Source organism: Octodon degus, unplaced genomic scaffold (assembly GCF_000260255.1).
Source record: "Octodon degus isolate 3935 unplaced genomic scaffold, OctDeg1.0 scaffold00068, whole genome shotgun sequence".
Lineage (NCBI taxonomy): Eukaryota > Metazoa > Chordata > Mammalia > Rodentia > Octodontidae > Octodon > Octodon degus.
This window is the reverse complement of record NW_004524644.1, coordinates 1662144-1734232: the sequence shown is the minus strand read 5'-3', so window position 1 is coordinate 1734232 and position 72089 is coordinate 1662144. Positions and strand designations below refer to the sequence as shown.

The following is a 72089-nucleotide window of genomic DNA, read 5'->3' as shown; positions in this document are numbered from 1 at the left end:
ATAATAAACTAAGTCTTATGATTTCTCTACTACTTATTGTCTTCTACTAGAAAATGTTTCTTCTACATGAAACGTTTATCATGAGAATAAGAAAGGAAGGAAGAAAAGGAGTCAACATCTATTCCTGACAACAAATCCTATTTGGTTCCTTGTGCTACCACCTCCTGTCCATCCCTCTGGCATGAGCAATCAGAGAGAAATTGCAGCTAGGTAAGTGAGGTTGCTAGGAGTTTCTACAATAAAATAATAAAGAGAAGGAATTTCTAAAATGGCAATTTCCAGTAAGCTCCTCCACAAACAGCCACTTGTGAGTTTTTTCATGAATCCATGATGAGTCCAGGTCACCTTTACAATTCAATGAGCTAATCATACACTTTTTTAAAAGTCTACTTTGTCATTTAAATTGCCCTGAATTTTCAATTAAAAACATGAAAGGTAATTTTATGTTCTAAAACAAATGACTATATTTTATTCCTTCACTTTTATCCATTCTCCCCTACATGACATTGTTTTATGCTCTTCAGAGTTGAGATGCTTACCCATGTACATTCTCAGAAATCATAACATACAACAGCAATTTGTTTTCCTTTACTTCCCCAAATATTTGACTTAAAAACATTTAGAAATAATGTGTGTGGTGAACATAGACTTTTATTTTCTTTGTTGTCCTTGTCAAGAATACCTATTGTGACAGTTTTATTCAAAAAGGAGGCTCACTTCCCTTCTATGGGTTCCATCTGAAAGAAATTCCCAGGGTCGGGGAGAAACAATGCACAATGTGAGTACTTCCCCATGGAAGGGCTGCATAGAAACCCGCATACATTTTTTATAGAATTTGTTTATTTGACTTCCCCTGACTATCCTATCTAATATTACTCCTCTATTTAGTCTGTATTTCTTGCTCTTTGTATTCTTGATAGCATGATTCATTGTGTTGTTCTTGTTGTTACTTGTGCCTTATCTTACTTGTTATATTATGTCTCAACCCTACTAGCATGGAAGCCCTACAGTCTTATACTGTACAGACTCATCAGTGGTTTGAATAGTATCCAATATACAATAGATGCTCAATATAATAATCCCTCGTTATCTACAGGTAATCAGTTCCAGGACCTCTAGAAAATACCAGAATCTGAGAATGCTTAATTCTCTCATATAAAATGGCACATTATTTACATACAACCTATACACATCTTTCTGTGTACTTAAATTATCTCTGGATTGCTTATTATACCTAATGCAACTATGTAAATGGTTGCTATCTTGCACCACTTAGAGAATAATGACAAGAAAAAGTCTGTACACATTTAATACTAATGCAATTTTTTCAAATATTTTTTAACCTAGGGTGATTGAATCGAAGGATGCAGAACCCATGGAAATTGAGGACCAATTGTGTGTTTGTTGAGTGCAGCATGCACCACGGATATGCCTTCCTGATCGCATGATAGCTCTGCTACCTTTGTATATTTCCGTACATCCCTTTCTGCGCCTTTGGTACCAAAGGCCCCATCCATCCAGTTGACTTTGTAGCTGCTCTGAGGCCCCAGGACCTGTTTGCTACTTTATGCAGAGAACTGGGGTGCATAGTGCTTGCATTTTCTCTAGGCAGCCATAAGCCAACGGCTGACTGGTGTGTGACTATGAGACCCTGATCTCTCGCCTACAGTCCTCAGCTTTGTCTTGTTCTTAGGACATTAAAAGACTGAGTGACATCTTACACAAACTCAAGTCACTCCTTGAAAATTTCACAGTTACAGAAACTCTTTTGATTCTGTTCAAAACAGAAATGGATTGAGATTTACTACCTGAATTTATGGTATGATTAATTACTCAGAGAGCATTTCAGAAAGGACTCAGCTTCAAAAACAATTTCATGAACAATAATTATAAACCACTGGGGGAAAAATGACTGAGTCAGTTCCCATTAACCATCCAGAATAAAGCTTCTTTGAATTAAGACTATAACTTGAAAAGCAATGCTCTTTTAACAACTGTAACAAAGAAAAATTTTAAAATGCACTTGCTTTTAATGCTGACTGCTTCTCATAATGCCATACTAATGTCTTTATTTCCTACTCAAAATATAGGTAAGTTTACTTTGCCCCCTTAAAGATACTATTAGGAAAAATGTATGCATATTTGCATGACTAATTTTGATTAAATTGTGCTTCCTTTAAAAACCCTATTTGCTTCTTCAAATACCCTTTACTTATCTTGTACTGTCTGCCATAATCCATTCTGTAATTTTAGCCGGCACTTTCTTGCTAATACGTAGCTCCAAACTTCAATATCCAATTCATACTATTTTTTAATTATTTTTATCCATTTATTTATTTATGTTTCATGTATTTGGTACAGGATTTTAAAATTATTTTTATTATTATTTTTATTTAATGTTTTATGTCAAACTATTTTTTAAAATCTTAACTTGGATCTCTTTTTTTCCACCTTAGTGAGCCTACATGTCTTCTGAGATTAACTATCCCTAGGTACGGACCCAGAGACATGCTGCACTGTCAGAAACCAAGACTCAGGTACCTGCATTATCATCACGCTGTCCCTAGGGAGATAGATAGCTGTTACTCACTTGTGTTGAAGTGATGCTGCACTGGCCCCACCCTTGGACATGCCGAGCCGGCCACCAAGAGGTGACACACAGCTGTCATTCCAGCACAGGGGAGGCTGAAAACAGGAGGATCCCTATGAGTTAGAGCTGCATAGTAAGACCCTCTACCAAATACATTTTTTAATGACTAAAATGAGAATATAAGCCAGGCATTGTGAGATCACTTGTCATCCCAACACTCAGGAAGATCACCTCAAATTCAAGGCCAACCTCAGCTACATAGTGAGTTCAAGGCCAGCCTTCACTACACAGCAAGACTGTCCCTGAAAGAAACAAACAAATAAACAACCAAGGTGTTACAAAGGAGAATTTAAATAAGACAGACTTGCACTTTCATGGCATTGAAGATCTACAATGAAAAGAAGTGGTTTTGTAGGGAAATGTTTACAATAATACAAGCATACAGTAGTTTTCTCATTAATCCAAAAGTTAAATATTTTAGAACTCATTCTTACCTGTTATATGTTCATGTACATATACACATGCTGTATGTAAACAGACGATTGCTAAGAAAGTTATTTCTTCACACTTATGAGCAGTCTTGCCTACGAATTTAACCTTAATATTTTCATGATTTAGTAAGGATGTAAATAAGATTCATTGGTTTAACAGTTGTTGGAGCATGGCCAGGAAATTAACTATTTCAGCCACAAACCACAGAATGACTCTGAGATTTATTTTTATTCCGTACTCTCATGATTTGATACAAACTAAAAATATTCCAGTCATCTCAAAAATATACCTCCACTCTCCCAAACAGTGTGGAGGGCCATATTATTTCTGCAGTGGTAGTGGAAATATTAAGCTCCATCGCCATTGGATTTTTAAAAATCAGGGTCTCAATTCTTCACAAATATAGTAAGAGTTGCTTACTTTTTTCCCCCTGACATACATTTGAGATACAAACCTTCCCCACAGCCTGGTGACTCATCTCTGCAGTAATTTTTCTCTGAGAAGCCCACACCTCCCCATTGGATACTTATCTCAAGGGAGGCCTCAGGATGGCTGAGGTGGAAGAAACAGCCCAGCTACGCTGCACCAACCGCACCTGCCTGGGCTCGCGGCACAAGGCTGAGCTCACAGGTGGCTGAGTGGGCATTAGGGAGGCAGGGAGAGCTTTCAGCCGGCCCTGCTCTTCTATCCATCTCTGGCTCACAATTCCAAAACTAGAGACATATTTTCTTAGCACTAAAATAAGAATCTCCCTGAAAGAGGAAAAGCATTTGAAATTTGCTGTCATTCCTCACCAGTGAAATTGTGTTCAGCAGCCTTTTGCCCCCGGATCCCTCAGAGCCCAGGTGTCTTCGAGAAGTATTCCTGCTCCCTCCACGTGGGCCTACACTGCAGCAAAGTCACAGCCGCTTTCTCTTTTCTGGGATAAAATGCTCAACACCCACAATGTAAAGGTGGAGGATTTATTTGGGCGCACATTTCAGCCCGTGATCTGCTGTCTCCAAGGAAGAAACGGTATACCAGAAGGCCCTGAGTGGTGGCCAGCTGCTCATCCAAGGGATGCCAAGAAGTAAAAGGAGAGCCAGAGAGGGGAAACGCCTTTCCAGGCCACGCCCCCAGCGACGCCCCTCCAGCAGGGCCTTGCCTCGCAACAGCAAGGAACACATCCTGTGCTCGTGCACTGAGTATAGTGCTCCTGCGATCCAAACACCTCCCAAAAGCCCCACCCTTGAACATGTGAGGCTCTGGGGAGGACAGTCGAGGTCTAAACTGTTGTCATTTTCATAATCCACTTTACTACTGATAAACTTTTGGGAACCAAATCAAGAAGTTATGGTTTGTTACCTCGACATCCCGGTCTTGAAGCAACGAGCACAAAAGGGATACCCCTGAAAATGTACCTTGTGGTATCACAGTTTATCCATAACGTGATTATCATGAGTTCTGCAAGCCCCTATATCGAAACATAGCTAGGGTAACCATGAATGCTTCCCACCAGCACACGGAAGGCATGGAAGCTGGACGGACAGATGACAGACAGCCCTAAATAAGAGGGTAGAGCAGCTGGTGACAGATTCCTGTCCACAAACCCAGAAGTTGCTCTAATCACCACTCTAATCTTGGAAGCCTCAATCAGGAGCAGGACACAGAATAATTTTCACTGATACTGAGTCATAATGAACCATTAACGCTGGGATGGCAACTAGGCCCAGGGGTTTGCTACCCAGATAAATGATGGACTCACCTGAGCATTTCAGGACTCACCTGAGCATTTCAGGACCTATGAAGTAACTCCACAGCTTAAATTTTGGATTTTTAGATCCCATTCATTTAGCATAAATTTAGTGTAGCTATAACTGTACGTGATTAAATGGGAAAGCAGAAAGAGGGACTATAAGAGTGAAAGAACTATATGCCTCTTATCTCAAATGATACTCTAATACAAGAGAATGTGAGAAAAATCAAGTAGGATTAGGTATAGCATAGTGACAACCCGGACCGGAGTTCGGCTCAGTTGTACAATGAAATGGAAATACTGCATTCTGAAAAATGATTCTGGAGTTAGAGTCAACAGAACTTGAGGTCTTTTGGATTGTGTTTATCAGAAGCAGAAAGGGTCCAAGAGAAGCCACAGGTTTCTTGGCATGTACATGTGGGCAGAGAGTAATGTCATTAATTGAAATAGGAAACACAGGAAGAAGAAAGGGTCAGAGTGGGAGGAATGACATACTCAGCTCTGCACCACTGGTTCTGAAACGTCTGTGGACATCTCAGCAGATTTGGAGGGCACTGCTGCAAATCAGAAGAGGAAGCACCCAGCTGTGAGAATGGTGGCTAACTGTGCGGCCCTCTGTTCTCAGCAGCCAGGAAGACATTTTGCAGAAGGGCTGACTGTTGGCAATTAAGTACATGAGAGCAGAGGCAAACCTCTTCCATACAGTGGCTGGGCACCATCAACAGCTCTGCGCCACTGCTCTAAACAAATCACACCCCTGGAAAGTCAAGCGCCAACTCCACATCTACTATACTCCCCAAGTCAAAAATGTGGCTTCCATAATACGCAGAGTGGAAGAAAATAGCACTGGAGAATATGTGAGTGATTATTCCATGCTATAGAATTACAAAATTCAAGGATTTGTTTGCTCTTTGTGCCCTTCATGAGCTATTTTTTTATTGATATTCATAAGTTGGCTGGCCTCCCTCAGTCTACAATTCTATTCCAGGCTAGTTTGTGCTTATGAAGGAGAAATCGGAGAAAAGTGGTAACCTAATTCTGATTATAAAACTCTTCTCAGTATATCTTTTGTCTCATTCTCAACAGCAATGCTCTTGTGTAGACATATCTCCTAACATAATCACTTTTTCTTGAAATTAACTAAAAAATATAATTGAAAAATACCTCTACTATGTTAATACAGGGCAGCAATATCAATATTTCAATATTATAAACCATCCTAAGATGATTTGGTCAATCAACAATTGTCAAAGTAGAAGTACACAAGGTTGCCTCTACAAACTTACCTCTGTGGCCTGTCTCCTTCTACAGAATATAAATTCCAAGAGTGTCTGATTCATGTGTTTTGTCTGTTGCTATCAATCTAGTTCCAGGCACACAATAGACTGATTTGGTGAATGACTAAATTAGATCAGATGGATGGATGGATGGATGGATGAATGGATGGATGGATACATAGATACATGGATGCATGGATGGATGGATGGATGGATGGATGGATGGATATAGACAAATATCAAAGAGCAGAAGGGTCACAATTCAGAGATAACTGGATGTGAAAAATAAGAAAAAGAAAGCAACAAGGGTCAATCCAAAGCGTCTCAGTTTCTTGAGATGATGTTGATGCCACTGACCAAGAAAAGTACAACAGATGGTGGGGAGAGGTGGGGCATCAGTGAAGAGACTCAGTTTGGTTTTGTATTTACTGAATTCAGTTTGCCAGTCAAACTTACCAGAGGAAGTGTTCAATAGGCAGCTGGGAATAGGGGTATAAAGTTAAGACAAAAGGAACTGAGCACAGAGAGATCACCCAAGTTCGGGTGACAGGGAAATCTATCTAATTTTCCAAGAAAAGGCAGAATGAAAAAAAGCTGTTATGGAACCAATAGAAAAGAAATACTTTGTGTGGGACTAGAAGACAAAAAGAAACCAGGGAGGCTTGTCAGGGACAGTCAGAGAGGAAGGGGATCAAAGAAAAATTAGTACCAGGTAAGCCAAGGGAGTATATTTGCAATTGAGAAAATGCCAACTTCAGGTGCTACAGAAAACGTAATGGAAGGACCAATGAGGGACTCCCAAAGATAATTTCTAAAATAGTCCCATGGAGACGCTTATTGTTTAGCACTATATACAATTTAGAGAACCAGTGTGACCTCTATGACTTCTTTTCTTCTTTAAAATTTTCTGCCAGCCTGAATGTATAAGATTCTTAAATCTCAGGACAAAAATTGTATTTCTGTAGTTGAGAGCATCTACTCTATGAATAGATAAACCCATACTAAAGGGGATACTGGTCCAAGTCACTTTAATAACCCCACAATTACAACTACATGGGCTGATCCTTAGTGTATACTCAGCAGCTAATGAGCTCCTGCCTTGGGTAATTATGGAAACAACATGAAGTCATTGTTTGGGGTATGATTTGCAGACACTAATAGTTTGCTCTTTGTTAATTGAAGTAAGTGAGGCAACTCAAGGGAGTCAGCTGTGAAGTCTTGGGTAGAGGAGATTTTTAAAAACTGTGGTCTATCTTTACTCTGTCTCTCTGTTCTCTCACATCCACTCTCTTCTCACCAGGATATCTCTCCCTCCAAAACTGCTCTCTCTCCATCAGCATCAAACACCTTCTGCTTGAGGTCAGTGATCTATTCCACATTCTCATTTGCTACATCAAGCCCAGTTGTCCACCATCCACTTCCCTGTCCCTTGGAAAGCTCATTTCCTCTGGTTTCTCTGATACCAGTATTATGGTTTGGATATTTGTGACCCCACCTCCAGCCCCACCACCAAGTTCTTCTGCTGAAATCCTAACCCTGAGGTATTAGGAGGTAGGGCCTTTGGGAAGCAGTTAGGTCACGGGAGAAGAGCTCTCATGAATGGAGTCAATACTCTCGTACTAGATGACTGGAAGAGCTCTCCTCACCCTTGAGACACAGAAGGACACAGCTAGATGTTGTGTACTAATCTGTAAGCAGCACTTGTCGGCCTCTGCGGACCCCAAACCTGCTGATGCTTTGATCTTGGACTATGCAACCTCTCTAACCATGCGAAATAAATTTCTGTTATTGACAGATACTCAGTAGTTTGTTATGTAGGAGCCCAAATGAGTTAAAATAATAAAGTTCTTCTGATTCTTTATATTTTTCTTCATTTCTTTAAATAGCTAGATTGTTCTTCTCCTACCCCTCACAATATTTTCTAAAATTAATTCTACAGTATTTCTACTATACATTCTTATCTCTTCTACTTTTCTTTCTAAAGTTTTAAAATTGGTCTTATAGTTTACATATTCTTTGAATGTCATTGCATAGAAAACTAGCATATATAATTATATACAAGGTACTAGACACAACATACTAGTAAAAATGTGGTCCATTCAAGTGAATGATAAGTTTCAAAGATTACTTTATATGAAAGCTGAAGAGGATGTTACTATTTAGCATATATATTTGGACTAAACATGAGTTTAAATATATAATAGTGTACAAAATATTATATAAATATATATATATATATATATACACACACACATAATCAAGAGATAATATCTGAAGTTTATCTATGGGTAGGATTGAGTAAAGTTTAATGAAGACTGGGGACATTTCTAAACTAGTTCAATTAAGAAAAATTTAACTCAAGGAAAATTATATCAAAATAAATAGCTAACTTTAAGGCAATTTGCTAGGTGTTAATTTACATACATTTAAAAAGGTAGTTGTATTGAAGGCAATTAAAACTCTTTCCAGAGAATTCACTAGTGAGGTTAAAATTTCACTACTTATTTAACACATTTTCTTTAATAAGAATTTAATGAATCCACTATGACATGTTTGTTTTGTTACCTGTTTAAAGTATATCCTCCGATTATAAGCCTGAAGACTCTAAAGCTTTTGTATAAATCTTTCGGAATCTAATGTATAAGTTACAATTACCTATCTACAAAATTACCAAATTTTCAGTCATTTCTTTCACATACTAGGTTTAAACTTGGATCTGCTGTCAGCAAATCTTTAATCAAAGTAAAACATTGATTCATTTGAAGAAATAGAGAACAGATAAAGTCAGTCAAGCACAGTGTAAAAATAATAAATAAATGCTATAATTTTGTGCCCAAGATGCAATAAAAGCTGTTGAGGATGTTGAACTTCACTCAGCTGTACTTCTTTCCCAGGTTTCCCTTTTCTATCCAAAGTGTTATTTTCTTGGCCCCACAGGCTTTACACTTGAGGGAGTCTTTGTCTCTGTCTACATCTTTCCTACTACTGTCACTTGTCCAGTTGAAGGGTCAACATCTTCAATGTCTGTACTCTGGGATGCTTAGAGGTAGGGTAGGGGAGATAATGGCAGCTCCTTCCTTCCTGACTTCTTCAGTATGTCTTTTGTTATACTAAAATCAGATGGTATGGGTCTCTTGCCTTATTTCCTTAACTCTTGAGGTAAACTGATGTGTGAACAGATGTTCAACTTGTTGGAGAGAGGCTCACTGGAGGATCTTAGCCATATTTCCCCACCCCTCTGATTTAAATGTAGTGTATTGATTAGGGTTCTTTGGAGGAACAGATAAATAGACATAGATGAGATAGAGATGTAGACATAGACATGGATGTAGACATAAACGTAAACCTAGACCTAGACCTAGACCTAGACATAAACATAAACATAGACATGAACATAAAATTATGCAAGGGGTTTTACTAGATAGGCTTACAGGATCAGAGGCACAACAGTCCACAGTGGCCAATAGCACACTGGAGAGCCAAAGAATCCACTAGCTGTTTCATTAAAAAAGCTGGAAGCCATAGAACAAGAGGAATCAAATCATCAGTTCAAACTGTAGGCCTGGAAGCTCCCTGGAGAGTCACTAACATGAGTGCACATCGAAAGGCTGGACAAGCTGCGATCTGAGATCCCCAGGCAATGATAACAGTAAAAGATGCACAGCTTAGGCAGAATGGAGCTTTACATGCATCCCTGTCATCCCATGTAGGCTCCAAAACTATTGGATAGCACCATCCTTAATCAGTATGAGTCCTCCTGTACCCCACCCCCCACCCCTGGTTTGCTGGCTTGCGCACCTACTATCTCTAAAAGCAACTCTACAGACACACCAGAAGTGTGCTTCACTAACCTGCTAGGTGTGTCTTAATTCAGTCAAGCTGATAATCACCATTAATAGTCAGTGTTATGGTATGTAACTAGCGATCATCCAAAGTCTCATTTACATACAAGTGGGGTTTTGAGGAGGAGGTTGGATCATAGAGGTGTGCTACTCAGCCATGGAGCAGTGCTGGATGAGTTTATAGCTAAATTTGGTTTTGGGTGCAGCCTGGTGGGAGGAGGTGACCGCTGGATGCGTGGTCTGGAAGGGTCTCTTGCCCTCTTCCCCCTTGGTCCCAGCTTCTCCCAGGTCTCCTCTACCAGGCCCCTCTGTCTGTTACCCTGCCTTAGTCAGCCAACTGTGGACTGAAACCTCAATGAACTGTGAGCCATAATAAACCTCTACTTTGTAAGTTTTGGATGCTGTGTATTGTGTCTCAGTGACAAGAAAGGGAGACAGTCACATATGGTAATGATATCATTTTCAAAGCAGAACTGAGGAAACAAAAGGAGAAAGGTACCTCTGGTATTAATTCTCATTATTTCAATACTGTTAAGAAGGAGGAATTTCTAAGAAAACCCACACAGAACCCCTGTGAGGAAGGAGGAAAATTTCATGAAGACAAAAAAGATCTAAATTGTTTTTACTTAAAAACTATTTCTAAAACCTGGAAATTATATCTCATTTAGAAGCTGCTGGTAAAGGAAACTTGCTCATTTTTTAACTGAATGTATATAGCTTGACCATCCAGTGTTTGCTATTTTTCTGATATGTATGCAATAAAGAAGTTCAGCGTATCACTTGAAATATTTTTTAATTAAACACTATGTTTGATAAATAGACCTTTTATATAACACTTAAAGTTGATTTTGGCAAACTTGTCACAAAAAAGACTTTCAATCCCATTGAATGAAAATTAACCTTGTGAAATCTGATCAAACACATTTTGTCTACCTATTTTTTCATAAAGAAACTGAGCTTGTTATTACATATTAAATTGGGTGATAGTTATAAAGCAACTCAAGATTTCAGTGAGTTGGCCCACCAAAGGTATATTTGCTGCCCATAGATGTGTCCAGCCTGGGTCAGTAGAAGAATTCCATTGATCCTAGCATTTCAGGAGTCCAGCTGACAAGATTCTTCCACAATACATGCTTTTAAGTTCTCCACAAGCAGAAGGAAGGAAACACAGCATATTATGACAAATTTTGCTCATATTTTACCAGTCAAAGCAAGCACATTATTTCCCCTAACTTTAAAGGGGGTATAGAAGTATAGTATTAGACTTAGCTCATAGGAGAAGAATTACAGTATTTGTGGCCAAGTCTTCTGGCTACTTCCCTTGTCTTTGCTTTCTGTCTTCTTTTGACCTTTGCACCATACAATAATCCATGCTCTTCCCCTGTCTGGAACTCATATTATCAATCCAACAAATTTATATTATCAGCCCACCACCAACATATATTTCATTATTTTAGAATGATGATATTAGCTCAAGGTTTCATTTTTCTTAAAACTCTCATCTCTCTCGTATGCCTAAGTTAGGCGGAGTCAGAGGGATTTGAATAAAAGAGAAGTTGGCAGCTCAGCTGTGCCAGAGATGACTAGCTATTCACCAGAGACTGGTAAACTTCCCTCCACCCATCACCACACACACTTCAGACAATCACTTCAGAGTTACAAAAGGAGCTCTATTTCTCAAATCCCCACCCTTTCAATAGGTGTAGTCAAATGACTGGTTTCTGATCAATGAAGTGTAGATGGAGACTAACACTATGACTCTCAGACCCAACCCATAGCACCTCCTCTACTGCCCACCATGATCATCTTCTGGATGGATGCCCATGGCTGGAGGCTACCTTGAAAACCACATTTGGAGGTCGGCAGAGATCCTCTCAGCCTGCTCTCCAAAGTGGAGCCACGATCCAGACTTTCCACCAGTCACACCCTGCTGACAAGAAATACAAACTTTTTATTTTCAAAATAGTTTTATTTTTAAAGTTCTTAAAACTAATTTTTATTGTAATAAATAAACTTCTGGTAATGGCTTGGAAAATAAATTAATAAAACACTCCAAAAATATGCATGTTAAAAATAAATTCTAGAGTTGGTCTTGACAATCACAAATTGTCTACAAATATCTCTTCATTTTCTTATGCATATCCTCTGGATTACCTGATCTGTCTGATCAGCACAAAACTTCCTGGCAAGTGAAGGAAGAACTCCATTGTTCTAGAGGAATTTAGAAGAGGCTGCAGGGTAAGACTGCCAGTTTCAGCTTTTATAAAAGCCTTTACGTATCCCTACAGCTCAATTTAGAGATCAGATACAATCACAACTTCATGGACTACATAATGACTGAGGGCCATATTCTAAGTGTCTCATGATAGAAATAATCCATGATGCATGAAATTAGATGTAGTTAGTACTTAGATTATTATCATGCTCATTGCAACTTTATCATCTATAACACATCATGGTAAACATAATGCTATTGGTTTGCCAAATACGTTTTTTTTCCCATTGGGCACATAGATAGGCTGTATTTCCAACCACCCTTATGGTTAGGTTGGGTCATGTGACGGCATTCTGGGCGGTGAAAAGTGGGTACACAGTGTGTGAGCTGTCATCAGACTCTGGGGAGGACCTAAGGCCCAAGAGGAAAGCAGAACCAAAAGTCAAAAGAACCAGGTTCTGACTGAGTCTTAAACCAGTACCTTCCATACCCCAACTGCATGAGACCACATGGAAGAAAGAAATAAAGCACTTGAATGTCACACCCTTACCACCTGGCCATACCTTAATGAACACATTAGGGCTATTGAATTAGTCTCAGAGAACTACATGAATGGTTAAAACCAGAGGGGATGATGTGCTAAATACACATTTATAAAGCTGTTCATCTAGAAAGAAAGAGGGAAGCTTAGAGACGGAAGTGTCAAACCTCCCTTCCACTCTCACTCTGTCCAGCTCATTTTTTCCTAGTTACCCATCGTCTCCTGCCATGTAAAGGCTACATTCCTTGCCATGCTCTTGGCAGGAACCCTTGATTTGGCCACAGTGCATCCTCCCTGGGCCTGGCCTAGATTCAGGACTTAAGTGAATTTCATTCTTTTAAGTTTTGGCTGCATAAGTGAATTTCATTCTTTTAAGCTTTGGCTGCATTGTACAATTCCCTCTGGGAGAACTCTCCTGTGATCTCTACCTACTGGAATTCAGCCTGTTTTCTCTGCCACTGCTGTGAAGGCTTTTCCTCCAGGAGGGTTGGCTGGAAGGACAGAGCCCTGCTCCAGACTCCTAGCTTGGATGGGACACCTCTTTCTTTCCAACCCCATGAATGGTCATGTTTGTTTCATGACATTCTGCTCAGCACCATGTCCCTCCTGCTAACATAAGGATAGAGTGACCAGACAGAGGTCAGAGAGGAGACAGGACTGCCCATATCTGGCCTTATCCAGAAACATCAAGATTCACAAGGACCGGGAGTCACCAAAGTGGAGGGGGAGTGAGGAACAGAAACACTCATAACTGTATGAGTGCACATGGGAAGGACTAAACTTCTAAGCATTTATAAGTAATGTCACATATATTAAAATCATGACTTCAGGTAAAACTACTTTTCAGACCTTCACTGACACAAAGCACACATATAGGAAAGTGACCATTGTTATGCAACTTGATGAATTTATAAACTGATCACAATGAAGCCAGCACCCCATTGAGAAGTCACAGGACAAGTGACCCAGCCACCCTCCTCTCCAAGTCAGGGAATGTGGTTTAAAAAGAAGGAAAAGGAGGAGAAAGAGGAGGAGGAGGAGGAGAAGGAGCAAGAGGAGGAGGAAGAGAAGGAAAAGGAGGAGGAGAAAGCAGAAGGAGAAGGAAGACAAGCAGGAGGAGGGAAGTGGGAAGGGGAGGGATGCTAGGAAGACAGACTGTTCTAGCATCTATTTTAAAGAGAGTGAAGAAAGAATAGGGATCAGAGAGACATGCCACCCTGTCCTGTGACATACCCCACAAGGTTGTTCCCATCTGCAGAACCTTCCCACATGATGACAGAGCCACATGCAGGGTCATTCCGAATAGCAAAGTGAGTTTGGAGGTAAAGAGGGATCCTCCAAGTATGATACAGATTAGGGCAGGTCCACAGAGACCCTAGACTACTCACTTGGTGTTCACTGGGTCATCTTTGTAGCCACTCCTCAAGGTCCCTCACTGCCCCCACAGGAAGGCCACACAGGGCCTTTGTCACAGAGGCCCCCTGCCAGCACCACCAACTCCTCCAGCCCCAACCCCAGCCTACACCCTGCGCCCTCTCTGTGAACCTCCTCTTGGCTTCCTTCCAGCGGGATGTGACTGCTGCCAGATTCTGATGAGAACCTAGGCTTGGAAGGAAACACATTCTTTAGGAAGGTCTGTGTAATAGCTCCAGTGATACTGTCACCTGCAGCCTCAGCACCAGGGCTGGGGCTCTGGCAGCAGGCTCCATCCTAGCTGAGCTGCTAAGTCTCTCTGCTAGAACCCATAGCAATGCCCTTGGGCAGGAAAAATGTCACGAATGGAGAATGACAGTTGGCTGGGAGACCTTACTCTTCCCACAGCTTAGTCTCCATCAGGACCATATCCGGTTCGTCATGAAGACCATGCGCTCAGATGTGGGGCTTTGGGAAAGTAACTGAGCTTTGGAAAGTGATTGGGTTTAGGTAGTGGGTCTGGTCAAAGAGGTGGGTCAGTGGGACCTGACCTGGTAAGGTGTGTCTCCCTCGCCAGCTCCTCTCGTCACTCTCTGCTCATTGACTGCAATGAGGTGACCACTCCCCTCTGCCATGCCCCTGTGCTGTGCCATTTGGTTTTGGGGCTGGCAAACTATGGACAGGGATGTGAGAAAAACAAGCCTTTCCTTTAAGTTGTAGGTGTCAGGGATTTGTCCCAGCAAAGAGAAAGTGACCAAGACAGAAGCAGAGACAGGCAGGGCGATTAGATCGGTATAAGCAAATGGCTTTAAAATGCTTGGTAGTCTGAAAATAATTCAGAAAACAAGATTCAGGTGCTATCAAGTCACAGCTCCAGGGTCAATTTCTCAGGTCTTGCCTACATGTAAATGACATATTGGGAACAGCGCCCTATGAATCATTCTTCATACAGTGCTAGATTCAAAAGAAGGATTGGGAACAGTGCTTTTCTGACTGATCCCATAAACAGTGCTCAGAAGTCTAACCCTGGAGTCATTTTGGTTCTGTGCATGTCTTCTCTTCTCTAGAAAGCATCTCACTTAACCATTTAGCTGTGGTTACTATAACTTCAGACACATCCCACCAGGTTGGTAGTCTGGTTTGTCCCAGCCCCAGTCTCCTACCTTCCGGTGGGGATGTGAGTAAACTCTTATATGGGAAGAGATCTTGCTTATAGCGACATAGTACAGGTGGCTTTTGATCTTAGAGCTCAGTCAATATTAGCAAGAGCACAACAAATAAAACTAATAGTTTGGGTGCACAGAAGAGGTGTAAAGGAGCATTTTCTAAAGCATTATGTCCAGCTAAGTTCCTGCCTAGATCCTACTTTCTGCAGACCATTGTCTGCCCAAGTTCCATGTCCTGACATTTGGAATGGGAGTAGATTGCAGGGCTTTCAGTGGAAAGGAGATGTGGTCGTGGTTTTTCTTGATCTGGACATCTTTGGGAACATCACACAATATTCCCACAAACTCAAAAGAATCCAGTGACTTTCAAAAAAGATACCCTTTTCAAATGATTCCATAGGTGATTATCGAATCCCCAGCTTCCTGTGTATCAAGCCCTGGGGAACACAGTCTCAGAGAACTCAAGCATGTTAGGAGGACACAGCTGAGTGAACAAAACAGTACCATGACTGCCTCTGGCCAGCAGTGGGGCCCAGGGAGGAGACTAAACATCTCTGAGCCTTGACTTCACCATCTGTAAATGAAGATCATCACAGTGCCTGGCTCCTTGAGATGATGTGAGCATTAAATAAATGAACACACTGAAGTGCCTTGAACCATACAAGAAACACAGAGCTACACAAGAGTATTTTTGTGGTGGTGATGTTATTGTTATTGGAGTACTAACCAGTGGGAAAATCTTCCCTAACTCTGCACTGCCCCAAACTAGAAAGCCCTCCCAGAAGAGGTTATGCAACCTGTGTGTTGACAAAACAAGCTGAAGGAAAGGGAAAGGGAAGGAGAGAAGTGGGAAGAGACATTGTGCACAGAGGCACAAATGCGGGGAGCTTAGCAAGAGTGGGAGCAAAGATCAGCTCCGTTTCACTGTGGAAGTCAATGCAAAGAATTAAGGATAGATCATAAAGGTTCTAATACAGCATGCCAAGGAATCTGGACTGCTAAAAATCAATTTCATCAAAAACTTGTTTCTAGAAATGTCTACAATGCTTCCTAAGATGTGCTGGCAAAGTTAACTGAATAAGGAAATTGAGAAAAGTGTACTTGATGATCACATTCTGCTAAGAAGAATGGAGAAAGTGGAATGTTCCACACACACTGGCATAACTACAGAGCCTAGGTTTGTGTTGACAGTGACTGATTTCCTGTAGTTTCCTTTCTCAGAATTCAGTGCTTCCCCTTTACTCATGTGGCATGATGACAGCCTGCCTTCTTAGTGGCATTTGAGGGTATGGCAGAGTCTCTTGTGGTCCTCCCCAGTCCTACTGTGTCCTTCCTGTTCAAGTCCTGACCTTTAATTCTGGTGGACACTATTCCTTGACAAGCTGAGAACTCAGGGTTATGGTAAATCATGATGAGCTTAAACAATTCTACCCCTTTTCTATTGATTGGATGAGATAGGATGAACACTTGCCAGGGATCAGGTAAAGACATAAGAGGCTTCTGGGAAAGTTTTCCCGTCTTTGAAAAACAAACACAGGCAATGACCCAGCCCCGACAGGCTGTGTTGTTGGCATGTGACACCGGGAATTGTGTTTCCTCTACCGCGTCTAACACAGTGCCTTCCATAGTAGATAAGTTTTCTTCTGTTGAAAATTGAAGATTTATAGCAACTTCTTAGGAGATAAAGAGAGTAGTTACCATCCTTACTAGAGATTAGGAAGCCGAGAGAGATGAGCTGGCAGTATACGTTAGGCCCACAGAGTCAGCAGGAATAGACCTAGTAACATTATGAAAATCAGGGTGTTCCCCTTTAATCTTACCAAACGCAGACCAAAACATGTTGGACCTCTTTTCATACAGATTTGCTTTTGGGCTCCAAAACAAAAGAAGGTTATGAAGGTGAGCTAAGCAGTTATGTTAGATTAAATTATTGTCTACATTTTTAAGGTAGAGTTAAACCACTGGGATTATTTAATAATAACGCTCATAGTTTTCATCTGCATGATTTCAAAAAATACACCTGCATGATGCATTGTCCCTTCTACCAGAGCATCCCTAACCTTTCTGGTGGCCCTTGCCGAAAGCTTCCTTGTAGCAAGTAACTGGCTCTTAGCCTGCTTCTCGGGCATTGGCACATCCTAGGGTGCTTTTGCTTTCTAATCTGTTCCATCTTGTCATTCTTGTGATAGATGTGATATAGAAAGTCAGACTCTATTTTTTCAATCAAGATGATCTATTTGTCTGTTATATATAAAACATAGTGCTGCAGATATGGAAATCCACAGAGGAGAAAAATTAAGAAATGTTGCAAAACAGAAAATGATGAGACCTACGAGTCTTTTAATCTACAAATAAGTGGGGAAGCAAAACTCTTTCAGTTAAGGCAGACTTGTGTGGAGGAAGAACGCACAGAGGAAGGAGGTGCTTACCATTACTTCTCGCTGGGAACAGTCACTACGCATAGTCAAATTTTAATGATTATATTAGAATTTGGGGGAGATCAGGTTTTAATCATAAATCTCCCATAAAGCCTGAAGTATTTGCAAGTTTATTCAGAGAACAGACAACATCTGCATATTTGAGCTTAACTGAATAATTCCTTCAGAATAAAAGGATACTCAAGAGCCTTACATTAGCATTTTGAAATAACTCTGTGTGTGTGTGTGTGTGTGTGTGTGTGTGTGTGTGTGTGTGTTTGCCAGGCAGCTTGAGAAGGAATCTAAGGAATTTATTGAATAGTCTGGGGACCTGATCAGCCTTCCCACCAGGAAAAGCCCAACCACGCCATCACATGAACCCTCTCCCATACTCTACACTGAAACCCAGCTTGGCAAACTCCTACACTGACTTGGTGGTCTTCCCTGCAGACCAACTAAGAAGGCCAGCCCCAAGGCTTCTAAAGCTGCTAGCCTCCAAGGGAATATTGTTACATAGCACTGTACCCTAGAAAGCTGAACACTCCCTCTTCATATTTGGGAGGCAGCCTTTGAATTAAGTGATTTTTCCCACTGATGGCAAATATTAGAGTAGTATTCAAAAAAGTTAAGGCTGTAGAAATCTGTGAAAGGAGGGTAAACAATCGTTTATCTTGATGTAGATCCAGCAGACTCAGCAGCCAGCTCCACCCTTCTGGTTGTCCCTGGAGTTTCGCTAAAATGCATGAAGCCCAGAGTGGAACATGAACTCTGCTGTTAAGAAATGTAAGGTGGGAAGGCTGGGGAGATAGCTCAGTTGAATAAGCACTTGACTGGCAAGCTCAAGGGCCTGAGTTCAATCCCCAGCTCTGCCAAAAAAAAAAAAAAAAATGGAAGGTAGGCTGCAGAGATAGCTCAGTGGTCTAAGCACCTGCCTGGCAAGCACAAGGTACTGGGTTCGATCCCCAGTACCAGCGCCCATGCCGGCCCCATGCCATGATGTGAAATTGCTGTAATCCCAGCACAGGGAAGACTGAGACAGGAGGATTGCTATGAATCCAAGCTTCATAGCTAGACCTTGTACCACAGCAGCCAGGGTTCGATCCCCCAGCTCCTGGGGCATGCTGAGACAGTGATTGAGACTGGGAATGGTGGCATGTGCCTGTAATCCCAGCTCTTGGGAGACTGAACACAGGGAGATCACTATGAGTCCAATCTATATAGTGAGACCCTATAGATCCATACTAAATTTTTTTTTAAATCTGTACCAAATAATAAATAAATAAACTAAAAATAAGAAGTCTGGGATGGAGGAAAAGGAGCAGTGGTTTAGGATCTGCATGTGTTTGAAAGTTCCACAAGGAAGTGATGTTACCTAGAAAATATAGAACTGTGTTAAAAATGACTGGGTGGCTTTCCTAATGTGTTCTCTACTCCCCATGGGACTCTGTTGTCATCACCCAGTGGCTATCTGTTTGGTACTGTGACAGTATTCCTCCCTGCCAGTCTCCTCCAGGATCCAGCAACCTCCTCTTGTGTCTGCAGTAAATTCAACTTCACCTGTAGTCAGCCTCCCCCACACATACACCAAGGTATACACATGCTGCAGGACGTTCAGTCTGAGCTCATAATCTTTGAAGCCCTAAGTGCTCTGAAAAACAAAACCTAGACAAATCTCTCACCAAGATAAGGAAATGAGCTCCCAGACATCACCTTTGAAAAGATTCAATTTGAGTACTCAGGCCTGTAGGTCACTAGGTTACTCTGTAGCATATGAACCAGGGATTCCCATGAGAGTAACAGGTTTAATTTAGCTCTTAAAACTCTTCCTTACAAGTTGTCTAATACTATGACTGTGAGGCTTTTTCTTCTCCTTTTAACTACTTACAAAAATATTTTGTTTATTTCTCGTGTATTTTTGATCTGGATCTCTGTAATCTTCATTTGTCTCTGTTCCTGACAACTTTTGGAAAATTAATTCAGAGTTTAAAAAAAAAAAAAAAAAGGCAAACACTGCTTTCACCCTCCAGCTCTCTGTCTCTGCTAGAGCAGGAAATGCATTTCTGACACTTTTAAAATGAGCAATCACACATATAATCAACTTGGTTAAAACTTCCTTCCTGGTAACTGCAGTACTTCCTCTGCATCTGGATACGAAGGGAGCCCCAGAAAAGCGGAAGAACTGAGAAGCACCCTGTGTAGGTCTGAATTTGTTTTGTTTTCAAAAATTAAACAAATGATCCTTCAGCATCATCGCTCCTCTGCTCTATCAGGTATTGCTTCCTTCTATTTTTGCCCTTTCTTGGTTCTGATTCAGAGTAGTGGCACTTCCTTTTCAGCTAGCATATTTTTATCTGCAGCTGCTGCTGGTTCTTACTACGATCTGACCGCTGAGTGTCTGCATTTCCTTGTCTATTCCAGCTGAGACTCTGGATATCCATGGTGTTCCGGCAATAGTTTGCAGGTGCATTGGTTCTTTTTTGTTTTGGTTTGGAAGGAAGAGGGAGGGCCTAGAGCTAGTGGAAGCCAGGCTTTGTAGTCTTGCAAGTGTACACTTAGAAATTACTGTACTTAAGGTGGTTCTAACGTCTTTTCATGAGAGGAGAAAGCATCATAGACTCAACCATGAAGGAAACCAGTGAGTATTGGCTCAGCTTGCTTTCTTCTACGTCTTGTATCTAACGTGAGAGTTTGGTGCCACCGAGGCAGATATCCTTGTATATTTGTATGCTGCCAACTTAACGTCAATATCAATGTATCATATAGTTCTTTGTTAGTTATCCAAGAGTGTAGCTAAGGACCAAAGTGAACATTTTAAACTGCAAGAGACAGTTGTGTGGGACAGTTGGTTTTATTTATCTACTAAGTATAACTTCATTACACTTTAAGAGAAGGAATATTGACATTAAAAAGAAGTTAAGTCAAGAAGTTATGAAACTTGTCTTAAATTTTAATCAAAAAAAATGTGGTATCTAGTAAATGTGCTACTGCTTCTTAAGATAATAAATAATAATTAGTGTCATTAACATCAGTTACTTAAGAGAATAAATGATATTTTCTGAAATATTAACTATTTCAATAGTTGATTCTTATTAGGAATGTATTACAATAGTGATATAAATATTAAAATAAAAATATCTTACTATTCACCTTCCAAATTTTGTAATTTTTGAATTTCAGTCAATTGAAGTGTGTCAAGTGAGTGCATACTTTTATAGTTTGTGGAAGAAAGGTACTTATTAAATACTTGCAAAAACAGGTAAGTTAGTGTGAGCAAACTTGTGGATTTTTGATATAGAAATGAAAATGTTAGATCAAGTAAATAAGTTAAATAATAGTGGGATAAACAGTAGCTTGCTGGAGTCCAGAAATTTTTCCCCCAACCTGCATGTCTTCTACTAGGGCAGCAAAGATTCAACTAGATCTAAAGAAATTGGTTAAAGTTAAAATTAATTAGATGCTCACAGCAGGTGAGGATAGCCCTGAGTGTCTCCTCTTAGACACAGCCCTAACATAACAATGACAGCTAGAATGTTCAGACAGTTCACAATCCTAAAGTTTATATATCTTCAAATAATCTTAGTTGCAAATTTACCAGTGCTGGTATTTTTTAGTTTTATGAACGAAATGACTAGCTTTCTTAAATAGAAAAAAAGAACAAGAAAAAAGAAGAACAAGAACAAGAAAAAGAAAAAGAAAAAGAAAGAAAAAAGAAAGACAGGAAGTTGCCTGGGGAGTAAATCCTGGGTCCAGACAGTTTGAAAATAGAGAACATGAGGCGTGGTTGGGTAAAGTGTCTGGTTAGAGAAGAAGTGTGAGACTGAGCAAAGGAACTAAATTAAGGCTTGTTTTCAAAGGGAGATGCTTCTGTGTTGCACCTTCTAAACTAGGACTTGATCCTTAACGGTACTATTTTACTTATCTGTGGGTTTCAGTACCCACTTGAGAACAGTTACCATTTGTAGCCTTGTCACGCACCATGCTAGGTGCTGTCTTACCTGCCGAGAACATTCTCCACCCCAACCCCCACCACTGCCCAGTACTGAGGATTAAACTCAGAGCCTTCCACTGAGCTAAGTCCCCAGTGCCTTTTTTTTTTAAGACATACTCTTGCCAAGTTGCTAAATTGCCCAGGTTGGGTTCTAATGTTCAATCTTCCCGCCTTACTCATAGTGCTGGGACTACAGATCAACAGCACTATGTCCAGCTTCTGTTATTATTATTATTATTATTATTATTATTATTATTATTATATAAATTTTCTAACACAAAAGTGGAACCAACAATGACCCCCTCCTTCATAAACCCATTGCCCATACAAGCCGGTATAGACTTTTAAACTTCTACCTCCCTCTTCTGAGTTGTTACCAACCAATGCAACAGATAAGAAACGGAATCAGAGATCAAACAGCCCAAATCACCAAAAAGGCAACAGAAGAGGGCCAAGGTGCCTGTGCCCTGACTCCTGGAACCGACCTGTTGTCCAGCCCCTGACCCAGTCCCCAGTCCCCATGGGCCAGCAGTCCAGAACACCCTCCCTCCTGCCACCTTGCGAGCAGAAACAAAGGGAAGGCCCTTTGGTAACACAGCCCTCTGCTTCTCCCCGCCAGGTCACCGGCGTAATGGAGCTGGAGAACTCTGAGCCGGCTGTGATTCTCAGGGAGGACAATCTCCGCAGGCGCCGGAGGATGAAGCCACGCAGCGCGGCCGCCAGCCTGTCTCCCACAGAGCTACTGCCCATAGAGTTCGTGCTGCCCACCAGCCAGCGTCACAGCAAGGAGCCCGAGACTGTGCTGCTGCACGTGGCGGGCCACGGCAACGTGGAGCAGATGAAAGCCCAGGCGTGGCTGCGCGCCCTGGAGACCAGCACGGCCTCAGACTTCTATCACCGCCTGGGCCCGGACCATTTCCTCCTGCTGTATCAGAAGAAGGGACAGTGGTATGAGATCTACGACAAGTACCAGGTAGTGCAGACCTTAGACTGCCTGCGCTACTGGAAGGCGCTGCACCAGAGCCCTGGACAGATACACCTGGTGCAGCGGCACGCGCCCTCCGAGGAGACCCTGACCTTCCAGCGGCAGCTCACGGCACTCATGGGCTACGATGTCACGGACGTCAGCAACGTGCACGACGACGAGCTGGAATTTACGCGCCGCCGCCTGGTCACGCCGCGCCTGGCCGAGGTGGCCTGTCGCGACGCCCGGCTCTATGCTATGCACCCCTGGGTGACATCCAAGCCCCTCCCAGAATACCTGTCCAAGAAGATCGCCAACAACCACATCTTCATTGTCCTGCACCGCAGCACGACCAGCCAGACCATCAAGGTCTCAGCCGATGACACCCCCGCCACCATCCTCCAGAGCTTCTTCACCAAGATGGCCAAGAAGAAGTCGCTGATGGACATCCCTGAGAGCCAGGGGGAGCAGGACTTTGTGTTGCGCGTCTGCGGCCGCGATGAGTACTTGGTGGGGGACACGCCTATCAAAAACTTCCAGTGGGTGCGGCACTGCCTCAAGAATGGAGAGGAGATCCATCTGGTGCTTGACACACCTCCAGACCCAGCTTTGGACGCGGTGAGGAAAGAGGAATGGCCCCTAGTGGATGACTGCACAGGGGTCACCGGCTACCATGAGCAGCTGACCATCCACGGTAAGGACCACGAGAGCGTCTTCACTGTGTCTCTGTGGGACTGTGACCGCAAGTTCAGGGTCAAGGTCAGAGGCATAGACATCCCGGTTCTACCCCGCAACGCGGACCTCACAGTCTTTGTGGAAGCCAACATCCAGCATGGGCAGCAGGTCCTCTGCCAACGACGGACCAGCCCCAAACCCTTCACGGAGGAGGTACTCTGGAACGTGTGGCTTGAGTTCAGCATCAAAATCAAAGACTTGCCCAGGGGTGCTCTGCTGAACCTCCAGATCTACTGCGGCAAAACTCCAGGGTTGTCAGAGTCCAGGGGCAAAGCTCAGCTGCTCTACTACGTGAACCTGCTGCTGATAGATCACCGCTTCCTCCTGCGCCACGGGGAGTACGTGCTGCACATGTGGCAGATACCCGGGAAGGGGGAAGACCAAGGGAGCGTCAACGCCGACAAGCTCACCTCTGCGACCAACCCAGACAAGGAGAACTCCATGTCCATCTCCATCCTTCTGGACAATTACTGTCACCCAATAGCACTGCCGAAGCATCGGCCCACCCCCGACCCTGAAGGAGACAGAGTTCGAGCTGAAATGCCCAACCAGCTTCGCAAGCAGCTGGAAGCGATCATAGCTACAGATCCACTCAACCCCCTCACAGCAGAGGACAAAGAACTGCTCTGGCACTTTAGATATGAAAGCCTGAAGCACCCAAAAGCCTATCCTAAGCTGTTCAGCTCAGTGAAATGGGGAGAGCAAGAAACGGTGGCCAAAACATATCAACTGTTATCCAGAAGGGAGATCTGGGATCAGAGCGCTTTGGACGTGGGGTTAACGATGCAGCTTCTGGACTGCAACTTTTCAGATGAAAACGTCAGGGCTATTGCAGTTCAGAAGCTAGAGAGCCTGGAGGATGATGATGTTTTGCATTACCTCCTGCAGCTGGTGCAGGTAAAAGATGTTGGTGTCAGCAACAGAACTGTCTTTATGTTTACTTGCAGGCGTGTATTTGCATGCACACAGGCACCCCATTCAGTCCTCAGCAGATACTCTTTCTTCACACTGCTTCCTGAGTCGGCAGAATAGATTTGATGATGCCACCCAAAAACGTAGTAAATTCTTCCACTTACTTTCTGACTGTCTTTGGGGATTTGCTGACAAGCATTTTAAAGATAGTGCTGTTCCTTGCTTTGTAAAGAGAACTGTCTCTGAAAAATATTTCGTTCTCATAGTTTTAGTGATAGATCCAGCTGTCAATGTTTCCTTGTGTCAGTGCTCCGAGTGATTTACATGATTTTTGTTTATTATCTCATTTAACTGTTCCAGACCATCAAATTCATTTCCTTATTGTACATAAGGAAATTGAGGCAAAGAAGGCAAAGGCCTATGTCCAAGGCCCAACACTTTGAAAGAAGCAGACAAGAATTCAGACGTAGGAGATCTGACTCCAAGCCCAGCCTTTTTCCTGCCCCCAAATATCCATTATCAGTCTGATGTCAGAACAGTGTGGGCTTGCTTACTGTCCACCTGTGTCTATTATGATTTATAGAACAACATCTCATGTCCGGTCAAATTTTGAAAATGCCTCACTTTAGAAAGGAACAGAACTTTATTTCCACTGGGGTTCCATGATATTCTCTGGGGTCCCAGGATGCCAAGTGATGTTTCTAACATTTAGCTAGTCCTCAAATGATTGCTTGACAAGGAGAAGGAACTAAAGGAATTAGAATAACAATGTAATTTTAAGGCACAGACCTGATGATTTATGCATTCACATGTACTGAAAAGACTCACATTAAATGAGAACACACAACAAAGTGTTTAATAAGAAGCTGTGACAAGGACTTCAGGGAAAACCGTAGAGTATTATGGGAAAATAGGGGGTCAGGGACACTTAATGTTAACTGAGGGCTCCAGAGACAGTTCAGAGTAGATGATGTTTGGCCCGTGGTCTATAGAATTCTAAATTTTAGAAGCCAAACTGTCTAACCACTGTATTTGTAGGAAGTCCCTGGAGTTTTCTAATAAGCATTTTGAATATTATTCACTTTGAATCTTTGCCTTCGCATTAAGTCAGATACTTAAAATATTTGGGCTTTACTTTTTCATGAAATATATTCAATATTTTCTGCTCACTACTTCAGATACTGGCACAATATTAAAAACTTTTAGAATAATTAAGGACCTTCAATTTTTCTAGCTCTCTATAACAAAACTAACATAAAGCAAATTTGCATCAGCTCTGTTTCAAGTCCCAGTGCTCCCATGAATTATTTCTCATTGTCATTTTTACAAGCAGACTTTGCAAAATTAGAAGATATATAGTGCTCTTCTTGGAAATGTTTTAAGTGAAAGAGGTCAGTAAGCTGTATTAACAGTGAATTGTAATCTTAAATTTGAAGGAGAGGAGTCATTTGTAAAACAATTTAAGACACTCTCAGATATGACTAAATGACTCATTCCTGATTAAAATGGACTCTCAGTTGAGTTCTTCATTGTCTTTACAGAAGTGAAACATGAAGAAGGTCAGAAAGGCTCACATTAGGTTAGAAACTCAAAACATAGAGTTCTTATGACCAAATAATCACATTCTCAGAATTAAGGCCTGAGATGAAGTTATAATGGCATATTGGACCACAAACACTAAAAGTATACTTAAAAGTGTAGGTGGACTTGAAACATTATGAAGTGAGTGTCCTTTTCCAAGCTGGAAAACAAGAGTAAGGACTGCAAATTATACCAAGAAGACTCCGGATCCCAAAATATAAACTAGGATAGAAACATCTTCTGCTCCTTGAAAAGAAAAGATCAACTACTTTTAAAAGGAACATTCTAAGACATTTTATTTTAAACCACTCCAGGTTTATACGTGATATCTATCCTCTAAATTTATTTATACACTTATTAGTTTTGTTGCTCGAGGTCCACTATTTTCTTCGTAACACCTTTCTGAACTCCCACTTACCAGATCTGTTATAGCCATCTCCCTTTGACTCATCCAGCAAATCAAGTCAGCCCTTAATAGGAGAAAATGCCCATACCTCTGCACCTCTGAAGCTGGCAATAGCCCCTGACTGTGAATCTAGAGTTCTGGCCAATAAAATCCCAGCTCTGTCATCAGCTACTCTGTGATCCTAAGCAAGTGATTCACTCTGGTTCTAAGTGTATTCTGAGGAAAAAGGTTGAATTTAAGTGACTGCTAAGATTCTCATCACAGGAGCAAAGCATCAGCTCCTCTCTAAGTCCATCTCTCTGACTTACCAACATAGAAAGCAATCCTACAATGCCATGTGTTCTTTCTTAGGCTGTGAAATTTGAACCATACCATGACAGTGCCCTGGCCAGGTTTCTGCTGAAGCGTGGCTTGAGAGTAAGTACTTCTGTTTTGGTTATAGCATGACATTTGAGATCACCAAGAACTGCATGACAGCACTTTCATTATAATAATCTCAATCTTCTTGTACTTGCCTCAGAACAAAAGAATTGGTCACTTCCTGTTTTGGTTCTTGAGAAGTGAGATCGCCCAGTCCAGACACTATCAACAGAGGTTCGCAGTCATCCTAGAAGCCTATCTAAGGGGCTGTGGTGCCGCCATGCTCCAGGACTTGGCCCAGCAGGTCCACGTCATTGAGATGCTGCAGAAGGTTACCATTGACATCAAGTCCCTCTCTGCTGAAAAGTATGACGTCAGTGCCCAGGGTATAGTGGCTACATTTCCTTGGTCCTCTTTCCAAATGCCATTGCGACTATGATTCTTCCTTTGGGAAACCAAGCTATATCTTCCTAAAGGGAGCCAGACACACATATTTTTGTCTCTTATCTGCTTGAAGCAAGTGGATTTGTAACTTTCCTTCTGCAAGTTAATGATTTTTCTAAAACTATGAATTCATATTTTCTTAATAATGAAGTATAATCATAAATACTAAGCTCTTTGAAAAAATTAAAAATCACTCTGTAGGTTTTAGATGTCATCTTTAAGAACACCTTGACAGAGACTTATTTCCAAATCCATTGCTTTTTCTTCCTATTTTTAAATATGTGCATATAGGTTTAAAGTTTCCATCTTGGGGGCCTGCTGGTTAGCTCAGGTGTTGAAGTGCCTGCTCATGCAAATGCAGTCAGGTGCAGGATACCACAGTTTGATCCCCACCTCCACCTGTCTTACCAGACCACCCTTAAGGCAGGCTGAGCCAGCCAAAAAAAAAAAAAAATCCTTCAAAAATTTCAGTCTTTTGGGCTGGGGCACAGTGCCTGCCCGGCAAGTGAAATGTCCTGAGTTCAATTCCTAGTACCCAAACAGAAACCCTTTCAGTCTTTTTAAGGTAATAAATTATGGAGAAGTTACATTAGAATATTTTACATCTCTTCATATGTGTCTATATTCCAGAGTAATATCTATGCACATCACTTACCTTTACACACACACACACACACACACACACACACACACACACATACACAGATGCTCTTCCTCATTACCATTATCCTGTCTCTGTCCTAGGAAATTTAATTCCTTTCTATGGTGCCACAAGTTTAAAATGATACACATGAAGTTACTGTCCTTAGCACATCTCTCTGTCCTGACAAAATGTGTGAACCTTGAAGTGAGGGACTTCTCCTCGCCATCTTTACACATGCATATACCTGCCATCCTGGCTCAAAATCAACCCTTGCCAGTGTACTCAGCCAGTGTTTTAAATTTCTAAATATTTCAAATTTCTATTTTTCCCCTTTGATTTTTCTCTGGTACACAAATAATATTGTCTCCTAAAAATGGTAATGGCAGTAAGTTTATATTTGTATTGAACTTTATTTGGTTAGTCAGGGAATAATTGTTTATTTATATATTTTGCCTTTAAAATTTTGAAATGTTACACTTTTGAGAGAAATTTACAGAACCCCTACCAACTTCTGTTCAGTATTGGCTTTAAATCAGATGACAGTACAGAGTTTCACATGCTGGGGCAAAAAATACAGCTGTTAATTCCTTAGTGTTACCTTCCAAGCATCCTCCTTTCTCTGGCAGCATGGTATCTGTGTGTCATCCCACACACGAGATGCCACCACATATCTTTATCCCCTGCTGTGGGTCGGGTAGACCGTTATGTTGCTTACAGTAAGCCAGACTCATCCTGCCACTTTGCCTGTTTCCCCTTTTCTGTTGCTCCACCCCAGACCAAATATGTTGAATGCAAATCACCATAGCCTGAGGGTGTAGATAATGCTGGTAATTTCTTCAACTGACTTAACTGTCATGTGCTTTTGACAATTGCAGTTATTTCACAACTGAAGCAAAAGCTTGAAAACCTGCAGAATTCTAATCTCCCAAAGAGTTTTAGAGTTCCATATGATCCTGGACTGAAAGCAGGAACGTTGGTGGTAGGTATCACTTGGGGGTCCCCGTGTACTCTCTATGCACTGTAAGGGTCTAGTATGCTCTCTAAGGCCTGGCCTTCAGAATGACACAGTATACAGGCAGAGAGTCTCTGATGGGCTCTGTCAAGGTCTTCTGTAATCACCAACCCTGAAAGCCTCAACATCAAGTAAAATTCTTTCTGTTTTGTTTTAAATCAGCTTAGTGAAGTATGCTTTACATATAGTGAAATTTGCCCACTTCAAGAGTACAAGTCAGTACCTTCTGACAAATGTAGGCTGCCATATAACCACCAAGGTACAGAACATTTTTGTAGAAATGTTACCCACAAAGGTCCTCTCAGGTCCTATAGCAACTAAGTTTTTATGAGTCCCTACTTGGCTTCTCTGACCTATTCCACTGACCTGAATGTTTGTACCCAATCCCACACACTCTTGATTGCATTAAAATCATAAGTCATGGTGTACACAGCTAAGAATTCTGTGATAAATCCATTAACCTCCCCTTGTCCTTTGTACTGTTTTTGGCAGACTTTTGATGTCTGTATATGTTAGAAACCCCACCACACAGTTAAGGCTTTTGCTTTAAAGAAAGATACATTTAACTGACTTAATAGATTAAACCATTTAAAAATATTTACCCCCATCTTTGTCATTTTTTGGTTACTCTTTATTGCTCTGGATGGGCCCAAATTTCTGCCTGACATTGTTTTTGTTTGATTTTTAACATTTTATACTGCTAGTCTGCTGACGATAAATGATCTCAGCACTTGAAAAACTTTTCATTACACCTTCTTATTTGAAAAATGTTTTCACTAATTATAAAACTCTAGATTGACTAGTTTTGTTATCTTGTTTTCAGTAGCAGCCTCTTCTGGCCTGCACATTTTCTGATGTTAAGTGTAAGTCTCTGTTCTTTTTATCTTCACTTTTCTCTGCATAATATCTTCTTTTCCTCTAGGATTCATTTAAAAATTTTCTTTTATCATTGGTTTTTAGCAAATTGTGATGAGCTCTGGAATGGTCTTTTTGTTGATTTGGTTTGGTTTTAAGGGGTTTTTGTTTTGTTTTTTTGGTGGAACCAGGGATTGAACTCAGGCCCTGGTGCTTGCCAGGCAAGTGCTTGTTCTACTGAGCCATCTCCCTGGCCCCATGGGGTTTTTGTTTTGTTTTGTGTCTTGTGGGGCTTTTTCTTATCTGCTAGGGTCTGTTGAGCTGCTTGGACTTGTGAGTTTAGAGTCTGTCACATTTGGAGATTGGTCAGCCAATATTTTTTTCTGTATTCTCTTTCTTTTTCTGTTAACTATATTCCAGACTGCAAGACCATGGGTACACTCTAGGTTTCTGTTCTCTGTGCTCCAGCCTAGAGTCATTCCTCCAAGGCAAACTGGAGCAATCCCAGGGCTCATTGGATTTTTCTCCTTTCTCCCAGCGTCATAGAGCTCCTCTGGCCCCTGTTGCCCAGTGCCTAAGTAGAGCTGCTCTCTATATTTTTCCTAGTTCTGTTTATGGCAGGATAGAAACTCTTAAGCACTTAAAGCTCATAGAAAGAAGGGGAAGCTTCTCTCTTCATGCTTAATTTCAGATGCAACTATCCATAGATGAGCTCCATAGCAAAAGCACTGTCCTTTATTTAGATAATAGCAGGAATATGACACATCAATACTGCCTTCAAATTGTTTTGTTTAAAGACCACATTGCACTTTGATTCCATAATGAATTCACCTTTGGCTAAAATGTCTAAGGTTTTGAATCACTGCTAAGCCACATTTCCTCTATCTTAATTTTTTTTTAGGTGGAGGGGGCACTTCAGGAAGGGGTTTATTGTACTTGAATGCCAGACTTCCTCTGTATTTCTGTTGAATTTCATCTTGTTGGGTTTGGCATATTGCATCTGATGCTGCAGTAATTGCTTCTTAGACACCCTGTAGCACTGTAATTTTTTATTAAATAAAACTTTATGGACGGGCTAAATATTTAAACAGACATTGGCACAGTTGCTCTGAATTAGAGGGAATGGAGGTATACCAGGGTCCTGTGGGGTGGGGAGGTGGGTGGCAGGATGGGGTCTCCCACACCTCTTGGCATCTTTGTAGACCCTTAGGGTTCCTTGAAGTACAGTGTAAGAACTACCAGTTGAAGAGTTATAAATTTGCTGTCACATAACATTTCCAAATTTAGTGAGAACCCCTTCTGTATAATCTTATCCAAATATGAAAAAAACATTTGCTAGCCAGGATTTTGTTTTAGTTATTTGCAATAGTGTTTTACAAGAGAAGTTGTATCTCCACAATGTGTACTCATGGAATGCACCCAACATGTACCCCTTTCCTCACAGATTGAAAAATGTAAAGTGATGGCCTCCAAGAAAAAGCCCCTGTGGCTGGAGTTCAAATGTGCTGACCTCACTGCTCTGTCCAATGAAACAATTGGAATTATCTTTAAACACGGTGATGATCTGCGCCAAGACATGCTTATTTTGCAGGTATGCTCGATTATCTGAAAAAAAAGAATGCTGTATGTTAGATTTAAGATGTTTTCCATCAATTGTATTCCCATTTTCTTCTTTCTTCTGATAAACAGTAATCATGTGTTACCTAGTACAGAGTTGCCATTTAGGGAATATAGTAGTGGATTGTGCAATCTAATCCACATCACAACCCTAGTCATCCCTTCCAAGATGCATAGCAAAAAACATACTCTCTCACCTAACTTCTTTTTATGTACCTCATTCTGAGCTTGGTAACATAGAATGTAGCTATAATTACATCCAGAATACAACTTATTCCTATTAATAGGCATCTGCACACTCACAGCATTCTCTTTAGCTACATCATTTTATATATACATGCACGTGCGTGCGCACACCCACACACACAAAGCCCACGAATTGAATGCAAAGGAGAGAAAAGCTGAACAAGTAGATCGTTGGATAGATTGTACAGCTCAGCTATGAGAGTGACCCTGCTAGTAGGACAGAAGATGAACAGCAAAGGTACCAGTACTAATCATTTCAGTTTCTAACATTTCTATATAAACTTTAGCTTCACAAATCTGTAAAGTTATAGTCTCCAGATTCTAGTTTCTCAACCTTGGGGAGGTAGCAATTTGTCAACTTTTATGTAACTTATTCAAAATAAGCAAACCACACTGGCCTAAAGACAGGCTACTTAAAAACTAGTTGTGCTTTCAATTCTCTCTAAGATTCTCTTTATTTTTAATATGAAAACAATAATACTTTTCAAGAATAGTATATGCATTGTCCAAGAAGTATTTTTAAAAAGAAAAGAAAGCCTTTGATCTTTTGTTACATTAATTCAATTTCTAACAAATCTGTAGAGTCTTTTGAGTTGTTCAAAGATGAGGACTTCAAAAACAAATTGTTCTGTTATTCTTCTGAATTTGAAGGGAAGTTTGCACTTGTCTTTTATATACTTTTCTTTATTGTTTGAATTCATAGTTTGAAACTAAGGGTAAATTACATAAGCTTTCTAAGCTATTATTCCTTTATCTGATGAAAGTAATCACTGTCCCAGTGTAAAATAAGTGCAAATCACATATAAAAGAAAACTCAGTAAATATAAGCTATTATTGTCATCACTGTAATTATTTGCTGCTTCAGTTGTAGCCTATAAGTGTCTTATGGGTTTTAGAGTAGAAAACATGTGAAAATATGTTAGAGTTATTGTGCTAACACACACATAGTGGAGTGGAACATTTTGAATAAATAGGTAATGAAACATGTTTAAAATCTGCCCCCATAGAAAACCATTTACCCTCTTTCCAAAAGTCCATTTCAGGGACTGAAATTAACAGGCTTGCAATAATAAGAAGCTTAAGAACATCAAGTTGATTAATTAAAGTTGGGTTACTACTTTCCCAGTTTACATGTATTCTTATATTTTGTGTTTCCAGGTAAGAATCCTAGTTTTAAGGGATAAAACATATTCAATAAATATATACTTATAATAGAAATGTTTCTGTGTTTGGATGCTCAGATTCTACGAATCATGGAGTCCATTTGGGAGACTGAATCTTTGGACTTGTGCCTCCTGCCATATGGTTGCATTTCAACTGGGGACAAAATAGGTATGAGATCACCTCAAGAGATGAATGTGGGGGCTGGAGAGATAACTTGGCAGTCTAAGCACCTGCCTGGCAAGTGCAAGGATTCAGCTTCAATCCCCAGTACCACATGCCACGCCGGCCCCCAAACTGGGTGTAGTGGTGCACGCCTATAATTCAAGAATTTGGGGAGGCTAAGACAGGAGAATCACTATGAGTCTGAACTGCATAGCAAGACCCCATTTCAAATAAATAAGTAAATAAATAATTTTTAAAAAGAAAAGAGATGTATGTGCTTCTCAGTTAGTTTTCAAAGATCATAATTCCTCTGGCATGGGCATTTGATAACTGAAAAATTACAACCATAACCTATATAAAAATGAGGAAAATATTCAAGGCTGGTGAACACAAATAGCAACTTGATTCTTACACAAAAACTACGTGAGTGCATGATTTGAATCCTTATAATTAGGCATGGAAATCATTTTAGCAAGAACAACTTCTTCTTCTTCTTCTTCTTCTTCTTCTTCTTCTTCTTCTTCTTCTTCTTCTTCTTCTCCTCCTCCTCTTCCTCCTCCTCCTCCTCCTCCTCCAACTCTAAACTCTAAACTCATGTCATTATACATTAAACTTTTCTCTTACAAATAACATTTAAAATTAGACAGAAAGATCTGTCACTTATTTTTAAATTCCAGAAGTCACATTATTAAAGCTATCACACTCTCTACTCTTAGGTATTTAACATTCTAGTTTCAGTCAAACATATTTTTGTTCAGGTTTCTGATGTGAGTAATGTACAAAACCATTTTCATTTGACACTGTAATTAAAAAAGAAAGGGACAAATGACCAAGTAAGCAAGGATGTAGTCAGCACATGAATATCTTTACTAGTCACTGTTCAGCACAGCCTTTCTTCTTCTTATTCAGAGCTATTGCAGTAACAGTGCTTCCAACTGCTATACCCTCCTATTCTTTCTCTACCTCAAGAAACAAAACAGAAAACAACAAAAATCCACAATAGTGCAAACCTGGAAAATTGTCACCAGTTTAAAACAGAGAGCTCAGGGCCCCAGCCTGCTGTGATGGTCCCGCCCCCAGGGCACACTGAGATGGAGATTGAGACTTGGGGTGGTGGCATGCACTCCTGTAATCCCAGTACTTGGGATGCTGAAAACAGAATCACTAAGAGTCTGATCTACATAGTGAGACCCTGTACACCCTGTAGACCCTGCCCTAAACTGATGATATAATAATAAGGATGATAATTTTAAAAACACCCTCTGCATTCCACTAAGAGACAGTCATTCCTCCTGTGCAGCCAGACTTGGTCTCCAGTCCCCATGAAATTCTTTACACTGTCATTTAGGAATGATAGAGATTGTGAAAGATGCCACCACCATTGCCAAAATCCAGCAAAGTACAGTGGGCAACACCGGTGCATTCAAAGATGAAGTCCTGAATCACTGGCTCAAAGAAAAATGCCCTATTGAAGAAAAGGTGAGCTTGCACTTTCCCACAGCCCAAGTTCCTTACAAGCTACTGCTTACATGGCAATAGTGTTCCGGTTCTCAAAGGCCCTTCCAACATCTTGCCCCCTGACAGATGGGTGAAGCGCTTCACTCATGAGGTAGTGGTGATTTAAGGGCTTTCCCATGATGACAGTGTCTCTGTGTACAACAGAGGGGCTCGGTGCCAGGCTCCACGAGCATTTGCTTTCCCTTTGATTAGCAGGCATGCTCTACATAGAATCTGGCTTTGTGAAATAGTCTCTTAGCGCTTTTGATGGCTATTTTTGTTGCTCAGCACAAAGATTTAGTCACCGTGTATAAACTCTCCCCTACCTGGGAAATGCCACAGACCAACAAAGTCATTTCTAATTTATCACTGTGCTCTAATCTGGATGGTAAATTATGGATGCTGAAAATGTCAGCTGCACCATCCTCTGAAGTGCATATGCTGAATCCTTCACAAGCTGTGTGGTTAGGCTGTCTGGCTGTCGTTTAAATATCTAGTGCACAGGATTAGCACTTTGCATTTGCATGGTTAGCAGCCTTTTGAACAGGAAATATAATCAGCAGCACTTATTACTCTGTTAAACATGAGCACTTGTGAACCCAGACATACTCCTCGGTGGTCACAAGCAAAACATGCTCAGCAGTAGAGGAGAAATTGCTATGGGCTCTGTATAGTAGTGGGCAAGGGTGCATGGAGAGGAGTTGAGCGCTGTATTGATTTACTGCTGCCCTTTGACTCTTATGTCTTTGTGCTATTGGGATTCATTGACTTTTCGCCTAAATATAAGCAGAGCAAAGCGAAAGCTGGCACTTGATAGATGCAATGCTTATGAAATCAGGCACAACTTGCTTGCTGTCTGAAAAGGGTTCCCAAAAGTGTTTTTTTTTTCTGGAAGTCATTTGTAATAAATTCATGCCATTCTACGTAGTTAGAAAACAATTAATATTCAGATGCACTTTAATTAGTTTCAGGCAGCAGTGGAGAGATTTGTTTATTCCTGTGCAGGCTACTGCGTGGCAACCTTTGTTCTTGGAATAGGAGACAGGCACAATGACAATATTATGATCTCAGAGACAGGTGAGTTTGTCTGTGGCTGGTAAGGTTTTTATCTTGGTAAAACATACATAACAACAAATTCGCTAGCTTATACACTGACCTTGGGCAACCATCACCACCATCTGTCTCTTCGTCCATCCACCCATCTATTCATCCATCTCATCGCCCATCCATCTTCCCCATCTGGAAACACTTGGTCCACATCCATTTCATTAAACATTTCTCCCATCCCCAATCCTCCCAGCACACAGTCATTTCCAAGGGGAGTTTAAGGTACTTAGCACAAATTTGGAAATCATTACTATGAGGACTCTAATTCCTTGACCACTCTAGAAAGTACCTCAAGGGATGGGTAAGGGAAGAAGAGGCAGGACATGGTTTTTAAGAAAGGAAAATTATATAGAGAGCTAGAAACCAAGGATAAGGCATGTCTCCAAAGGTGGTTAACATAGGAGTGGGCAATCATCTCAGGGAGTAGAGAAGCCTCCGCAAAAAGCCCAGAGAATCCCTTAAATCTGCAATGTTTTGCCTCCCTAATCCTCCTGCCTCCTGGTTCACAGCCCACTCTGACAGTGGCCAGTGGTGGCTACCACACTGTGAGATTTTTCAACATGCAATCTGAACCAATTTAATAGTAGAGTATGAAAAGAACACCAGAGGGAGGCAATTGCTCAGTCCTTATGAGAACAGGAGTAGTATAAAGGAGACAAAGCATTTGTGAACCACTGTATTGAAATGGTAACTAGCCAAGAAGAAAGAAGAAATGATGAAGTGGTGGTGGTGATAGTGGTAGCCATAACAACTGACCCAACAGAGATTCATCAGATTGATTCATTTTTATGGTGCTACTCAAGAGTAAAAGTTGAATGCTCCTCCCCTCGGCAGAGGTCAACATCTTTCTAGTCTGGGTTTCACCAAGGACATAGAAGACTGAGGCTTAATGCTAATGCATTAGCCAGAGAACTTGCACCTACAATTCTGAGAATAATTTTAAGGTCAGAATTTTTTTAAGGCTTTGGCAGTCACCTAAAGAACACCAGAAGGCTACCAAAAACACACTTGCTTCAAAGAACGCTTGGCGGTTACTAATACTTTCACACACCTGCTAAGATAGAAAATACTGCAAGTTAATAAACAACGTGATAAAGAGCTCTCATAAGATGACTCGTTTTCAGGCAACTTGAGCATTATTTCAAGAAATAAACAAAGTGTTGTTACAAGCACATGTGTTAGTGTAATAATATCAGGTATTTTCTTCTCTTAAGGAAACCTATTCCATATTGACTTTGGACACATTCTTGGGAATTACAAAAGTTTCCTGGGCATTAATAAAGAAAGAGTGCCATTTGTGCTGACCCCAGACTTCTTGTTCGTGATGGGAACTTCTGGGAAGAAGACAAGTCCACACTTCCAGAAATTTCAGGTACATCCCCACCCTTTCCTGGCCCCCTGAGAACACCCACCTGGCAGGTGCTGTGTGACACATGTGGCAGCCCATGTCTGCTTCTCCCTGGGCACTGATCCAGCCTCTGCCCCACTGCTGGCATGACCAGCCTCGCCTCCTTCTTGCCACCTCGATTCATGCCTAACATGTAAAATGCTGCATCTGAGAAGCCCACCCACCCAAAACCAAATGGCAAGAAACCCACTCCATAAGTGATGGCACCCTTGAACACAGGACACCAGGATGACCCCAGTACTGAAGAAAGGGCTCTGAGAAAGGGAACCCAGAGAGAGGGTGGCCACTGAATAGCTCTCTGTGCAGCACATTCTCTAAAAGAACTAAACTTCACACCTATTTTTCAGGGCTCTCAAGCAATTTTGAGCCTCATGTGGCTTTTGCTACGTGTGTGCCTTTATGGCTTTGTTAGCAGAGGGAGTCCTTGCTCCACCTCACGTGATTGTCTTGTTTCAGTAAAGGGCAGTCTCTCCTCTCACTGAAAAGCTTGTCAACCTGACCCCAGACTTTACAGAGAGCTCTGCTTTGAGCTGGGCATGGTGGTGTATGCTAGTGATTGCAGCCCTCTGGGAGTCTGAGGCAGGAGGATCCCCAACTTTAACCCCAGCCTGGGCAACTTTGTGACTTCATGAAGCTCTGTCTCAAAATACAAAATAAAAGGGATGGGTTGTAACTCAGATCAGGACACTGGATTCAACCTCCAGTACTGCACACGAAAGAGAGGCGGGGCTCTGTTTTTCTTATCTGTAAATGAGATCCCACAAGAGGCCACCATTTCCCTGTAGGGTGTTCACATTTGACTTATTTTTTCATTCCTGCTTGGTCTGTATTCAGTTTTGACTATCAAATGTCTCAAATGAGGGGTGGCCAGACAGCTCAGCAGATTAAAGTGCCTGCTTAAGCAGATGCAGGGGCCAGGGGTTTGATCCCTGGCCTGCCATGCTGGCCCTTCCCCCCAGGGTGTGCTGAGCCAGCAAATGAGACTGGGTGTGGTGGCACGTGCCTATAAGTTCCAGCACTTGGGAGCCTGAAAACAGGAGGATCACTACACATCTGATCTGTGTAGTGAGACTCTGTAGACCCTGTACTAAATATATAAAGAAAACAAAATTTTGAAAGTCTCAAAAAGATGAGAACATTTACACTTGCAAATTTAATAACTGTTAATGAACACAATTGCGAAAAATGGTAACCACACCTATTTTATAGCTATACAAACACAAGACAGACATGAAGAGTAATTATGTCTGTGCCTGTTTTCCTGGGGTTCTCTTTAAATAGCCACGTGCTTAGTGTGTCTTAAACATGGTTTGGTCTGCATCCACATCACAGGGACAAATCTTTCAACAGAATCCCTTCTTGATTCCAGTGTGATAGATAGCATGGGCTTCTAACTTCAGTAGAACGGGTACTGGGAGGGATTGTTCTCTAACCAGTGGGATGTTTGTTCCCCTGGCTGTTTTTCGATTTGGTAATTACAAGCCTCTCCCTGCCATAGTTCCAGTGGTGTTGTCAGAGAAACTGAGAGCTCTGTGGCCAGATGGTCTTAGGGTTCTTAGTGTGTGTGTTTTTCTGCACCAATTCACTTGGGTTTCAGACTATTTCCAGGGACTTGACACATTTCAGTTCTGTTTTTCTTAAAAGTTAAAAATCGCATATTTTGACAACTTCCTGGAAGAGAAAAATGGTCCAAAAAAAGAACGTGGAAAGATTTTTCCATTTAAAGGGGGCAAACACTCAGCTCTGCTCTCCTGGAAGGTGGGGTTCATCAGACAAGCTCAGACAAAGAGCAGCAATAGACTGAGATTCCAGGACTTAGGGCTTGGCTTTACTGACTGGTGCTTGCTTTCTGTGGCTCTGTTCTCTTCTTTTGCCAGTGTCATTTCCAAGGACACTGCCCATCTGTCCTGTCACTGTGGATGTCCCCAGAGATCCCTACAAGGCTCACATTACCCTATAAAATGCCAGCAGAACTTCACTTCCACTTTCTGTGCTTCTACTACCGGTGTTTTATTTTTTAAGTTTCAAAATTTTTTTATCAAAAGACCTTTGTTTGGAGCAGCTCAGAAGTCCCCCACCCTTCTGACAGCTTCTCCACAGGCAAGGAGCCTGCGCACATTCTGTCCTCTTGCTCTGACAGCGCTTCCCATCCTTTGCCACCAACGCTCATCTCTCAGGCCACTGAAGCCTCTTTCACTAGCACAGCTTCCAGCCCGTTGCTCCACAGAAACATCCACCTTTGTGCTTCCTGCCATACTTGTGTACAGGAGATGACTTAAAACTACAACGAATATTTAAAAAGTTAACCCCTTAGAGTAAAAGTCACAGTACCAAGAACAAGAGGTTCATGTTTTTGAAGCAAGGAAGAGTAATGTAGATATGTTAAAGGCGATAGGGGCGGTATATCTTTCACTGTAATAAGTCTCACTATAACACTTTTTCGGCATTCCCAGATAGATCACAGCACATGTATTTATATTTTGGAGAAGCCAGCTGCATCTCTAGACCCTCTGGATATGCCCAAGTGAGCCTTAAACACAGACCTTTGGAGGACAGGTACTCAACTTTGAGCCCTGGCCCTCCTGCATACAAGCTGTGCAGACTGAGAGCTGCTCACCCCGTCAGAACTACTCTTGCATCCTTGCAGAAGGAATGGGACCCACCCCGTGTGGTTTTTCTAGGCATCACTCATTTATTTATTTACTTACTTACTTATGTTTGCAATGAGAAAAGCTCTATGGAGCCCTCCATCCTGGAGGCTCCTGCCCAATATCAGGCAGCCCCTTGACTTTGGGCCTCCAGCAGGAAGCACCTGTTAGAGCACAGACTGCCTCATCTCAGCGAGAAGCTAGGCCTGGGGGTTGTTTAACTGAAATATGCAGAATGCTTAGTTTAGCACCTAGACCACAGCTGAGCCTCGCTGCCCCCTGTTACATACTCCCCCGCGGGGCTTCGAACTCCGAACACTTGAAAAGCCACTTTTGGAAAGAGGTCTCAGAGGATCCAATCCAGGAAACATGACAAAGCAACACGTCCTAGTATAAAGGTCCCACCTCCCCTCTGCGCGTTGGTTCCCTTCTGTCTCTCTCCACCCTCCTCACTCCCACGGAGGAGTTGAATACCATGCCATTAAATTATACACACAAGACTTTCCAGTTTCTTCTTGAGAAGGATGGACCGCAAAACTTTTTTTTCTTTCTTTCTTTCTTTCTTTCTTTCTTTTTCTTTTCTTTTCTTTTCTTTTCCTTTCTTTCTTTTTTTTTTTTTAATGTATTTGTTGCAGGTTCTCACTGCACAGCTCAGACTTGTAGTGATCCTCCTGTTTTCAGCCTCCCCAGCACTGGGATTATAGGCCTGTGTCACCACGCCCAGACTCAGTGCCAGCTCAGCCCTCCAGGGGGCGCTTAGTCTGCTAAGCTATCTCGCTGGCCCTGGTTGGTTAACTTAGACCTCAGACAAGTTGTCTGTCCCTTTTTCCTTTTTTTTAATTTTTTTTTAATTTTAACATACTGCTAACCCAAGATTTTGTGTCTACGTTTTATGTTTCCTTGCTAACGTTCCTCAAGCACAGGGAGCACAGCTCTAAATTCTCTCCCGGGAATCTCAGAATCTCGTATAATTAGGCTTCCATGTTTAGGCAAGCTGGGAAATGTATATATTTACATTTGGAATGAAAGCTGTCCTCATTTCCAGTGAATTGCTAATTTTGACCTGATAATTTGAATAATTTGGGAGGTAAGGTGGGGAAGAGTTGACCCACTTGCACTAAAGATAGGTGAACCTTCCCCATGAAAAATTAAAGCACACATTGCCAGTGGCTAGGGGCAGAGCCAGGGAACTAAAAGAGACACACTGTTTTATCCATTTCTGTCCTTCCTGGGCAGCTGGAGCAGCCGAGGACCATATTCACAAATAAAGCCTAGAAGAGGGGAGAGTTGAGGAATGAGCCACAATTAGGCAGATACAAAACAAATCAAAAGACGCCATGATTTGAACTTAAGAGTAGCTATCATCCTATAGAGTAGCATTTGACCTACATATGCTAAACACATACATTTTTTATGTATTTAGTACAGGATCTGCAGGGTCTCACTACACACAATGGACTTGTAGTGATACTCCTGTTTTCAACCTCCCAAGTGCTGGAATTACAGGCATGGGCCACCACACCCAGTCTCAGTCACCATCTCAGTGCGCCTTGGGAGCAGGGCTGGCATGGCATGTCATGCCAGGGATCGAACCCTGGTCCCTGCACTTGCCTAAGCAGGCACATTAGTCTGCTGAGCTGGCTGGCTGGCCCTAAACACATATATTTAAATGATGATGATTTGAGATATGAATTCTTAGGATAATCTTCCACTTACTGAAGATATTTTTAAAATAGTGTTTAACCCATTTATAATTTGTTTTATACCACTTTATTTTAAATTTCAATGAACAGGTATAGATTATATATAATACAAATACATTTATATCAATGGCAAATGAAATTTGGCTTCTCATGTTGTGGCCTTTTTAAGTTTCAAAGTGCTAAATGCTTTTGATTAAAACCTAAAGTGTAAAATATTTTAAGACATTTAAAATATCAGAAACTTATTGCCTGCTTTCCAAAGACAATGCTGTCAACTATCAGTGTTTTACCTACCTTCTGTTAAATAGTATTCAGCTTTTTAAAAGGTTGTAGATTAATCAGAACTTGCTTAATAACTGAACTTAAGAAATAGGATGTTAATGCCTTACTTCGGCCAGAGCAAAGTTCCCTGACTTCCGGACAATGATGACTTTGTCACTTTGCATAAACCCTGAGCACCTGCAGCCACTACCACAGAGTGAGCCTGCTCTTCTCTGGCCAGTCATCCTGTCCAAGCCTGCTCCTTCGTGTCCGCACTGCCCCACTGTCTGCATGCAGTCCTTGTACTCCCCTGCTCAGAAGGCCCTCGCTGTGCCTTAGGCCTCAGCTTCAGACCTCAGAGTGATCTTCCGAGATCCCCTTCTGTTTGATTTTCTTCATTTTTATTTTTATCAGTACACATTTGCAGTGCATGACCCCTCTTAGTGAGTTGGTACAGGTGCAACACAGCTCAGTTCTTACTCCCCCATCTTTCCCCTTCTTCCCTTCTTCCTTCACCTCTCGGTCCCTTTCCCATATGCAAATGCTCTAGCTCCCTGCTTCCTGTGATCTCTCTTATTACCTTTGCTCTGGGGCCCACCATTCCCCAACCTTGCCTCATTTATACTTCTAAGCCAGCTTCAGGGACCTGGGAGACTTCACCCTCTGACAGTCTCCTGGGGTCTGCAGCCAACTCACCATTGTCCCCTTGTGGCCATCCTGTCTCCTCTTCTTTGGCCTCTGTGTACCTGGACATTCTCATCCTCCTACTTCATTCTGTTGTCTGCCCCCAGCCCTGTTCACCACACCGAGAACAGGACAGGCACTGAATATGTACATATTAAATGTTTATTATTTAATAAGCATCAGGTTTTGCCCTTGAGAAGGTAAGAGATCTTTCCAGTTTAATCTTCTTCAAATATAATTGTTCTCCAAGTTGTCTTGATTTTGAAGTGGTAAATCTTGCCCAAGACTGAACTTGGCTTCTGCACATGAAGCATCCATTCCACAGATTATTTATGGCATGCTAGGCACAGGCCATACAAAGCTAACGCAAGGCGAGAGACGGCACGGATTCCTGCCAAGGAATACTTTGTGCTGAGAGCTGTTTGCACAGGGAGCAATTAATCCCGCCCTACAGGAGAGAGCAGAAAAAGAAGTGTTTTTATTAGGCCTTTAGGGCTACCTTCAATTTTATTTTGCCAGGCAGATACTAGGCGGGGAAGGAAGAAATGGCCAGGTAGAAAGAACAGCGTGAGCACTGAGCTGAAGTTAGAAAAGTACACACAGTCCATGTTTGGGGACAAAAAGTCCAATTGCTCAATATGGATAGAACATAGGTGTCCATGGAGAGTGTGGCAGAACGGGAGTCCAGGAAAGAAATCGGGGTACAGCAGGAAATAGTGCACAGGTTGGACTGGGGGGAGCAGGTAGAGCAAATCAAAGTCATGTGGAGTTCAATTAATTAACCATGAATGAATCTAATTAAAGTCTACCATGGGCCAAGGGGGAGATGACAGGTTCATCTGTCACATTACTCTCCACGTACTGAGCCAATAAAGGATTCCCCTTTGCTTCGCACCCTGGCCTCTGCCTGGATTGGGCAGGCTCAGCCCCCATTCACCTCAGCAGGACTGTCAGGACCTTGCTATTCTCCATACTGTCTGCTAGAACTTGCCCTCAGAGGAGGGCTGGCAGCAGCCATGCCAGGAGGGTGAGTACGTTCCTACTTCATCTCCCTTGGCTGCAGACTCCTGTAGGGCTGCCACACTGTTAAGACTTGGTTGAGCTTGTTGAAATGAATCATTACCCTGGAAAGGAGATGAATCGCAGCCTGGAGAGGAGTCCTGGCATGGTATTTGTGAGTTAATCCACTAGCATGCAGCACAACCCAGTGCCTCAGATATTAGACCTCCATGACTTTCAATATTAATCAAAAATAGCCTTTCATCTGGAGTTATGCTCTTAATGCTTAGTTTATTTTAAATATTTTTGTCCACCATAAAAATACTACCAAGGACAATGTTCACCATGTTCCAAAATGTATTCTTTATAAAGATTCTTTGTGAATTTTGTATTGGCCTTTATTTCTAGGAAGGCAGTACTTCTCCTCAACACATAGATTTTTTAAAAAATCTAAGCACTGGATAGAGAAATGTATTTGATTTTCCTTTTGGCTAGAGGTACATTGAGAGCACATTCATAGCAACTACATAGGATTTATGATGTGCAGTTTAAATTAGTTTCTTTCTCCAGTCTGTTGTGGAACATTTTCTTAGTTATTCTCTCTCCTTTCTCCATCCACTATTAATATTATTTTGACTTTGTTACACAGACAGGTCACTTGAGATCTCTTTTAGAACAAGGCTAGGAGATAAATGTACAGTGACCCTACCTATAGTCTACTCAGAATATTGATTAACATAAAACAGTTTAATCAGTGATCTTTAAGCTCCTAGTTAGTCTCCAGCTAAACATTTAAGAAGAAAGCCTTTTCTCTGGCAAACAGCAAGTCTAAGAACAGTTTCCAAGTTAGTGAAATAAGACTCCTAACTCTTCTTCCACAAGTACATAGCCAGTGTTGGGCAACCCCTTTCTGAGATTTGCCTGAGAGTGATTCTTCTTCCCACGTTATAAAGTCTATTCAACAATTACCTTCTTTGTTTTCCCAAATTAACCACCAAAGAACACTTGCTAGTCATTGCATTAGTTTTTTTTTTTGTTTTTGTTTTTGTTTTTTGGGGGTTTTTTTTTGGACAGGGTGTGCAGGGTGTACAGAGTCTCACTGCATAGATTGGACTTGTCATGATCCTCCTGTTTACAGCCTCCCAAGTGCTGGGATTACAGACACACACCAACATGCCCAGTCTCAATTGCTGTCTCAGCAGTCCCTGGGTGTGGAGCCAGCAGGGCACACCAGTGGATCAAACTCCTGGCCCCTGAGTCTGCCTAAGCAGGCGCTTTAATCTGCTGAGCTATTTGGCCAGCCCGATTTTAAAAAAAAAAAAATTAGGGGCCGGGGAGATAGCTCAGTAGAGTAAGCACTTGCCTGGCACCGCAAGGGCCTGAGTTCAATCCACGGTTCTGCCAAAAAGAAAAAAAAATAAAATAAAATAAAATAAAATAAAAAGCAAAAATTAATCTTTTACCTTGGGCTGGAAATATATTTTCTCCACTATATCCTTCCTTTAGCAGGCAGAGCCAACATTACTATTTAGGAAAAATAAATGAGTGGGAACATATTTTTTCATTGATGAATATTTGTGGATTTTTCTTTTCTCCCTTCAGTCTCAGAATGTTACCTTGGAGTTTCTGTTCTACTGTCCTAATGTTACTTCTTCATTTTTGTGAATATGTAATTTCTAGATAAGAATAGAGGATGTTGACTGTCAGAAAAAGTATCCCTTTTGTCCTTGGATGAGTCTAATGTCACAACTCATCAGTGAGAAATTAGACTACGATGTATAGAACTTGTTTCTTCTCCATTTAGGGAACTGATCCTTGGGCAGTTTGCAAATCAAAGCTTCGGCACTGAAATAGTAATGAATTCCTTTGTTTCCAAGACTGATGGAGGTGGTAGCTTAATAAAAGCAATCCTTTCTTTTAGTAGTTGGACGCTATCATTAAGGCATTGAAATCAACAATGAAATCAGGAGCAGATGTGCTATGTAGGCTCAACCTATTTATTAGCTACTAATGGCGAGCGCTCCAGCTAATAGCATTAATAATAATGCAACATTTTCCCCGTCCTGCTCATTAACTTGTACTTTAAACCAAGTCCTGAAATCAGCTTCCTCCCTTACATTTTAAGCTTCTGTATTCAATAATGCAACATTTCCAACTGGCAGTTGAGAAGAATGTTTGAGGTCAACGACAGGCAGCTCTGGCCAAAGGGAAAAGCCTGTTCGTGCAGTCAGTAACTTCTGTGTTCTGGGTTTTCCCCCCAAGCTCCAGAACCACAGCCTCAGGGTCCCTCAAACCACAGGGCCCTGGGCCCCAGGCAGAAACCACTTTCAGACCCTGTAGCTGAGCGGGAAGGATAGAAATGAAGCTTTTGGGGGTTAAGTGAGCAGAGCAGGCAGAGGAGCCCAGCCTGAAAGGCAAGAGAGACACCTACAGATGTAGCCTCTGTCCTGCTGCCCCCACAAGGGGCCCCAGTGAGGATAGCACTCCCTCTTGACACAAGCAGAGCCTGGTGTCCCCTACTTCAACCCACTGCCCCTAGGTCTTTACTAGGTAAGGAGACATTTTAGACAGATAGTCTAGTCCTCATTAGCATTGAGAAGTGTGTATGTTCAATAATACAGTTCTGTATGATATTAATAATAATAGTCAACCAGTTACATGACAATTAAATCTCATCATAACCATCAGAAGTGGGTATTGTTAGTATTACTGTTTTCCTTCTACATAAAAGGAAAGCTGAGGTCCAGAAAAGTAGATGGCTTCTTTGGTGACAACTTATCAGTAATAAATCCTAAATTTGAATTCATACACACTATCTAAAGTAAAGAACACTACATGTCCACCACGTTTCTAAGTCTGTGAAGCCAGGTTGGATTTGATCCTTGTATCTGAAAGCATGGGGCATGAAGTTACACTCAGCATGGGGCATGAAGTTACATTTCTTTCTCCTAGAGGAGATCCTGATGTATGAACATCAAAGCTAGCTGAATAAACTAGCACCAATAAGAATTATTCATATGGTTGTGGTATGGCTCTGTGGTAGTGCTTGCCTAACATGCCTGAGTTCTGGGTTCAATCTACAACACTAGAAAAAAAAATCATACTGAGATGACCTTCAAGAAAAGCAAGACAACTCCTCTCCCATCATGCATCTGTTTTGTACTGCAGAGGTGATTGAATCTGCATGTCACCTCTTAAGTATTTGCTGAGCACCTATGGGTTGGTGTGGTAGATGGTCTCAGGTTAATTTCCTTTCTTGAAAATGTTCTGTTAAAAAGAGATTGACTACACAGCAGGCTCCCACAGCAGGCAGCCCTTAGTGTGCAGAAGGATAGAAAATAATTAAAAATCAAAATGTACTTGAATTCAAAATCAAAAGGCATCCTCCCCCACCCCCATCAGGCCTGTGTGAATTAATGAGACTGTAGCCTGAGGTGCTACACTTACACTCCATAATTACCAAGAAATGAGAGACCTTGGTGTGTCTTAGGTATGGGCAAAAGAAAATGATTTCCAGACATCAGTGGAGTCATTAAGGATACAAGAATGCTAATGCACTGGGGCAGCAACCAGGGGACAGTTGACGCTCTAGCTGAAGCAGGAACAGCCCGAGTGGTCTCCTGTGTCATGGGAAACAGAGATGAGTGGTGGAGATAGGAAAGAGAATGACAAGCTGGCCTTGCCTACAGGCTGGCCTCTGTGACAAGCATTAACTATCTATCCTCCTATCCACCCATTTACCTATCTACCTGCCAATCTATCCATGGCCTTGTTTAGAAGATGCCAGAATAGTCCGTAGTTTGTTTTTGGCTTTCTTTTTTAACTTGGACAGGAAAATGCATCCAGAATGTGACATACAGAATGACACAGGCCTGACCTCTGTTATCACTGTACTCTACCACATGAACTAAAATCAAAAGGAAAATTCACCATGAACATTTTGACTTACAACTTTTATTCTTTTTTCCATATAAACATTTTTGGATTAATTGAGCAAAGTAGGATGATGACATGCGTGTTGTTGTAGTCTTACTTTTTAACATAAACACATTCACATTCTTTTGAAACACTCCTCTACAATATCACTCTTGTAGCTGCAGAGGTGCAATTCATAAAGTTTTTATTATGAGTCTCCTGTTTGGGCATTTGGGTGGCCTTCCCAATTCCACATTTTTAAATGATGTCCTAGGAAACTTTCTTAAAGATAAACAGCTATAAATTAACCAGTTTTTCAAAAAGATGACAGTTGCTGGGTTAAAGGATGCAGATTTGGATTTGTCTCTGCTTCTGCAGCACTAGGGACTGAACCCAAGGCCTTAGCACTCAGCCCTTTCTCCAGCCTTTCTTGTTTTTTAAATCTTGAGACAGCTTCTCGCTAATTCACTGAGGCTCCCGCGCCAGGTTCAGGCTTGCCGTCTTCTGGCCTCAGCATTCCTGAGTGCTGGGGTGACGGGTGTGCATCACACCACACCAGATGTAAATAGCTCTGAAGTCACATTTTTTTTTGAGGCCGAACTCATCTACTTCAAGTGTATGGTTCTGTGAATGCTGACGGATGTTGGCAAACACCACCGTCATGCTAATTTGTGTTGCCTCCATCACAATTCAGTTCTATAGTATTTATAAGCATTGGAAAGATTTTCATGCATGTTAGCAGACAATCTGCTGAGAACGTCAGAGCTGTTCTTGTCCACCATCCACCATGAACTTTATTTATTTACGTTTTTTTGAGATGGAGTCTCGCTATGCACTTCCGGCTGGCCTTGAGCTCACTTTGTAGCTCAGGCTGGTCTTGAGCTAACAACAACCCTCCTGCCTCAACCTCCTGTGTGCTGATATTACAGGCGTGCACTACTATGCCCAGCTTTGCCATAAACCTGTTAAAAGTGAACATTGGGTGCTATCTTTGAAAATAACCCCCAAAATTAAAAAGTAAATAAATTTGTAGGTGAATATGTCCATCTCATTTTATGTTTCATTTATTTGATTACTAAGAAATTGGGAGTTTTTCATAGGCTTGTTATCTTTTTTACATCTTACTGTATGAATTCTCATATATGTACTTGGCCTTCAGTTTCGGTCAACTATTTATCTTTTCCTTATAAATTTATAGCACCTATTTGGGGACCTGGGAGTGTGAGAGTGATTGGTCCTGTTGCGAATATCTTCTTTGTCATTTTATTAATTATTTATAGCTTTCTTTTTTTCCCCAAAAGTGTTTAAGAGTTTGTGGGGGCCTGGCCCTAGCTCAGGCCTTTAAGTGGCTGCTTCCACAAAAGTGTTTAAGAGTTTGTAACCTCTGCATTTTTTTTCTTCCTTGGAATTCTTCATCAAGTGTTTTTTTCCATCCACAGTTATTTAAACATTTCCCCATTATACATCCTTAATGACATGCCAGAAAAAGAAATGAAGTGTAAAAATCAGAAAAGGGAAGATAAACTTAGTATTTACAAATGATATAACTGTTTTCTTAGGACACTGAGAGAAGAAAAATTCAAATATTATTATAACTGGTTTTTAATAAACTATTTTTATAAAAATTAACAAATACAATGTTATAAATAGGAGCCTTCAGTTGGTGAGTGTAATGTAAAAACCAGTGCTGTAATAATGGTGACATTAATTCACCTGGAATTTATTTTGATATATAATGTACAGTAAAACTTTAACTTTTATTCTTCTCCCAAATGTTGAGCCAGTCTGGCTTCATTTATCAAATAATAAATTTTTTCCTTACCAATTTGAGAAGCCATCTTTAGATCAGATTTCCATGGGCTTTTGAACCTTTTTTTGTTCTGTTCCACAAATTTTCTTGTCCTTTTGGATAAAAATAAAAACTATTTCATGCTATTCTTTCATATTATGATGTGGGAACTAAAACACACATCTGAGTTCTGAATTTTATTATCCAATAAGAATTTTATTGAAATTTTATAGTTTGTAAATAATTTGAAGATAATTCACATTTTGGAAGCAAGCAGTTTATCTCTGAATAACATATCATATCACTTCGTGCAGTGAGGCTTTCTTTTATGTGATTTAGTAAAATCTTATAGTTTGTTACAAAATAGTTTCTGTGTATCATTTTTGTTTGTGCTAATTCCAGGTATAATGATCTTTTCACTAATATTACAGCACCGATTTCTACATTACACTCTCCAACTCATGGCTCCTATTTATAACATTGTTGTTGTTAATTTTTATAAAAAGATAGTTTATTTAAAAAATAGTTGCAATAATATTTGAATTCTTCTTCCCTCAGTGTCCTAAGAAAACAGTTATGTCATTTGTAAATACTAATTTTATCTTCACTTTTCTGATTTTTACACTTCATTTCTTTGTCTGGAATTTCATTATGCAGAATTATTTTGATAATATCAAGGGCTGGCCAAATAGCTCAACAGATTAAAGTACCTGCAAGCAAGCACAGGGGCCAGGGTTCGATCCCAGGCCTGCCGTGCCAGCCCTGCCCCGGGGGTACACTGAGACAGCAATTGAGACTGGGCTTGGTGGCACACGCCTGTAATCCTAACACTTGGAACACTGTAAACAGGCAGATCACTAGGAATTCAATCTAGTAGTGAGACCCTGAACACCCTGTAGACTCTTCCCTAAAATACAAATAGATAAATAAATAAAAATAAAAAGATAATATCAGATAATTATTTACATTGTCACAATTCAGTTTCATATTAATTTGCATGTTACTTTTTCAAAAACCAGAAATGGATATTAATATAATATGCTTTAATGAACTAATTTTTCCATTTGGGAATAAATTATGTTTATTCTTTTAACAGAATGTTATTCTTTTAACATTTTATTCATTATCTTATTTAAAATATAATTAGCCTCAGTTTTCTTTGATTTTCTATCTTTATCATGCTATTACAATAAGGTTGGATTAGTCTCATGTTACAATGTTGAAAATCTTTCATCTTTCTATACTTTGGAACAATTTAAATGGTATAATGAAAGCTGTTTATTTATAAGTGTTCATAACTCACACATATCACCTGCTTCAAAGCTTTTTGAGCAAGTGTCAACTATGGTATTTTTTAATGCCCTCTCTTTCACAAAATGTTGAGAATTTGAATTGAAATTCCAAAGATCAATAATTTTGAGACTCAGTCAGAGAAACCCTAATTCAGCTGTTTTCTTAGAAGAGAACAAAGTGTCAAAGGAAGATGAACACTTAAATCTCTCTAGGCACTCTATTTCCTTCATTGTTGTGGACTTCATTAGCGCTTGGCAATCATTTTTGCTTACATCAAGTTTATTGATTCCAGGATGGTGTTCAAAAGTGACTCATTCCTCTTCAGAGCCTGTAGATAGTTCTATCCTCAATTTCCTGAGAAATAATATAAGAAATAGGCTAAGAAATAAGATGAAGCTTAACTGATCCTCTAGTTTTCCTGAAGCATAGCTTGGATCTATACAACTACACTGATGGGTTTAAGAGATTAAGAATACATTTTCTTCTCAGGTTTTTCATCAGTGGTAGAGATCTGGTTGGCTTGTGATGGTTTCTTCTCATAAACAGTAATGCCAGGTACATTCCAATACAGCATGACAAAATAACCATCTTGTTGCTAAAAAAAATTAACAAAGGAATGTATCGATATTTCACTCATGGTGCATATGCATACATATTTGCTCTTCAAATGAACCAGTTCTTTCAGCCTGCAGTCACCATATCATTAATGATGGTGGTTTCTTCTCTTCTATCCAGGATGTCTGTGTGAAAGCTTATCTAGCCCTTCGCCATCACACAAACCTCCTGATCATCCTGTTCTCCATGATGCTGATGACTGGAATGCCCCAGTTAACAAGTAAAGAAGATATCGAATATATCCGGGATGCCCTGACAGTTGGGAAAAGTGAGGAGGATGCTAAAAAGTATTTTCTGGATCAGATTGAAGTCTGTAGAGACAAAGGATGGACTGTACAATTTAATTGGTTCCTACATCTTGTTCTTGGCATCAAACAAGGAGAGAAACACTCAGCCTAATACTTTGGACTAGAATGAAAACACTGTTCTACAGCTTTTCAATCAGCATGCCAGGCACCAACCAAAATTGGAATTAAAATGCAACAGGGAAAAGTGGAAGCTGGCACTTAGGAAATATAGCTCTTTCCCTAGATGAACTCTTCAGTGGAAAAAAAAAAAAAGTTGGCATTGCTGGTTGTTTGGGGAATATCAAGCCTGCGTCTACTTGCAGGTCTGTTTCTTATCATTTACTTCAGTGATATTGGAGACTATTCTAAGTTTAAACACACTGATAACTTCTTTTATGTACCTGACACTTTGACCATCTTATTATTGAGTCCTCCAGATGTTCTGTAGAATAATTTACGACACTTATTTTCATCTGGGTTCACTTTCAGTTCTCATTATCTTTGTTTTCTTTAAGTTTGTCCTAATTTCTTTTCTCTTGTTGCTGAGACAAAATGCCTGACACCCAAAGTTAAAGGAAAAATGCTTTAGTCTGGGCATGGTGGCACTGCCTGTAAACCCAGTGCCAGGGAACCTGAAAACAGGAGGATCACTATGAGTCTGAGCTGTGTAGTAAGACCCTGTACCAAATACATGAAAAGGAGGGGGGAGAAAAATGCTTTACTCAGTTTACAATTTGTAGCGATTTCAGTCCATCATCAGCTGGCTCCCAAGCATGGTGGGACAGCAGAGGAACATCGCAGAGGAGAAATGGTTCAGGTGGGTAGAAGGTAACCAAGCAGGCAAGGGATGACCAGAACTTTGACTATCCTTTAGATCGTATCAAGGTGGGTCGCACTCACACCTTTACTCCTGGTGCCCTTGATCCTAGCACTGCACCATGTATAAGTGTCAGCATCACACACTAAATCCAGTCACCAGTCATTTCTTGGTCTTTTGGCTAAGCTCAAGTGTAAATCAAGCCACCTCTGAAAAAGATCCACTGATGACCAAATGAGCTTTGTGGGGACATCTAAACATGATCCACAATGAAGTACTTTACAACAACAACAACAAAAAAGATGTGATCATTATAACTTTCATCTTAGAGCTCCTTAAATGATGCTTTCAAACACCCCACTGTGTCTGCAGGTATACTAAAGCATGGAGCCCAAGTTAGTCTTTTCAGTGTGTTTTACAGTATATAGTTGAGAAACAACACACAGAAGAAAATTTGAACTTTGTGTCTCTATGGTCTGGCTCCGGGGTTCAAATATGCCACATAGAGATGAGGCTTTTTATCTCAGCTCTGCCAAAGTGAATTATGGGGTATAATTCCTCTAGCCTTCTTCCCCATTCCCACTCCCCACAAGAACAGGAAGTGACTAAAGGGACTCTTCCTGCCCGCATATTGTCTCTCCCCTGTTCCCTACCTCTCTTCTTTTCCAGGTGCCAGTCTCCCAGGTATGGTCTTACCTGTATGACTTAGGAAATCTTCCAGGATGTTTTCCCCCTAGAATTTGAAAAATTCATTGATAATTGTCTTAATTTCTTTTCTCTTGTTGCTGAGACAAAGTACCCAACACCCAAAGTTAAAGGAAAAATGGTTTAGTCTGGGTGTGGTGGCACACACCTATAATCCCAGTGCCAGGGAGGCTGAAAACAGGAGGATCACTATGAAAACAGGAGGTTTACTCATGAAGTAATAGAATTTAGGTGTACAGTTATGAAGACATTTAATGGCTATTTTTTAAAGTATATTGTTAAAGGGGGCAGTCTAGAAAATTTCCAAATGCTTTGTTTTTTGTTTGTTTGTTTGTTTTGCGAACCAGGAATTGAACTCAGGCTCCTGCGCTTGCCAGGGATACACTTATTCCACTGAGCCATCTCCCAGCCCCTCCAAATGCTTTGATTTGAAATTTTTAGTCTGAACAATTTGTCCTGTCATTTTTAATGGAAAATGTTATCTGGTATCTAAAAAATATCCCTAATTTGGAAGAACACTACTTGCCCTCAGTTTAAAGGAATCTGAAACTTTGAAACCTTCCAGATTTCCTAAAAACAGTTGTAAGATTGTTCTTCCAAAAATATCTTCATCTCTTAAACATCTTATTGGAAGTGTTCAGCAACCTTAGAAAAACCATTAAATTACTTATGTGATACCTTTACCTACTGTTAAGAAATTACATAGAAGTGACTGACTATGGTAATATTGTCTACATTTAAGTATTTGCTGCTTTTTTTTTTTTTCTTTTCCAGTACTGGGATTAAATTTAGGACCCTGTGCTTGCCCGTGCTTGCCCGTGCTTGCCAGGCAAGTGCGTATGCCACTGAGCTACCCCCCCCAGCCACCCTACATTAAGTAAAACTGGATGTAAATTTTTGGAATACACAACTCTCAGTCCAAGCCTTTCTTTTGGCAAATGCAAAAGCCAAGGGCAATTTAACCCTCGCTACAATTAATAAGAATTATCAGGGTCACCTTTTAAAAATATCCTCACCCTTACTCCATTGAGATTATGACTTAATTCATGGGAGATGAAGTTTAGACATGAGTCGTTCTCTATGTACTCCAAGGGATCGTGATACACAGCCAGGGGACGAAATCCCATGTAGGTTTGGAAGGTGTAGGCAGCTCAGCTTCCTGGCACAGAGCCTCCCCCAGCTCACAGGTGTCTACAGAGAATTATTCTTCCTTGGCAACTCTTCATTTCAAAATCTTGCTCTGCACCTTGTACAGAGGACTATGCCATGTAGTAGAACTTTATTTCCTTCTATAAATAGAGCTTAGAGATTTTTATGATATTTCTAGACCATAATTTCCTACCATTCTTTTTAAGAAAAATGGAATTATACTGACTTAGAGAAGGCTACTTTATTTTTTTTTTTTTACTATATGACTTTTCTTTAGCACATTCATCATGGGGGTTTGATACATATTGCATTTTGATCATTTTTTACCTCCATGTTTCTCTTTATCCTTCCCTGAGACCCTCTTCCTATCTCTACTGGGATTCCCTCTATATTCCTTAAGACCACAATTTTAATTTTTCAAATTTCTTATATTTTAGATCTCTCTTATTATAGATAACATAATATGTAATCTTTTCTGACTGACTTATTTTACTTAACGTTGCATTCTCAGGGCCCACCCATTTTCCTATAACTGGCTCAAGATTGTCCTTCTTCATGATTGAAAAGTGCTCCACTGTGTTTCTATACTGTATTTTCTTTATTCATGCATCTGCGGTGGGCATACAGGCCACTGCCATGATGTAGCTGTTGTGCTTTGTGCTGCTAACACATGGGTATGCTGGTATCACTGTTGTAAGAGGATGCTTTAAAGAATAGCCAAGTCGAGCATCATGGCGCATGCCTACAATCCCAACACTCTGTGAGGCTCACGCAGCAGATTATAGATTCCAGTCCAAGCTGAGAAACCTAAGAGCCTGTCTCAAATTTCTTTAAAAAAAAATGTTTCTTTAAGTTTAAAAGATTGAGAATGTACTCAGTGTGAGGTCCATGAGTTCAATAGCCAGCACCCCCCCCAAAGCCAAAAGAACAGCTAAATTCAGATCTTTCATAGATTCTGTTTTTCATCTGAATTGCTGAAGTAATCATCTTGCTGATTAAAGAATTACAAAGGAATGTATTTATATTTACTTATGGATGTGTGTGCACATATACTTGTTCTTCAAATGAATCAATTCATTGATGAAGCTAAAATATGCAGAGAGAGGTAGAGTCATGATCTCAAACCAAGTTTTATTCTTCCATATTCCAATGAGAATGTGATTTCAATATATAGACTTACAGATTTTAAAAAATCCTCTCTGTCTTCCTTTACTACTTCTAATGAACTTTATGACTAAGAATTTTTATATTTTTGGAAGTATTTTAGAACTAATGTTATTCTGCTGCTAAGGAACTACCCACACTCTATTTTCATTGCCAAATGAAAACACAAATCACAAGTCAAATGAATCAGGGTGATGCAACTTTTATGTGTATCCAAGACTGGCCACATAAGTTGAAAAGTTCATTGAAAGATAAAAATGGGGGTCCATTGTTCAAAAATGATTAAGAAACATGAGCTAGTAATAGCAGAGCATTAAACTGAGCCCAGTGCCCATTGCAGCTTGGGGCTCACAGCATGGGTGACTAACTCAGGTTGCACGTAACTGGTGCCATGTGTTCCTGAACAGTGGCTGTGGTGTTCAGTTTTGCACCTGGAAACCATGTCTGTGTAAGCATGGATAAAGTCTTTTTTTCAGAATATTGCTTCGGGTAGAACTAAAATACCTCACCTCTATGACCATACTCTAGGGCCTAAAGCATTGCTCACAGAAAGGAACTGTAGGCACTGACAGGAAACAAAGAAGATGCTTTAGACCTAGTCCCACAGGACTTCATCCGTCTGGCATTAGTGATATTTGGGGAAGAAAGCTTTGAAGATGATGCTGTACATAAAAATACATGAGTCAAAGAATAGTCTTCATTTCTAAAAAAAAAAATTAACTGTGGTAAATACATCCATTTCAGAAGATGATTTTTTTTAATGTTAGATACACAAATTGTATAATATGATTTGGAAGCTGTTGTTTCTGTATTAATGAAAATGAATTATTTTTTGAAATAAACTCAAACTTTTTTTAAGTTTCTGGAGCAAATGCTTATCCTTGATGTGCTGGATTTGCTTCTCATGATTATGTAATAAATTAGTAATTAAATTTAACAATATGAAGGGTGCAAAATAAGTTTGGCTTGCTTAAGGTTCTGTTTTGTCCTGTGGACTTAGCTTCAGTTTTATCCAGTCCAATAATTCTATACCCCAACTTACTATTAACAAAACAAGGGCAAATCAAACTAACTTAAGTTCGTTTTCCTGCCAGTTTAACAAAACCTATACTACCCAGTGTTGGTGTTAATTTGAAGGAAAAGTCACTATATTGTACATTGTAAACTTTAATGCAAGTTGGTAAATTAATGCATGGCACTTTGACAAAAATTATCAAATTGGAAAGGTATCTACACTGTGACCAAGCAAGTCTCCACATCTATATAAAGTCCTTATCCACTGTGAAGAATTTATTCTTCAGAAATTATTGCATATATGTACAAACATGTATGGTCAAAACTAGTCACCAGCACTCAAGGTAATAACTGACAATGAGAAACAGTCTAAAAGTCTCTCAAAAGGGGCTTGGGTAATTGAGTCACATTCATACAGTGGACTATAATGAAGACCCTGAAAAGCCAAGCCAGGTCCAAATGTCCTGGCCTCAAGGTAGATTTGTAACCACCTGAACAGTGACACAAAGTGGATACAGCACAGTATTGCACTGTGATCACATTTGAGTTCCAAGGTAGATTTGTATGTACGATGAAGAGCTGGGTGTGGTAGCACACATCTGTCCTCCCACTACTCAGGGGGCTGAGGCAAGACAATTCCAAGTTCAAGGCTAGTCTGGCCAATAGAGCAAGAGCTTGTCTCAAAATAAAAAAGACCTGAGAGTATAACTCAGTGGTCAAGCTGGCGTCAAGCTGTAGCACCACACACACACACACACACACACACACACACACACACACTGGCTTGGAGGGTGTAGTTACATGGTACTATTAATAGTGCTATGGTTTTATTTTGCATCTATTTTTGTCTTGGGTTTGAAGAACTTGACTTTCGTTATTTGAATTTCTCAATGAGGGAAAATTTAAGTATTTTCATTTTGGAAAAAAAAATGTAGTCTGTATGTTAGTCATATCCTTTAATTTACATCATTCCACATTAAAAGCTCAGAGAAATTTTTTCAAAAGAAAAAAAAAATCCTATGAAGTCAATAATTACCAAAAAGTGGTATCAAGGCTGCTGCAGGAACGGGGTGGGGGGGGGGGGCATAAAAATGACTGTGCTGAAGCTCCCTGCATTACCAGGCCCTACTTGACTGTGATCGCACTGGGCTGGGCAGGGTTGACTGCTCCGGAGCAAGGATGCTGCTAGAGCCAGGCGTCTGGGGCCGCTGCCTTTTCAACCATGCTCACTTCCTGTGGCTCTCTGGGGCTCTGCAAACCTCCTGTGGCTCTTGGTTATAATGAGCACTCAGTTCCCATCTGAGGTCCCCCCTAGGAAGTGCAAACAGCTTCATTCTCCTGAATGTCAACCTTTTCTACACAGTCACTGGTTAGCAGGAATGAGTGAGCCTCTCTGCCTGCTGCTTCACTAAGAATGCCCCTCCCAGGGGTGAGTTCTGAGCCCTCCACATGCCCTTGGCACTCTAACTTGAAGGATGTAGTAGTGGGGAGAGGGACGGCTGAAGGAACACAGGGGCCATTTATAGCAGTATGGCTGCATGTCTGCGCATCTCACAGCAAACGAGCAGGCTTATGAGACTCCAACTCAGAATCTTTCCATCCCATGAAAAATTAAAATTAAAATTAAAATTTAAAATTTAAAATCTTTCCATCCTACTCTCTGGCAGAGATCCATCCACCATTACCCCGATATTTACACTCAAGTGCTAGGGTTTTTGTTGAACAGTGCCTTCTGTCAACCAAAGCTGCACTGGGCCCTAGTACCTCATTTCCCAACACACACACACACACACACACACACGCATGCATGAATGCATGCACTGCACCTTTTCCTTTCATGATCTCTAAGCCCTGTTCTACAAAGCAACCAGCCATAAGATTCCTGAGGGTTTCTCCTGGGGAAATCCTCTGGCCACAAACCACTGCCAAACCCCTGACTTCTCCCTGGCTCCACTCGCCTCAATCCTTGCTTCAAGAAAGCAGAGAAGATAATTCCTCTGCTTTGAAACAACTCCTTGCTCAGATTTAACTGTGTAAAGGAGATCTGCAGGCTTCCAGAAAGTAGGTTGTCTTGACCTACTTAATCTACGTCAGAGACTTACAAAATTCTGGAAGAAACACAGAGTAAATGTGTATGGGGGTGGACATTGGTGGATTTTCAGCCAGCAACTTGGAAACAATCCACTTTAGAATCTGGGAAAGATGGTGTTTGAACAGTTTAGAGCCGAGGGTAGTTAAGTGACTTTGGCACTAGATCATCCCAAATCCAAGTTGTCCAACTTTTCTAAGCTTCTGTTCTCTCCTCTGCAAACTGGAGAGGACAGCATTACCTACTCGATAGAATTGCTGTCAATATTAAATAAAATAATAAAAGTGAAGCATTAAGTAGCCCAGTGTCTGGCCTGGAGTTAGTGTTCAGTGATTATCTCTTTCCTTTTCAGATGCCTGCATTACTGGAGTATGACATTTTAGGAGTAAAGTATGGAAATCTTATGATTTTCTAGTATGGTGCCATCACTCCAGTAGAATTTCAAAGAAAATAATTTCTATTCTCTGTCAACATCAGATACCATGAAATCTTCTATATAGCATCCTTCTTTGATGAGCTATTCTAATCAATATAAATTAGCTCTTGGGTTCTCCAACTGTAGAAAATCAGAAAAACTAGAATGAATTGACAATGATTACTCTAATTTGCTTTTTTTGAAAAAATTAGCTTTATTGAAAATCAATTGGGGGCCGGGGAGATGGCTCAGAGGAATAAGCGCTTCCCTGGCAAGCACAAGGGCCTGAGTTCAATCCCCGGTTCCGCAAAAAAGAAAATCAATTTCTATAAAATTTGTGAATTTTTAAATGCTCATATAATTCTGTGAGTTTTAATAAATGCAGATTTATCACCACCAAGATAACAATTCCATCATTCCAAAAATTTCTCTTGTATCTTTTTGCAGTAAATTTTGTTCACAACTCTCTTAACCCCTAAAAAACACTGAAATGCTATCTCTAGAGTTTTGACTGTTTTTAGACTTTCATTTCAGGAGTCAGGGAGATGACTCAGTAGAATAAGCACTCCCCTGGCAAGCACAAGGGACTGAGTTCAATCCCAGTTCCGCAAAAAAAAAAAAAAAAAAAAAGAATTTAATTTCAGTGGTCTCATATAATATATTGTCTTTTAAATCTGGCTTCTTTCACATAGCACAATGCTTTTGTGATTCAAATTATTGCCTAAATAAAATGTACGTTAGGAAGACTCACTTTCTGTACTACCTCACTGCCTAGAGGCAAATGCCAGCTTTCATATTTAAATGCTGTCTGTCATGATCTGTGCTAGTGGCTCCTGTTCATCTTATTAAGAGTGACACCACTGTTACTCTTACCTCTTTGCTGCTTATACAAGGTGAAAGATGATAAGAACTTTCATTTCCTCTGGTTTTGAAATAATGCGGGGCCAGCAGAAGATAGGGCACAGGGACATGTGACATCATCAGAGAGCTCTAAAGAGGAGGTCATCTGGAGCAATGTTTCCCAACTATTAACATGCACACAACCTCCTGAGAATGCAGACTCTGGCTCCATGGGTCTGGGATGAGGCATGGGCATCTGGATTTCTAAGAACCTCCCAGAGGAAGCCAAGGGTAGAGGACAGATGTTGTGAGCCAGTAAAGTCAAACAAAGAGGGTGAGGATACCCCAATCTGTTCTTGAGAAATGCTAATCAGAGACATGAATTTTCATCATAGAGGGTGAAGTGTATATATATACCTGCTTTGCCTCTCATCTCTGATTTTCAAAGTGCCTCACTTTTCTTATTTTGTAAAATGAAAGTTAGAGTATCTATCTCTGCAGCAGGTAGATCTCTACTATGGTGCCCAGTGATGGCCACCTCCTGGTATTCGTGCTTTTGTGTGACTCCCTCCTCTTGTGCACAGGCTGAGACTGGCAACTTATTTTTGACAAAGACAGTATGGTAAAGGTAATACAACATCACTTCCAAGATTAGGTTATAAAAACCCCTGTTCTCCATTTCACCGGCATCCTAATAGCTCTCTCATTCTCACATGCTCAACTTGATGGAGCTGCCTTCCACGTCCTGAGATGCTCTAGACATGGGAACATTGGCCAGAGATATGTATGAGACAGAAATGCAGAGGTGACTTTCAAAGTCACTCACTTGAAACCTCCCAGAATTCATGGTTAGAGATTAAGCGAGCCTACAGGGCCACAAGTCCAAAAAGATGCATTTCCTTAAGAAATAAATGTTCTAGCCTTTGTCTTTCCCATACTCCAATTAATCACTTAGATTGGTTCCAAGGTCAGCATTTAACAGACCACCCTGATCATCCTTTGTCCTTCCCCCATCTCTTACATGCCTAGATGCCTTTCTTTTTTCTTTTATTCTTGCTTCCTGATTCTATCAATAGAAAGCCACAGAGACTTCGGTTCACTGCTGTCTTTATGAGAAGTGCTCATAGTGAGGCAGGTGTCTTGGTTTAAGAACAGCCCTCTGGGCCTTCTAGCAGATTGGACTGGACATTGACTCTGAGCATTCTTTCGTCCACTGCTCCACGCTACAGTTGTGAACTGTGACACCTATGGAGAGGTCTATGAGGCAAGGAAGACAGGAAGGTTGCCAGGCACCTGCCCAAAAGGAGCTGACTTCAACCAGCCACACGGCAGTGCATGGGGACATGTGTCTTTCCAGTGGTGCCTTGTAAAAGATCCTGAACCAGTGAACCCAACCAAGTCATTCCTGGGTTCTTGACCCACAGAAACAATGAAATAATAAATATTGGAGTTTGATGTCACTAATTTTGTAAGCAATTGTTAGATAGCAAGAGTTATTTTGGTAATTAAAGAAGACAGGGTAAAATTAATGTGTGTGGAAGAATTTAGCACAGTGCCCAGAACAGAGAAGTTGCTTGGAAATATCAGTCACTGAAATCAGCACAACTATACTTGCCTGGCGGGGGAGATACCATGAGAATGAAATTAACACAACCCAGTCATCACCAGCATCCTGCAGTTGTAAATGGTCTCCTAGGAATAATCCCCATGCATAAACTCTACTAGTTTCAGCTTGCTGGGAGACCTTCAACCCAAAAGGCCTGACTTATAGAAATAAACATGAAGACAATTAAATATCTGTGTGCATTTTACATAGACATACAGACAAGCCCACTTTTGTCTAACTATATTCCATTCAATCCCACTTTTGTAGGATTGTTTTTCCTCAATCTTGGAGCTAGACCATATACCCCAGCAGGCACTTGGGTGGTGGTGATGACAATGACAAAAAAGGAGCTCCCACTAAACTCTGTTTTACAAAATAGTGGTCCCACTTTTTCTTGCTCTCCTTCATCTTCTTTCTAGTTTTCCCGAAGGTACAAGTTCAATGGCAGGTGTCAAACTTAATAGAAACCACCAAGAACCATTTAAGAGAAACCAGTTCCCAGCTCAGAGCCACCACTTTTAACAGCTATTACCACCTTTCATCCTCAACTACAAAAGGATGATAATCAGCATTCAAACACCACCTGAAGAGTTGCTGGCTGTGCTTTCATTACTGCCTCCATTAAGATTTTAGCCAACACTTCACAGGTCACTCAAAAGCAGCTTGAACTGTCAGGGAGCTAAGAGATGCTAGTGAAGGGTGAAGAATCACAGATGTGAGCATTGAAACTGGGAGTTGAAACTGATTCAGTACCACCAAAACCCATATGAAAATGAGTGTGGAAGCCCCTGAGACCAAACCATCTCTTCTCACCACCCCTCCGTTCAGTGTTACTATGTGCCAGAGACTCAACTGTGCTAGTGACCTTGGGAAACCCCATACCAGGCAGGCACCATCTGGTGGAGGAATCAGGCACTTTCGCACCTGACTCAAATGAAGAAAGTTTGTACCAGATCATCATCTACTGATGCCTGCTTGGGAGTGGGACCAGTATTAAAGAGCATTGGGCAGAGAGCAGCAGCTGGGGTTATATCCCCTGCATGATGTGCCAGCACTACCCCTGGGGCACACTGAGACAGCAATTGAGACTGGGCGTGGTGGCGTGTGGCTGTAATCCCAGCACTTGGGATGCTGAAAATAGGAGAATCACTACGCATCTGATCTACGTCGTGAGACCCTGTAGACTTGTAGACCCTGTACCAAATACATTCAAAAAAACAGAGAGAGCAGTTTTTGACTAGGAAGACCAAACAGGATGGGGTATGTTACAATAGGGGTTTACACAAACAGCCAACAAAATACAAGACAGCAAGAGTTCATTCCATGGTACTAGGAAAGGCCTGTTAAAGGTGATGTTTAAGTTAGTTCTTCATGTATGAATAGGATCTCAGGCCGCTGTCTGAGCATTGCAGATGGGGTTAGGATAGACACGATGCAAGTTTGGGGAGCCATCAGACTGCTTCAAAGTTCAGGAGCATGTAAGGACACCTGTTCTTGATACATGAATAGGATCGCAACCTGTGGTCTGAGCATCCCAAATGTGGTGAGGGTGGACATAGTAAGTGTAGAGAGCTACTCAGATGTTTCAAAGCTCAGGGACATGTAAGGACACCCAAGGTCATGACTCCACTGCCTAACGCAAGCTCACAGTGGGATACAGGTATGTAACCATGTCTTAGCCATGTAAACACACATGTGCTGTTTATAACACTAGACAAGAATGTAAATATATGATAACATCCTGTGTAAGAATTATACAATAACGGTGCAGGGTGCTTGCACACACTTATACACTTGCACTTTTGCACTCTGCTTTGTGCTGCCTGCTGTTGCTGATGTCTTGCACACATGTGTCCTTTAACCTTCAAAAATCTCCCTTGGGCCCCCAAGGGGCTGAGAGTAAGACAAAGAAATAGTGGGTAAAAATACAAAATGAGTCAAGAAGTACCATGACAGGAATATCTGCTGAGTGGCAAAAGAGTGGAAGCAAAAGGTAAAATGTGCAAAATCTAAAAATCCCTGATGCTGAGCAGAAGGAGTTTGAATTATTCTTCATGGAGCTAAAAGACATAAGTAATTTTGAAGCACAGTAATGATACAGTCACTCTTTAGATTGATAATGATTGAAACCTAATTCAAAATGACCTAGCAAAAAAACAGAATGTGTTGGTTCAATTTACTAGAAAGCTCAGAAGTGCTACTGGCAGCAGGCCCAGCTGATATAAATGAAGTCTTCTCTCAGCCCTACTGTCCCTTTGTTTCTCAAGGGTGTTCTTTCCAAAGATGGGGCAAAGATGGTAAATCAACAGCTGGAGGCTATATCCTAATAGCTTGGACTCCATGGGGGGAGAAGAGATTGTTTCCACCTCAGCAATTTCATCAAGAATCCAGGGCTGAATCTCAGTGAAAGCTCTGATCAAACATTGTGGAAGGAAATACACTGGCCAGAGGAAGATAGTGCCCATCCTTGGAGATAAAAGATGGAGTCCACACCACCCAAACTCGTTTTCCTTTGAGTACCTCCTGAGAGGTACTCAAAGGAAAATCCAAGTGCTGTTTTCAAAAGGAGAAATGGGTACAAATTAACCTCTCTTCTTATAGTTTAGACCTAAAATGTCCCCCACAGCATTTCATGTATTTGGAAAGTGACTGGATCATGGGGCGTTATACTTATTAGTGGATTAATCCACAAATGAGTTCGGTAGTTGAATGTGCTCTTAGGAGGTGGGACCTAGATGGAGGCAGGTCCATGGGGGCATGACCTGAAGGTATATTCTTGTCTTTGGCTCTTTTCTTTCTACTTCCTGGATTGCATGGGGTGAGGAGTTTTCCTCTGTCATCACCTCCCACCATGCCAGTCCAGTCTTGGAGCCAACTTACCATGGACTGAACCCATGGAAGCAGTGAAATGAGTAAACCTCACCTCCTTTATATCACAGGTGTCATGGGCTGGCCAGATAGCTCAGAAGACTGAAGTGCCTGCTTAAGCACAGCAGAGCATGCTCTGCCAGCCCCATCCTCAGAGGCACTCTAAGATGGCAATTGAGACTGGGCGCAGTGATGCGCACCTATAATCCCAGCGCTTGGGAGGCTGAACACAGGTGGATCACTACAAGTCTGATCTATGTAGTGAGACCCTGTAGACCCTGTACTAAATATTAAATACTATATATATATGCATAATCACAGGTGTCATATAGTTTGTCCTAGTGATAAGAAAGTGACTAACATACCAAAAAAAAGCATGTCCACTACAACATAGGAAAAAATTCTAAAGATGGTTGGTTGGAGAATATGAAGGGGTGGAGGTACCTAAAGGGAAAACAAGGACAGACTCTACAATAGACTGGGTAAGACAAAAAATGAAATGGACCTACCCGGACAGCATTAGGAGTATAAAATGAATAAGAAAGTTATGCAAGATATCACAAAAAAATTCAGGAGTCAAGAGAGAAGAGAAATTCTAAAGAGTACTGGGAATGATTTGTGTAATGAAATGAGTTAAGGGCTATGTGGTACATTGACAAAACTTAAATTGATATTATATATCACCCTCTTATCCAAGTTAATTAAGTTCAGCTGACCTTGATATGTAATGACTTACAAGATAGTGGAACAAGCACATCCCAGAATAGATTAGGTTGAAATTAGACAAATCCTACACATACAGGTTTATAAAGGAAAAAAAATCATTCATATTGTCTGTGGAATCATATTTTTCTTCAATTTGCTTTAAAAATAAAGAAACATATTATGCTGATTTTCACAACCATAGCCTGTGTATATTTTACCTATTACAACCATAGCCCATAAGGGAAAAACTCAGGAATCTCAACTGTCTCTTCATTAAGAAAGTTCTAGAAGCATAACAGGGTTCGGTGAAGTACTCGGAAGTAGAGAATCAGGCTCCACCTAAAGGCAAGCCTCATCAGGCTTCATGATTCTTATTTAGACAAAGAAGAGATGGAGCTGAACTCTGTGAAAGTTTCCTTCCACATCTACCCAAAGCTCTCCCTAAGCCGGAGAGTCTCCCTTCCTAAGAAAACTTTGAACCTAAAAGTGTTTCCCTGTCTGTATCCTGCTCTGTGTCAGTTCTATGCAAAACCCTATTGGCACACACACACACACACACACATCAGAAACCACCGTGTGGTTTCTGTGACTGGAAAGCACCACTCCAGCGTAGGTCACCTCGCTGCACCCAGAGTGAAGGGTATGACCAAACAGAGAGTGCAGGAACAACACCTCTGCAGTGCCATTAGAGTGCATATCTACTACAGCACCAGTTTAGACCAGAAATGAAAAGACCAGCAACCCACAGGTCCATTCGATGGAAAGAAATGAAGTAAAAGATGATTATGTAAAAGGAGTGATTTATGAGGCACCTTTACTGGAATACCACAAAATCACTCACTGAAGTGCTAAGAGGGATTTGTTTCGAAGATATGAACCTATCTCATAAAACCTTGGGTTTTTTTTTTTTTTTTTGGTTGTGTGTGTTCTTTGTTTTTTGTTTTTGTTTTTGTTTTGGTTTTGGTTTTGGTTTTTTGGGGGGTTTTTGTTTGTTTTTTGAGTTTAAATGCACTTTATTTTTAGACAACCTACATGATGTGGGGTTCTTTTCCTTAAAAAACAATGCCTCCACTCCAAATAAATCACGGTCAAAATAAACAAAGCGTTCAAGATGACATCGGTCCCATTTGTCTAAAATCCTAGTGTTGTGTAGATGACAAGCAGCAGCCAGTTATGACAAGTGATAGATCCAAGGTTACGATCTAATCCATTAACATTTTTCCATTTCTAAACTATCCTTAAAGAAAATCATAAATGGGGTCACACCATCCTCACGGTAGTCCAGGAGAGCAACCACGCCATCTGGATTCATGTTTGCACCAATAAAGAACTGATAGCTTTTGAAATTAGCAAGGATGTGCTTGATTTGCTCTAAAGTCCTCGTCATAAACAGTTTTACTCTGTCTGGTCTTTGTTCTTCAAGTTTGCCTTTGATTGATTCCATATAATCTTTGATGTACTTCTTGTAGGCCTCTTTTGTGAAGCTGGTTTCCTGCACGTGATGGTTCATTACAGTATCTACACCAGTGGCACCTGTGCTTTCGGTACCTGTGCCCTCTGGGCCTTCAGCGGAGGCATTGCCACCCATGAGCGCATCATCAATGGCACCCTCTGTTCTACTGACCATCTTGCCCTCCACCTCCAATCACAGCCCGTCCGCGATCTCCCGAATTTTGTAAATGTCGGAGAACATTTCATTGTGGCTGATGAGGTCTTGGTAGATAATCATGATGGTGGCTGAGGGAGGTGGCAGCTGTGCAAGCTTAGGAGGCGCCTGGAGCTCAGAGAGAGCGCTGTGCAGCCCGAGAGGCACTGGGGGTGGGAGGCAGGCGGGATAAAAGCAAAACCTTGGATTAGACAGTACACTCAGGTCTTCCCACAGCCACTGGCAATCCAAAGTCTTCCTCCTCTCTGTCTTCTCTCCTTTCCTTCTCAGCCTTATCTTCTCTATGTGTTCTTCAAGGTCTCCCCTCATATACCTCTTTGCACTTTAGGGGAACAGGTAAACCATGGCTGCCCCTCATCTCTGGTTTTGTTATCTACTTTAAATCCCCATTACGTTTGTTCATTTGTTTGTTTCTGAGACAGGGTCTCACTATAGTGAAGACTGACCTTGAACTCACTGTGTAGCCTAGGCTGGCCTCTAACTCACAGCGATCTTCCTGCCTCAGTCCCCTGAGCCCTAGGATTGCAGGCTTGTACCAGCATGTTGGGCATCACCACCTTTGCATGCCAATGAAATCATACCAGCTCTGCTCAGTCAGGAATCTCCCTCCAGGCCAATCAGTTTTGATTGAGGATGTGGGCTACTAGGTTCTACCTCAACTGCAACAGGTCAAGAATCTCAAAACCTTCCACTATCAATGGAGACATGCAGGAATATTTTAGACAAGTTTTCTGTGCTTTTCTTGCCCACATGTTTCTGTGCATGTTAACAAATGTCCACTCTGGTATTTGCCTTGTCTACATGGTTTAATGTACATGGGGCCTACCTGGGAAGTTACAATTGCTCAGTCTGAACATGACTGTCATTTACTAGTAGCCATCTCCATGACAGGAAGAGAAAGAGTTAATCCTCTCCTCTTTGTGGGTTAATCTTCACCCCACAAAGGAACCCAGGTCATTTAGTTCTCCCCAGCTGAATATGCAGCTGACATTTAGTGAGGAAAGCATAAAAATGATTTCTAGATATGTGGGTGTGTTTCAGGCAAACACTTTTCTTTAGCAGCTTCTGATTTCAAATGAGAACCCCAGGCACTAGCAAGCACGTTTAGTGCTTAATACATTTCAGAAAAAGAAATCAAAGTTACATGGTTTCCCTGGAAACCTTTTCAGAAAGGCTTGCATATGCACCTTCTCATGAAGCAGGTGCTGCAGTCCAAGGACTGTTCCCTGCCCTAGGCCATTCATAAAAGGGTCAAGGCCAAGGTTCCTCTGCAGTAGCACCAGAGGCAGTGATTGGTTGTGTTTTGCTTAAGGTTTTTCAATATCTACCAGTCTGATGAGATCAGGTTTGATGAAAAAAATATCCTCAGGTTCTTTGTGGCATCTCCTGGATCATTTCTAAGTTCTGACATAATCAAAGATAAATGGAGAAAGTCCTATTGTGAATATCAGAATGGGTGATAGGGATTCCTCAGGGAAAAAGAAGAGAGAGCTCACTGATTATTAGAAATTATTTGAATTTCAATGTAGTCACATTCAGACTAGATTGTAGATTAGAACAAAAATGACTCGGAAAGATAATTGCTTGCATATACTATCAATCCAAGGAACTTTTTCAATATCTATCATCTTACAGAATTCTTGGGTAAGGTTGTAAAGAAAGAAGGGACAAAGAGCAAGGGAGACTGTAGACTTTAGGGGATTCCATAATGATTGCTTGGTTTCCAAAGTGCCAAGCGAGGTCAGTTGAGAATCACTCTTCCTTGACTTAAAGGAGTGCAGTATGTCAGTGTCTCAGTCCATCCAGGCTGGTACAACAAAACACCACAAGCAAGTTAGCTTGTAAACAACACTGGTTTATTTCTTGCAATGTTGGAGCCCATCAGGGAACCAGTAGATCCTGTACCTAGTGAGGCTCACTTCTGGTTCACAGATGGTGCCTTCTCATGGTTCCTCACATGGCAAAGAAGATAAAGCATCTTGCTGAGGTCTCTCTTATAGGGGCATTAATCCCATGCATGAGAGCTTTACCCTTATGACCTAATCACCATCCAAGACCTCAGCTCCAACTACCCCCAGTGATTAGGGTTTCCACCCATGAATTAGGGGAGACAATAAACATTCAAACAATAGCAATCAACAACCCCTTCTTCACTGAAGCATTTCATGATTCTCTTCCCAATACCTTCCCCCTGCTATCTGCGTAACATTCAGCGTTGTTAGTAACCAGCCAATTAAATGGCTATATCTTGTACTCTGAGTAACTAATTTAAAGATCATAATATACAATGTATTAACCAATGTTACCCACCTATTATCTTGTTCTGAAATTTTGTAGGGTTTTTTTATCTCTTTAAAATAAAATTAATTAGGCAAGATAATCAAATGTTCAGTATTATTCTGGCATCTAGAATTACTAGAACTTAAATGCATGCAGATTTTAAAAATTCTTTCTTTACCCTTCCCAAGGAAAAAGTCAGATAGCCTCTATGTTCACTGCCTCCAATTTAGGGGTCCCTATTTTTGGAGGCCTATGTTTCTCCTTCCCTGGAAACTCTGGCATTGTGAGGCGTAAGCTATATGTCTTGGCAGCCAGAGCTTCACCCTGAAACATCGTTAGAGCATACAAAAATCAAGCAAATTATGTAGGAAAAAAGATATCATGTAAGATATGGAAGGAACTGCACAGTTTTACTAAATAAATCAGGACAGGCAGTGCAAGTTTAACACTGGCAGTTTGGGATAGGCAAGGAAGTTTTTCCAAGGAGCACAGACTCCAGACTCCTCACCAATCAAGACCTGCGAACTAGCGTCCTCCTTTCCAGCTGAAACCACTCTGGGCTCTAGAGAGTCCATCAAGCAACAGCTGAACGTTTCCAATGCTTTCAGAATAAGCTCCCATCTCTAAATAAGATTAGCAAATGCTTGTGTGCCAGGAACTATGTGAAATCTTTGGAAGTCAGAATGAACACGATTTCTGCAGAGACAGATAATTTAAGGTCTCCTGCCTGCATCATTTCCAGGCTCACTTTCAGGGAAAAGAGAATCATGTTCCCTAATTAACCTGGATAAAATATTGTTAGGAAGAACTCTCTCAACCCCACTTTGGCTCAATAAATTTTCTAAAGCACGAAGTCTCAAGTTCCTCACCTGTTACTTGTTGAATCATGATTTTCAGTTTCCCAGCCTTCATCTCTCGGAGCACTAAAATGGAGACAGTGACCCAAACCTAGGATTTAGGTGAGTAAGAACTGTCCTTGGCCCTCCTGCACAGCTCCAGAGAGGATCTGCTGGTGGCCCTGTCCTCCAAATTCAATCCTCTGTTTCTACAAATCATAAATAAAACATGTCCTAGTTCACAGCAGAGAATTACATTCTCTTTTTTATCACAAAATCCCCCAAATTCTCTTGAAATATTATATTTATCATTTATTATAAGTAAGACATATTTTGAATAGTTGGATTATTTTGTCTTCACTAAGTATGTAATTGACTAGAGGATATTTTGAAGGTGCATAAATCTGGATCCAAAACCTACAGAGTAGAATGAAAAATTTCAGAATGTTTAATTAGGTATGGGAGAAAGAAGAAAAGAAGGAAGGGAAAGCAACTACTTATATTTATATATATATATATATATGATATATAATAGTTATTTATACTACTCATTTATCTTAGTCCATTGAAAAGAAAGATTTGCACTAATATCAATTAGATAATCAAATGGCTATATCTTGTACTCTGAGTAATTTATTTTTATTTTTTTTATTTTTTAAAGAGAGTACAAAATAGTATTAAAACAGAAAAATTAAGGGCCAGCCAAATAGCTCAGTGGATTAAAGCTCCTGCAAGCAGGTGCAGGAGGTGGGGGTTCGATCCCTGGGCCTGCCATGCCTCCAGGATGTGCAGAGAATGCAATTGAGACTGGGCTTGGTGGTGCGTGCCTGTAATCCCAGTTCTTGGGAGCTTTAAACAAGCAGATCGGGGGCATGGCCCTAGCTCAGGCCTTTAAGTGGCTGCTTCCACAAAGCTCTCAGCCTCAGGTTGCTGGAGTTCGAACCTCACAACTCTCCCGCTGGCCAAAAGTGCCCTGAAGCCATTCGAGGAACAAAAAAAAACAAAAAAAAAAAAATCCTTATGGGCTGGTGAGATGGCTCAGTGGTCTAAAGCACCTACTTAGAACAAGCTTAGCAAAGCACAGGGACCACGGTTCAATCCCCCAGCACCACATGCCAGCCAGCCCCGCCCCCTGGTGGGCTGAGCTGGCCACACACACACACACATACACACACACAAATAAATAAAATTAAAAAAAAAAAAACAAGCAGATCACTACCTAAACACCCTGTAGACACTTCCCTAAAATACAAAAAAAAAAAAATATATATATATATACATATATATATTAAAAGTGATGCAGAATTTCACTCAACAAAGTAATATGAATTTCACAGTATTTGTTATAATACATAGTGTTGTCTTTCAACCAGTTATTCACATTACCAGTTATATGCATGGAGAAATGGAGAATTGGAAGAAGAATGAAAAAAAGAAACAATTGGAAAAAAAAAGAGAGAGACAAACAAATTAAGCATAGATCTGCTCCTTTCCATAGAGCAGCAGAAATCCACAGTACACTTGTCCAAACCATCCTGCTTACATGATAGATATATCTCTTTCTCCCATTCCCTCACCTTTCCTTCTCCTCAATTCAGTAACTCTTTGCTTTTGAATAAGTTCATTCCCTTTTCTCAGTATCTTCAGACTCCATTCTCTTTTTCACATTCTCACACTAAGGAGACAATATGATGTTTGCACCTGTGGGTCTAATTCGCTTCTCTTAAGAGCATGGTCTCTAGTTGCATCCACTTACCAACAAAAGTCTCAAATTTATCTGTTTTACAGCTGAATAATACTCCATTGTGTAAAAATGCCACATCTTCTTCATGCATCCCTCATTTGATGGGCATCTGGATTGTTTCCAGAATTTAGCTATGACAAATTGTGCTGCTATAAATATGGGTGCACATATATTGCTGTAGGTTGAAGTTTTCATTTCTTCTGGAAAAATACTCAGGAGGAGAATAGCAGGCTTGAATGGGATCTCTAGTTCTAGCTTTTTAAGGAAACTCCACACTGATTTTCATCATTTTGTACCAGTGTGCACTCCCACCAACAGTGAGGAAGAATTCCTTTTTCTCCACAGCTCCTCTAGCATTTGTTACTGACTGACTTCTTGAGGTTAGCCATTCTTTCTGGGGTGAGATAGAGTCTCAATGTCATTTTAATTTGCATTTCTCAAATGACCAATAATGTAAAACATTTTTTCATATATTTATTTGTCATTTGTATTTCTTTATCTGGGAAGTATATATTCATCTCAGATGCCTATTTTTGGATTGGATCTTTGAATTTGGAGGACCTGATTTTTTTTTAACTCTTTATATGTTCTAAATAGAAGGCCTTTGTTGGAGGGACACTTGGCTAATAATTTTTTCCTGGTTTGTGGGTTTTCTTTTTACTCTATTAGAGATTTGCTTTGTTTTGTTTTTTGTTTTGTTTTGGCGGAACTGGGGATTGAACTCAGGCCCTTGTGCTTGCCAGGCAAATGCTTATTCTACTGAGCCAACTCTCCATCCTCTAATTTTTATTTTTTTAAAAAATCAGAGCCAGCCAAATAGCTCAGCAGATTAAAGTGCCTGCTTAGGCAGATTCAGGGGCCAAGAGTTTGATCCCCTGGTGTGCCCTGCTGGCTCTGCCCCCGGGTCCTGCTGAGACAGCAACTGAGAATGGGCATAGTGGTGCGCACCTATAATCCCAGCACTTGGGAGGCTGTAAACAGGAGGATCATTACAAATCCAATCTATGCAGTGAGACTCTGTACACCCAGCACACCCTGTCCTAAAAAAAAAAAAAAAAAAAAAAAGAAAAAGTAACATAACATCTTTCACACATAATATAAGAGAAAATATGGTATCTTTATAAAACAATGTTGAAAAGTTTCTTTCCTCTGTACATCTAACTAAACAACATAAAGCAATTCAAAGAAAACAAGTAGATGGTATATAA

At 40.9% G+C, this 72089-nt stretch overlaps 1 protein-coding gene across 2 annotated transcripts; it reads left to right on the top strand.

The window, feature by feature from the left end:
* The first annotated feature begins 19872 nt into the window (after window positions 1-19872).
* Pik3cg (phosphatidylinositol-4,5-bisphosphate 3-kinase catalytic subunit gamma) lies at window positions 19873-51531 on the top strand. 2 transcript variants are annotated; one of them, XM_023719442.1, is made up of 12 exons: window positions 19873-19958; window positions 20046-20149; window positions 22296-24272; window positions 26626-26691; window positions 26795-27020; window positions 28597-28700; window positions 31033-31179; window positions 32693-32783; window positions 34126-34256; window positions 35240-35351; window positions 36596-36753; window positions 50817-51531. In XM_023719442.1, the coding sequence occupies exons 3-12, from the start codon at window positions 22308-22310 to the stop codon at window positions 51093-51095; spliced, it is 3279 nt and encodes a 1092-aa protein (XP_023575210.1). In that variant the 5' UTR covers window positions 19873-19958; window positions 20046-20149; window positions 22296-22307; the 3' UTR covers window positions 51096-51531. The 2 variants fall into 2 exon arrangements, with proteins under 2 accessions (XP_023575210.1, XP_004635046.1); XM_004634989.2 differs by lacking the exons at window positions 19873-19958; window positions 20046-20149 and adding an exon at window positions 20183-20323.
* Window positions 51532-72089: the final 20558 nt, after the last annotated feature.

Coding starts and splice junctions, on each gene's coding strand:
- Pik3cg (XM_023719442.1), top strand. CDS start 22,308: ATGGAGCTGGAGAACTCTGAGCCGGCTGTGATTCTCAGGGAGGACAAT. Junction 27,021..28,596: donor GTATGACGTCAGTGCCCAGG/GTATAGTGGCTA, acceptor TGACAATTGCAG/TTATTTCACAACTGAAGCAA. Junction 28,701..31,032: donor TGAAAGCAGGAACGTTGGTG/GTAGGTATCACT, acceptor CTTTCCTCACAG/ATTGAAAAATGTAAAGTGAT.